The sequence below is a fragment of the Lithobates pipiens genome, unplaced genomic scaffold (genome assembly GCF_037356315.1).
Source record: "Lithobates pipiens isolate NorthernLeopardFrog02 unplaced genomic scaffold, aLitPip1_a1.2 Scaffold_8, whole genome shotgun sequence".
NCBI classification, from domain to species: Eukaryota; Metazoa; Chordata; class Amphibia; order Anura; family Ranidae; genus Lithobates; species Lithobates pipiens.
Window position 1 is genome coordinate 664,142,609 of NW_027507903.1, and position 63,634 is coordinate 664,206,242.

At 47.9% G+C, this 63,634-nt stretch overlaps 3 pseudogenes; all 3 read right to left on the reverse strand.

The window, feature by feature from the left end:
- Positions 1-20,987: 20,987 nt before the first annotated feature.
- Positions 20,988-39,050, reverse strand: LOC143962505 (C-reactive protein pseudogene; annotated as a pseudogene).
- Positions 39,051-39,238: 188 nt separating this feature from the next.
- LOC143962506 (C-reactive protein pseudogene) lies at positions 39,239-40,231 on the reverse strand (annotated as a pseudogene).
- A 5,996-nt stretch (positions 40,232-46,227) lies between these two features.
- Positions 46,228-47,137, reverse strand: LOC143962507 (C-reactive protein pseudogene; annotated as a pseudogene).
- Between the last annotated feature and the right edge of the window lie 16,497 nt (positions 47,138-63,634).

Consider the following 63,634-nt stretch of genomic DNA (forward strand, 5'->3'; position numbering starts at 1 on the left):
TATTCCTACCCCAAGCAAAGATCAGTGCTATAAAAGAACTGATTCAGGTAGTCAGGGCAAAGAAGGGTCCTTCTATTTGTCTTTGTATGAGGTTGTTGGGGAAGACTGTGGCTTCATTCGAAGCAGTTCCCTACGCTCAGTTTCATTCGAGGCTGCTGCAAAACAGTATCATGTCAGCCTGGAACAGAAATAGTGAAGATGGCGGTAGGCTCTCCTTGGACCCTACCATCCCATCCAGACCTGCTATCCCAGGGACCAGTATTCCATCCTGCCTTACAAACGCTAAATTTAACGGTTTGGCTATTGAAACTCACATTATGAAGAATCATGGGCTTTCAGGCCCTGTGATATCTACCTTGATTAATGCAAGAAAGCCAGCTTCCAGAATGATTTATCACAGAGTCTGGAAAGCATATGTCTCCTGGTGTGAATCCAGGGGTTGGCACCCAAGAAAATATGTCATAAGCAGAATCCTCAAATTTCTGCAATATGGGTTAGAGATGAAACTGGCCTTCAATACCATCAAGGGCCAAGTCTCGGCCTTATCGGTTCTGTTTCCACGTCCACTTGCTTTGAATTCTTTGGTCCAATGTTTTATACAAGGGGTAACACACCTTAATCCTCCAGTTAAGGAGCCTCTGAACCCCTGGGATCTGAATTTGGTTCTGTCAGCTTTACAGAAGCAGCCTTTTGAACCGATACATCAAATTCCCTTAGTTCTGTTGACAAGGAAATACATTTTTCTGGTGGCCAGAAGAGTATCAGAATTATTGGCCCTCTCTTGTAAAGAGCCGTATCTGATAATGCACAAGGATAGAGTGGTGTTACGCCCTCACCCTAGTTTTCTATCGAAGGTGGTCTCAGGTTTTCATCTAAACCAAGATATTGTTCTGCCTTCCTTTTTTCCAAATCCCTGTTCTACGGAAGAGAAGTCACTACATTCTTTGGATGTAGTGAGAGCAGTCAAAGCCTATCTGGAAGCGACGGCTCAGGTTCGCACAACAGATGTTTTGTTCGTATTGCCAAAGGGCCCTAAGAGAGGACAGGCAGCATTGAAATCAACTATTGCTAAACGGATTCAACAAGTAATTGTTCAAGCTTATGGTTTGAAGCAAAAGATTCCGCCTTTTAAAATCAGAGCGCACTCCACTAGGGCTATTAGTGCTTCGTGGGCAGTGCATCACCAGGCCTTCATGGCTCAAATCTGCAACCTGGTCATCAGTCCATACATTCACCAAATTTTATAAGGTGGATGTGAGAAGGCATGAGGACTTCGCCTTTGGGAGTAGTGTGCTGCAGGCAGCGGTACAGGGTCCTCAGGTCTGAGTACACCCTATGTTGTGTGGTTTCCCTCCCCTTAAATAGCATTGCTCTGGGACATCCCATCACTAATTACTGAGTCTCTGTGTCCCATGATGTACGAGAAAGAAAATAGGATTTTTATAACAGCTTACCTGTAAAATCCTTTTCTTTTGAGGTACATCATGGGACACAGAGGTCCCTCCCCTCTTCTAATACACTTATATTGCTTTGCTACAAAACTGAAGTACCTCCAGTAGGGGGAGGGGTTATATGGGGGATTGAACTTCCTGTCTAGGGTGCCAGTGTCCAATCACCTAGTGATACCCTATAACCCATCAGTAATTACTGAGTCACTGTGTACCGTGATGTACCTCAAAAGAAAATGATTTTACAGGTAAGCTGTTATAAAAATCCTAATTTTCTATAGAATAATCTTCAGTGGATGTGAATGGAGGAGCTGTAAGCCCTTGTACACACGGTCGGACATTCTGACAACAAAATCCGTCGGATTTTTTCCGACGGATTTTGTCCGAAACTTGTGTTGCATTCACACGGTCGGACAAAGTTGTCGGAAAATCCAATCGTACGTAATGTGATGACGTTATTTTGTTTTATGACGGGACTACGTTCAGGCTAGTAGCCAATAGCTTTGGTCTAGGAATTTGATCTGAGCATGCGTGGCACTTTGTCCGATCGGAATTCTCTACACACAATCAGACAAAGTCCGATCGGATCATGTTGTCGGAAAGTTTTACAGCCCAGCTCTAAAACGCTGTCCATCGGATATTCCGATGGAAACAGTCCTATGGAGCCCACACACAGTCGGATTATCCGACAACACGGTCCGATCGGACATTTTCCTTCGGAATGTCCGACCGTGTGTACAAGGGCTTAGAGTATTAAGTATCAAAGGCAAATCCCACTTTGGATATAGAGTCTTTCTTGGAGGTCTTAACTATAGGATTGCCCTCAGAAAGTGCTTTATCAGAGGGTTTAGAGCCCATCTGGTGTCTGTTAGGGCTGATAAAGCTGAGACCTGTACCTTGAGGGTACAGTCCTAAATCTAATCCTTTTTGTAGAAACAGAGAATTTCCTAAACACCTGGCTTTAACGGGCTGAACTAGTTGGTTTCCTAAAATTCTGAGAACTTTTGGCATATCTTGTAGTAGGTGCTATTGGTGGACGCCTTTCTGACCTGTAGCGGCATCTGGATTACTTTGTGGGAGCATCCCAATGTTTCCAGCCTCTTCTTTTTTTTTTTTTAAATGTATGTTTATTGAAAAAAAATTTGAGCAAAACAAAAGAATTGCAAATACTTTACAGTAGCCGTTGATATTGGCAAAACGTAGCATTGGCATCATCATTCAAATTACAAAGAAGTAAAAGAAAAACATATATAAGTACCATACGGGAAAAGAAGAAGGGTACACCATGTATCTGTACACAATGATATTTGCATAGTGAAAAAGAAAAAAAACCTGACATGTGGGCACGGGGGGAAGACATTGATATGATACCCCCAGTAGATCGCTCTAGGGGGGATTGGCAGAGGGGCCGACAGTGGATTCTGGGTTTAATAGAGAGTTGTCCCAGGGATCCCATTTCTTTAAAAATTCAGGCAGAGAATCTTGAACTACTGCCGTCATATGTTCCATCCTATGCATCTGTGCAATGGATAAGACTACTTGGGTTTGTGTAGGAGGTATAGGAGATAGCCAATGGACAGGTATTACTTGCCATCAGTTTTTTAGCATATTTAGGGATACCCGGGACCGGAAGGCCCAGTAAGTAATGTGTTGGATTCAGCGGGATATCTCTCTCTAATACTGATTGGAGTAGGGATTGAACCATAGACCAGAAAGGTGTGATCAGTGGGCAATCCCAGAAGATATGGTAATGCGTACCCACATCTTGTAGGCATCTCCAGCATAAACGGGATATTGAGGGATCATATTTATATGAAACTTCAGGAGTCCTGTACCAGAACATCAACACCTTGTAGGCTGTCTCTTTCTGCTCAACACATCTCGAAGCTTTGGAAATGGAAGTCCAGATCTCCTGCCACAGAGGGAGAGAAATAGGAGTGGGTAAAATCTTGGCCCATCTCCGCATATAAAGGTGGGAATCCAACGTTAGTGGCAATGAGTCAAGGAAAATCCTGTATATAGAGGATATGAGACCTCTCTGTTGAGGACCCTGGGTACATAAGACCTCAAAGGCGTTAGGTTTCTCTAGGGTCATGGCAGGAGATATGGAGCAAAAATAATGTTTAAATTGGAGATAAGTTGCGGGTCACTGGGTGGACCAGGTGACGGAGTTGAAAAATGCACGCTTGAGACTACGGGGTCATAGCCACAGTAGAAAGGCTGTCAGGTATGTCTGGGTTGCAAGTAACATTTAAAAGGGGTGGGCACGGGGAAGAGAGAGAGAACTTCTTGTGGCATTTTTTCCAAATGGATAAAGTAAACAGCATTGGTTCTAAGCTTATGTGTTTAAGTTGTGACATAGAAGAGGGTAGGTCGGACCACAACATAGAACAAGGATGAACGGGGCTAATGACACTCATCTCCAAATCTGCCCATTGACTTGTTGCAAAGTATGATGACCAGGAGACCGTCGCTGATAGGTGGACCGCGTAGTAATACTTTACAATATCGGGAGCTCCTAGACCTCCATGTGAGTGCGGGGCGAAGACAACTGTGTGAGCAATTCTATGTGATCTGTTTCCCCATATAAATTTAGTGAAGGCCCGCTGAATACTTCGAAGTTGAGACATAGGGAGGGCTATAGGTAGGGTTTCGGAAAGGTACAGAAACTTTGGGAGTATAGCTATTTTTAGAACGTTTATCCTACCTAAAAGAGACAAGGGACAGTCCATCCATTTACAGAGTAGGCCGTGTGTTTCTGAGATTAAGGAGAGGAAGTTGGCTTGGTATAATGTGCGGTAAGATGCTGTTTAGTGTATGCCCAAATATTTGAGTGAACCAGAGCACCAGCGATAAGGGAAGTTGTTTTGTAAGGAGACAAGAGTTGGAGGGGGAATGTGAATGGGAAGGGCTTCGGTCTTAACTGTATTCACTTTATAACCTGAGAGTTTGCCGAACGTATCTAATAGGACATGCAGGTTAGGGAGTGAAGTGTGTGGTTTCGTTAGAGTGAGAAGAATGTCATCCGCGAATAAAGACAGCTTATATTCCTTCCGTCGCAGGGAGACCCCGCTAATGTCTGGATTCTCCCGGATGAGGGCAGCTAAGGGTTCAAGGCATAAAATGAATAACAAGGGGGAGAGGGGGCAAGCCTGTCTAGTACCATTGCTGTGTGTAAATGTTGGAGATATGAAGGATGCCAATTGAACTTGTGATGTGGGACGGGAATAGAGGGCCTGGAGAGCCGATACGAAGGAGCCTGAGAAACCATAACGCGTAAGTGTGGCAAAGATTTAGGGCCAACCGAGCCTATCAAAAGCTTTTTGGGCATCTAAGCTGAGAATAAGGGTGGAGCAGGAAGTTTTATCGAGCAGATCGATTAAATCAATGGTGCGTCTGGTGTTGTCGCCTGCTCGCCTGCCTTAAACAAAACCTGCTTGATCTTTATGGACAAGAGTGGGAATCATAGAGGAAAGTCTGTTGGCTAAGATTTTAGTAAAAATTTTATAATCTGAGTTGAGTAAGGCTATGAGTCTGTAATTATCTGGTAGAGATGGGGTTTTGCCGGGTTTCGGAAGGACTGTGATGCGTGCAGAAACTGTGGATGAGGAATGGTCCCCTTTTGTAAGTAAGAGTGGAGCTTTAGTAAATAGGGACCCAGGATTGGGAGGAAAGTTTTATAATATATATAGGGTAAGCCGTCAGAATCAGGGGATTTGTGCGAGGGCAATTCTTTCACGACTGTCTCTAATTCCTCTGACGAGACAGCCGCGTTTAGGGCAGCTACCAGGGATGGTGCTAATTTGGGCAGCTTTAAAGGGGAACAAAAATAGTCAAATTCCTCTTGGGTAAATAGGTGTTTAGGGTCGGAGGCCAAACAGTTGTATAGTTTATCATAAAATGTTCCAAAAACTTTGGACATTGTTAATAGGCAATGAGTCGGGGTACCGTCAACCTGAAGGAGGAGCTCAGGATAGGATTGAAAAGGACGTGGTTTAAGCTTGTTCACCAGCATCCTATGGGGCTTATTGGCAAACTCATAAAATTTCTGTTTTGCCCATATTAGGGCCTTGGAGCATTTTTGCATATCCAGGGATTTTCAGCGTTCGCAAAGGGAGGTAACTGCGCACAGGCGTACCACCGTAAGGGAAGCCAGAAGCAAAGTTTCTGCTTTTCGTAGCTGCATGAGGACGTCTTGCCTTTGGGCCGCCGAGTCTCGCTTCAGGTGAGAGCCGGCAGAGATACATGCGCCTCTAAAGAACGCCTTGTGAGCTTCCCATAGGGTGGACACCTCTGCTACAGAGCCCTCATTTAGATGGAAAAATTCTGATAGATTTTGGGACAATTGTGCCTCAACGATGGGGTTGCGGAGAAGAAAGTCATTGAGCCTCCAATGACAGGTTCTAGGTGTGGAGCAGGAGAGTGCGAGGTCGAGCTGAACAGAGGCATGGTCTGACAACGTTATGGGGTTTAGTTCCAACGCGACCACCAATGTCAGTAAGGGTGCTGTTACAAAGAGGTAGTTTAGTCCGTAGAACATCTTATGTGGGGGAGGAAAAAAAGAAAATTGCCTGTGGGTAGGGCGTTTAATTCTCCAGATGTCCAGCAAATTGTGGGCTCTAATGAGTTTGCGAAATGCGGTGGATTGGCGTTCCACTTTAGGTGAGGGTGTAGAGGAGAAAAGTGTTTGTCTGTCTCTTCTAGGAGACATGGTCATGTTGAAATCGCCTCCTACAATCATGAAGGGTTGGGCGTATTTGCCTAAGCTGCCCAATAAGTCAGTGAGAAATTGAATTTGACCCAAATTAGGAACATAAACATTAATCACAGTAAGAGAACGTGAGAGATAGTCGCAGTCGCAGTCCAGAAGAATATATCTACCCTGGGGTTCTATGAGCGAGGATTTAACCCTTAGCGGGCATGATTTCTTAATCAGGATTGCAACACCCGCTTTGCCAGAGGGGTCAGAAGCCATGAAGGAATTTGGAAAGTGCTTAGCAGCAAATTTAAGGGAACCCCCGGGATGGAAATGAGTCTCCTGGACCAGGACTATGTCCGCAGCTGAAGATTTGAACCTTCAGAGCCAACCAGTGCTTGTGAATGGAGTTCAAGCCTTTAACATTATATGTAAGAACCCGTAAAGCCATCATTATGGATTGGCATTAGTGTAATGTAACCATAACAAACACATACTGGCCAAAAATACCCGTATGAAATAACTAGGTGATATATACCATGGTGTATCCTGTGGGAGTAAAGCAAATGAAAGTATACAACATCAACTATAAGAAAAGAAGATATGTAAAACTATGAGTTAGGTAAGTCAAAAATAGAAAATAGGCCAAAAAAAGGCCTATAAAAAGAAAAAAAAAAGAAAAAACTGTAGAAAAAGAGCCCGGGGGGTAAAAACCACCCAGGAGTCCACAGCCAAGGCTGTGGAAAAAAAGGAGGCACACAAGGGGTTCCAGCTCATCTGGAGCGACCCCCCGCCGCCTTCCAACAGTGACTGAGTATAACAAAAACTGAACTTTTCTCTAGTCCAAAGGTATGAAGAAAACCCATAAATATGGGTGTAAACCCCCCAAGAACAGGGGAAACATGATGTTATAGGGGCCGAAGCCAATTCCAGCTGGGTTGTGGGGTTGAGTTACCCTCAAGGAGGGAGTCTGGGGAATGGATTGCGTTGAGGGGTGGAAACGTTTTTCTGTGACTTTTGACGAACGGGGGTCCAGATCCGTCCTGGGATGGATGCGGGCTTAGGCGTCATAGGAAGAGGAGTGGGATCTGCGTCTGGGATCGGTGGAAGACCAAGATGGCGGATGAATGCTTCGCTTTCCTGTAAGTCTCTCATGGAGTATTGGATTCCGTCTTTCGTGGCTGATAAGCGGAAGGGGAACCCCCATCGGTATGGCAATTGATGATTCTGCAGATGTGTGGTCACAGGGCGAAAGCTGCGGCATTTGGCGAGGGTGACTGGTGACAAGTCACTGAAAATCTGTATCTTTGCCCCCTTAAACTCTAAGCGAGATTTGTTGAGAGTGGCTGTTGTTAAAGCTTCTTTACTGTCGTAATAATGGAAGCGCACTATGATGTCTCTGGGGTTTGCTCCTGTTGGAGGTTTAGGGGCCAGGGATCTGTGTGCTCTATCCAGTCTCCAGTCAATGTCCGGAATCCGGGGGGCCACCACATTGAAGAGGCTGAGTAAGTATGGTCTGATCTCCTCCTCGTTGACGGTTTCAGGGACATCTCTGATACGTAGATTTTGACGGCGTTCCCTGTTTTCCAAGTCCTCCTGTTGGGACTGAAGCTGGGAAACAGATTGCTTCAGGCCAGCATTGTCCTCTTCCAAAACATGAACGTATTGTATTAGATCATCAAACTTAGTTTCCAGGACATCAGTGTGTTCACCGACTTGGGCAAGCTCCCCCCGCAACTCGTGTGCAAGTTTCCCCATCTCTTTAGAGACGTTACTGGTCAAGTCTTGCAGGAGAGCCCGCAGTTTGTCATCTAGGACTTTTACTGTTACAGGAGCGGCCATTTTTTCTGGCGGGATGTCCGAAGGGGTCTCCGAGGTGTACTGCACCGCAGTTTGGGAAGTCACCTGTGTGGACGTGGTGGTTGCCAAGGATGGGGAAGGGGATGCAGGTCTGCTCAGAAAGCGATCAAGTGTCTGTGAGGGTCACGGATCCGGTGACTGAGACTGAGTGGGGTGTTTTGGCCCGTATTTCACCATGAGGCACTGGGACTAGATATCAGATAAATGCACTGCCCCCCGTTATAAAGGTAGCTGTTATGCATTGTAGAGGGGGGACAGGAAGGCGGCCTGGGTCAACTTAGGATAGTTACATAACTCTCATCCTAGGGAACCCGACGTGTGGCCCTCGAAGTAAAAAAAGCAACACATGAAACTTAGGACAACACGGAGGGGGGGAGCGGCGTGAGATCTTTAACTGTGCTAGAGGGCTCTGGGGGGAGCAGGATCACTGCCAGGCAGGGAGGGACCAAGAGGCTGGCAGGGCTAGGGAGCAGGGAGAGGAGGCTGGTGATTCTGTGTAGGGGAAGGCCCCGGGAGTCACAATATGGCCGCCAGCCGGGCCAAAGCCTTAATTTCCAGTAGGGATGGCTGCAGGGGAGAGCCAGATAACTGCTGCCCTGCCTGTGGTGACTAAATCCTGTGATGCTGTAAGTCCATGGGGCTAAAGGTGGTAAGAAACGTCCAGGGCGTCTCCTCACTACAGGCCCTGGGTGTAGCAAGATGGCCGCCGAAGCTCACCTGAGGGTTGAGATGTCCAAACGCATCCCTGCCTGCCGAAAGTGGGTTGTGGATCCTCTGCTCCGTGTAGGGATAGTCTCCGAAGCGTGCGGTGGGCAGATAGGACCGCGATGGTTGTCTGGCTGGAGACCGAAGCAAGCAAGCCCCGAGAACGGAGGTAGGCCGCAAGATGGCGGCGACAGGACTCCCGCTGTGCAGCCGGCCGCGCTCCAGTCCGGAGCTGATATAGGCACCGCGGGAAAAAAATTTCGTCCGCAAAGTGTGCTGGACGATGCCCTTGGTCTGGATGGCTCTTTTTAGAGCACCTCCCGGTGGTCTTAGACACGGATGGATGTGGATAGAGAGGGGGAATCGCGGAACTCCTCTCCTATGTGTCCGTCCTCCTCGGCTTCCGGCCACGCCCCCTCGTTTCCAGCCTCTTCTGCTCAATTTCCTGGCCCTCAAATCCAGGATCTCTGGATGTGGATGGAAGATGTTCCCCGAGACAGAAGGCTGTGTGTGTTCGGAAGTGTTAAGGGATTGCAAAGAGATAGCTTGGTCAATAGTGTAAGCCAAGGTCTCCTTCACCAGAAAGTGATTACTGCCAGGATGGTTTCTTGTTCTTCTGTTAGGCGTTGAAGAAATCTCAGTATCAGAGGGATCGGAAGGAATGCATATCCCATTTGAAAAACCCATGGCTGGACTAAGGCATCCACCCCCGCCAATTCTCAGGCAGGATATGTTTTTCTATTGAGTGGTGATGCAAAAGGGTCTATTTGAGGCCTGCCCCATTGGTGGCAGATCCACCAGAAAACGTTCTGGTCCAAAGACCATTCGTTGTTGTAGGTAAACTCTGCTGATAGGTGATCCGCCAGTTGATTTTCGAGAGCTGGAATATAAGATGCTCTGAGATTGGTGAGATAAATTTTGGCCCAAGATGAAATCAAAGCTACTTCGCTGGACAATGACCTGCTGTGCGTCCCTCCATGGTTCTGGCTGCTGCCGATTTGTCGTCCATTTGTAGCAAGATGGACCTGCCTCTCATAATAGATTCCCAGTGCGATATTGCCATCAAGGCCGCCCATAGTTCCAAAATTTTGGACACTATGCCATCTGTGTTAAACTGCCATATTCCCAGGACCAACTGGTCCCAACTGGTCTTCGCAGTGGGTGCCTCAGCCCAAACTAATTGCGTCTGATTTAAAAGTGATCCAAGAGATGGGGCTAAGATGGTAATGATTTAGCAGGTTAGGAGGTTTTTCGTCCACCACCCCAGACTGGACTTCATTGAAAGTGTAATTAGAATCCTCTGGGATAAGGGTCTCTTCCTCCACTGGGAGAGAAAACCCAGTTGAAAGATGCAGAGCCCAATTCACCATCGGGATGCATGAGGAAAAGGATCCCAGGAGACTTGTGCCTTGTACACAAGGTCAGACATTCCGACTACAAAATCAGTCTGATTTTTTCCAGATGGATTTTGGCCCAAACTTGTCTTGCATACACAAGGTCGCACAAAGTTGTCGGAAAATCCAATCGTTCAGAACGCGGTGATGTAGAACATGTACAACGGGACTATAAAGAGGGCAGTAGCCAATAGCCTTTGTCTCGTAATTTATTCTGAGTATGTGTGGCACTTTGTAAATCGGAATTGTCTACGCACGATCGGAATTTAAACAATCGGATTTTGTTGTCGGAAAATTTTAGATCCTGCTCTCAAACTTTGGGTGTCAGAAATTCAGACAGAAAAAGTCAGATGGAGCCCACACATGATCGGATTTTCCGACAACAAGATCCGATCGCACATTTTCCGTCGGAAAGTCCGACCATGTGTACAGGGCATTAGACATTCCGATGCTAACATTGTCCTGCTCACCAGTGCTCTTGCTACTTTCCCTATGATCATAGGGATCTTCTCTGGTGGGAGTGATACCGGTCTTTTCAGGGTATCGAATAAAGCCCCCAGGTATGTCATTTTCTGTGCAGCAAAAACTATCTCTTTTTAGTTTATTAGCCAATCCTTCCTTGTCTTAACATAGGATCAGTATATCCTCCAGATAATGTAGAACATGGATCTCTTTCTCTTGAGCAAGAATTGCCACCAACACCTTCGTAAAGGTTATGCGGGCTGTCAATATTTCCCTACTTTGAACCACAGAAAAGAATGGAAAACATGATGGATTTGTATGAGTAGGTAAGCATCTCTGAGGTCTATAGAGACCATCCAGTCCTCTGGTTGTACTGCTAGGGCTACTGTGTTGAGGGATTCCATTTTGAAATGTTCTAAGTTGATAAATTTGTTTAATCATTTTAGGTCTAGAACCGGCCTCCAGACTCTTTTTTGGGCACCAAAAAGATTGGGAATGAATCCCTAAGAATTTTTCAGATCCCGGGACTGGCACTACCGCTTCCTGATCTATCAATGTTTGGACATACTGCCGCCATAATGAACCCAGCAGTTACTTATATATGCAGGGCTTAATTGGGTGTACCAATATGGCCGCCACTGGCTTTGTGAAGCTACCGCGCATGCTTCCATGATGCGGCGCCACCTCTGCATTCAATAAACCAGCCCCAGGAGGCGCGCAAGGTGCTGCTGACAAGCAACAAGGAGGGAGATGGCATAGAGCAGGTATGGCGTGCTCTGATAACCATACGTTAGCATCCAGCCATGCTGAGCAGTCATCACAACGTTCATAGCCATACACCTATGACTTCTACCTAAGAAATCCCCCACATCTCTCTCATTTCTCCCCCCTCCCCTCTCTTGAGACCACCATATTTCGTGTCAAGGGGAGCCATTACCGTTGAACCAACATCAGGTTGGGCCAACACGATAATGCAATCCCAGGGTACAGAGGCCTATTTTTGCCTATCTACACTACCTTGTCGGGTGTTCTGGTGCCCTCTGTGGGGAATTCTGTCTCCCTCCCCTGGGGGCCTCTCAGGTTTGAAGCAGAGGGCCCCCCCCCCCGACCCGTTGTAGCAGTCATTGGGATCATCGGCACCTGGCTGTCCCCGACGGTCTTTTATTGTTCTTAATGCAACATCCATGTGGATGCAGGAAACTACCATGCTCCCCAGCAATACTCTATGACACACTTATATCGTGTTGTTTCCAATCAGTACCCCTGTAGAAGAGTGATTACTCGAAACACGTCATTTTTCCCCCCCTGTACATGTAACCTACATGTTTAGCGGAGTTAATGATTGTGATTCTCTCATATTGTATTGCATTTCTTTGATGTATGCTGCATCCTGTGTACTGTTTTTTTTTGTATATTCATGTTTATGTACGTTTTATACCTGTATCATTCACTGAATCTTTTCCTACGTGGTTTACTCCAAATAAATCCACATACGAATTAATCCCCTAAGTAATCTTTTTCCCATTTAAAGTCCCAAAAGAGGAACACTTTTCTGGTTATCCATGATTAACCATACGAGAACTGGGAAACTGCTGCTGACTTGCTGGAGGAGGTTGGAGCAGGGAAAAAGAAAGGCAAGAACCAGATGAGGGCTGCATAGACATCCAGGGAGGGAACTTGTGTAGCCGACTTTACAGCAGGGGAAGGAGGAATGTGCAATAAATCCCCTGTCCCTTAAACAAAACCTCAAAGAGATGTACAGAATAATGGGCTCCCATACTTGTTGGCACATTTAGCAGCCTGAGGCCGCGTACACACGCGCGGACTGTTGGCCCAACTTTGTCCGTCCAACAGTTTGAGCGAACAGTCCGCTCAAACTTAGCATGGACGGACATGGCCACACACGACGAACGAACAGTTTGCTGAAACCGTGCGCGATGACGTGAACGGCACGTACGACGGGACGCAAAATACGACGTCCTATACACTGCATTATAACTTTCGGCTTGAAAATCCTTTCTGAGCATGCGCGGAACTTAGTTTGACGAACAAGCCTACACACGGGCGGACTGTTCGTTGAAACAAGGTTTCAGCGGACAGTTTTTCGGAATTTCCGAAAAACCTTGTCCGTCCAACTGTCCGCTGAAACTGTCCGCTGAAAGCCCACACACGAGCGGACTGTCCGCCCAAACACTGTTCAGCGGACAAGGTTGGGCGAACAGTCCGCCCGTGTGTACGCGGCCTAAGTCCTGGGTCTCCATGTACAGGAGAGCATAAACCTGTAATGGTTGCATCAATATATTGGTGTGGTAAGGGCTGTTTCCAGGTGATCCATGATCCTGCAGGCTTGAGGACAGAAAAAAGAATGACATATGGGGGGGCTGACTCTTTCTTTTATAGAGTTAAAGTGGTCCTGTGCGTTGGTTAAGGGCCGGAGCAACCAACAATGTGTATGCTGCCATGTAGGCACCAGGAAAACTGTTTAGCCAGTCTCCAGACTGTTCCATAAGGCCAGGGCATACCATGTTGTATCCGCACGCAGCTCATTAGTTGTGTATTTAGAAGGAATAACTCCCGTCTCCCTATGACTTATATTTCTGATCCTATAATAGATGAAACAAATTCCTTGTGATCTAAGAAAACGAAAACCAATAGCGGAAAGGTTGGAGCCTCAATGTATAAAGACTTCTTCCTCCTTGGTGCTTTTGCAACTTCCAGGTCTGTAGGGATTTTGTGATGCCTTTTGAGGTAACAGTTATCCATCCTTATCTGCAGCCTCAAGCCTATAGGATCCTGTTAAATATTTACTTGGATGAATAGAGATCTTACCGTATCTTGTAATATTCACGTCTGACTTTTATATCCAATGATACACTGGGATACACCCAGAAGATGCAGCCTGTGTCTTAATGGTGGTTGTGGTAACAGAGGATCTCAAGTTTTGGGAAGACAGCAACGTTGGGTAGAGAGATCTCCGGGCACACTGTACCTTCATTGTTTTTGTGCCAGAGTTATCAATGGGATAAGACCCCTCCACTCAGGTAAGTTCCCGTAATGCTAAATTACGTATCATTGTTTGGGTTCTGTGTCTTTCGCAGTCGATAACCTCGCCTTCTAGACATGTAGTGACAGTACCTCAGCCCGTTGACATATCATTTTGGAGAAGAGAGCTCATCTGGCTGTAGTAACACTCGTGAAGTCTTCAGTGGCAGTGTGGCAGCAGGCAGCAGTGTGTCCGGTTTCTTCTCTACATTTGTCTTTCCCTCTTTCTCTGTCTTCTAATGTTGAAAGGTATGATTATCATTACTACTGTGCAAAAAAACCTCCTCCATCTGTACTCTGATCTCCGTATCCTATGTTACTCATCCAGCCTCACCCTGTGTAGGAGGATCTCACCCCTCCCCCATCCACATTCCTCTCCGGTGTCAGAGACTTTCAGTTTCATTTCTCTTCTGCTGTCAGCGATGGCGTCTGGTGATCTGAGAGCCGAGTTGGAATGTTCCGTCTGTCTGAACATTTATACCGATCCTGTAATGCTGAGATGTGGTCACAACTTCTGCCGGGTCTGTACTGATGGTGTGCTGGATACACAGGAGGGGTCTGGAGGATATTCCTGTCCTGAATGTAGAGAGAAGTTTCCGGATCGGCCTGCACTGCACAGGAACATAACACCACGTAACATAGCAGAGACTTTCCTGTCTGCTCATCAAGATCAAGAGGAGTCCGGGGTCTTCTGTACTCACTGTGTGGACTCTCCTGTACCTGCTGTTAGATCCTGTCTGCTCTGTGAGGCCTATCTGTGTGATAAACACCTGAGAGTCCACAAAAAGTCCCCAGAACACGTCTTATGTGACCCCACCTTGTCCATGGAGAGCAGGAAATACTCCGTCCATAAGAAGATCCTGGAGTATTACTGCACTGAGGATGAGACCTGTGTCTGTAAGTTTTGTGTGACTGGAGAACATAAAGGACGTCAGATGGAGATGCCGGAAGAGGCCTCTAAGAAGAAGAAGACACTGAGGAATGTTCTGCAGAAACTTCTGACAAAGAGAGAGGAGACGGAGGAAAGAGTCCAGAGTCTGCAGGAACACAGGAGAAAAGTAGAAGAAGAAGCCGCTGGTGACACCGAGAGAGTCACTGTCCTGTTTAGAGATCTCAGGAGACGTCTGGAAGACCTGGAGAAGAGAGTCCTGAGGGACATCTCCGGGAGGGCAGAGCGGATCTCCATCTCCATCCGGGATCTGGAAATAAAGAAGGAGGAGCTGTCCAGGAAGTTGCGTCACATTGAGGAGCTGTGTAACGTGACGGATCCACTGACTGTCTTACAGGAATCAGACACAGGTGACTTGTGTGATACTGAGGATGGAGATAATGAGGACAGAGAGAGACGTAAGAAACTCCTCCATGATGGAGGGGGTCTGGATGTGGCCGGGGTCTTACACACAGGTTTATCTGATATAATAACAGAGGTAAATGTATACTTCTATATACAGGGAGCTGCAGACATATTACTGGATAGAAACACAGCTAATAATTATCTACAGATATCAGATGACAGGAAAACTGTATTCAGGTCAAATATGTTCATTTTTTTCACAGAAACACCAGAGAGAGTTCGGTGTCTTCAGGTGATGAGCAGTCGGAGTTTCTCCTCAGGCCGCGTACACACGCGGGGACTGTTCGCTCAACTTTGTCCGCTGAACAGTGTTTCAGCGGACAGTCCGCCCGTGTGTGGGCTTTCAGCGGACAGTTTCAGCGAACAGTCTGCTGAACAAAGTTTTTCGGAATTTCCGAAAAACTGTCCGCTGAAACTTTGTTTCAGCGAACAGTCCCCTCGTGTGTAGGCTTGTTCGTCAAACAAAGTTCCGCGCATGCTCAGAAAGGATTTATACGCCGAAGGTTGCATTGCAGTGTATAGGACGTCGTTTTCTAGTCCCGTCGTACGTGCCGTTCACGTCATCGCGCACGGTTTCAGCGGACTGTTCGTTCATCGTGTGTGGGCAAGTCCGTCCATGCTAAGTTTGAGCGGACTGTCCGCTGAAACTGTTTGACGGACAAAGTTGAGCGAACAGTCCCCGCGTGTGTACGCGGCCTCAGGGACACATTACTGGGAAGTGGATGTCAGGGGATCACATGAATGTAGAGTCGGGATGTGTTACCCCAGTCTAGAGAGGAGAGGGATAGATTCAGGGATTGGATATAGTAACAAGTCCTGGGGATTGGTCGGGTATAATTATGAGTATTATCTGTTACACAACAGTAATCGGATCTACTTACCCACCAATCCCTCCAGTAACAGAGTCAGGATATATCTGGATTATGAGGCCGGGTGGATCTCCTTTTATGATCTGTGTGACCCGATCCGACACCTCCACACCTTCACCACCACCTTCACTGAGCCCCTCCATGCTGGGTTATATGTAGCAAAAGGTTGTATAAAGATATAAAATTATGCATGAATTGCCCGTGGGACTTAATATGAGGCACAACTCACCTAATTGTAAAATCAATGATGTAAAAATGTTTTGGTAAATACAATTTCCAACAGATCAACAGTAACATAATGCCAAATTGTCAAGCAGATTTATCAATATATACATATTTATTCTGTAGCCAAGTACAGCATTTCAAAAATGAGTCCATGATTGGTGTGAACTTGCATCTATATAACCAGATGCATTTGCGTGATATGACGTTTACTTTCTAAGGGGTTGATGCACACACAATTATCTATAAAGTAAAATAGTTTAGGAATGTATGACACAAAAAAATGAAAAATGTATTCTGTTAATGCTGACATTGGGTATAAACCAAAAGGGACCCCTACTTAGAAATCTGCAAGACATAACATGCTCATGACCTACTGGTAGCCCTCAGAAAAACGTCTCACCCAGGAACCGTGGGTATAGGATTCAAGAGGGCCCGGCAGTGCAAACAGGACAGGATGGAATGGCGGGCACGGAGGGCAGTCCAACATATCCTCCAAAGTGATGGCTGGAGAAAAATGTGTCTGTGTATTAATATATATGAAATAAATAGAACTACAGCTGAGGTGTTGACAAGAATGAAAAATATGTATAAAAGTGTATGTAAAAAACAAACAAAAAAACCTTACATATATGTATACATACGTGTACAAAAAAAATTGGTGCCAAAAATAGAACCGAAAAAGGGAGAAAAAAAACAACCAACCACCAGACCCTCGTAGCTCCAGAGAAAAGATAGTGAATGTGGATGACCTGCATGACTATGGTATAAAAACCAAGTGGGGTATGTTACTAATATAAAATCCAAGTAAAAAAATAAATAAATACATATATATATATATATATATATATATATATATATATATATATTTTTTTTTTTTTTTTTTACATAGAATTGTCATATTAACAAGTTATTTCTCACACACAGCATATGACACCCCAAAATACATTCTGCTACTCCTCCTGAGTATGGTGATACCCCTTGTGTGGGACTTTTCCACAGCCTGACAACATACAGAGGCCCAACATGCAGGGAGCACCTTCAGGCATACATTATTAATCTAATTTCCTGACAACCTATCACACTTTTACAGGTCTTGGTGCACCAGGACAGTGGAATTACCTACAAAATTACCCCATTTTAGAAAGCAAACACCCCAACGTATATTCTATGAGGCATGGGCTGCAGATAGGTGCTCGGGTATTGTGATGGGCTGCAGATAGGTAACTTAGTATAATTGAACCAGGTATACATGATCTATCTCAGTAGTGCAAAGTCAGTGCCACAGAGGGATAAAATGAACAGCAACCAACCTAGTGAAACTGGGGAAAAGAAATAGATTGAATGAGAGTGACCCCTAACAAGGCAGTAAAGTAAAAATATCCCCTAAATGACCCCTTTTTATAATGGAGTCAATCCAAGCTATTTGATAAGAGGCATGGTGTGTTTTTTTGAAGTTGTAATATTTTCCCACAATTCTTTGCAAAATTAAGATTTTTGTTTCTTTTTTTAGAAATTTGTCATATTAACAGGATATTTCTCTCACACAACATAGGGATACTTGCAACTACTACTGCTACATGGTGCTTTGGGGGGGGGGCACCCCCAAAGCACCCGCCCCATGTTGAGTGCAAGCGGCCTGGTATGGTTCGGGGGGGGGGGGGGGGCACGCGCTCGTTCCATCCTCTCCTCGCCTGCCAGGCTGCATGCTTGGATAAGGGTCTGGTATGGACTTTTGGGGGGACCCCCACGCCATTTAAAAAGGAAAAATTTGGCATGGAGTTCCCCCCTTAAAATCTATACCAGACCCAACGGGCCTGGTATGGATTTTGGGGGGATCCCATGCCATTTTTTTATTTTTTTTAGCATGGAGTTTTCCTTGAAATCTTTATCAGATCCAAAGGGCCTGGTGCGATTTTGGGGGGGGGGGGGGTTCCCAAGCAGTTTTTTTCTTAATCCTGCCATAGGGTTCCCCTTAACCACTTCAATACACTGTATTATATACTCTGCACTGCACTATACACACTACATACTCTGCACTGTATTATATATATTACACTAACTGTAGTATATATAATCACTCCTGTGTCCATTCATCACTGAAGCATTGTATTGTAAACGGTATTTACTATGCTTCAATTTGTGAATAAGCATGAAGCCTCAGAGCGCTTCCTATTCATGTATCTGCGAAGCTCAGGTTGCAGAGAAAGGGACCTCAGTCACTTTTGGCCTGGGGGGGGGGAGCCCTGTCAGGTAGGCTGTATGGAGCCCTGTGATTTCTCCTGACAGTGACAGTGTATATTTTTAGCACTTATCACTGTATCAGTGTCAATGGTTCCCTTCCCACATAGTTGGTTGTAGTTGTAACAAATATTCTGGTTTGTTCTAGGATCTTATATAATTGTATGTACTTTATAGTAGGGTTGCACCGATACCGATACTAGTGCTAATGCCCCGATGCCTAATCCCATACATTTGCAGCCTCAGAGATGATCGGTGCAGCAGTGGTGGGGGAGTTACAAGCACCGATCACCCTGTGCGGCTTTCAATAAAGCAGCTGACAGCCGCTTCTCCTCCTCTCCCTCTCGCGGCTTTCAGCTGCTTTATTGAAAGTCACACAGGGAGATCTGTGCTTGTAACTCCCCCACCACCGTGCCGATAACCCCCAAATGTTCCATGTATCCTCCTCCGGGCTCCCTGGGTCCTCTATGTCGTCCTCCGGCCCCCCTCCGTGTTCTCCTCTGGTCCCCAAATGTGTCCTCTTCCGGGTCCCACCTCTATGCTTCCCTGGGTCCTCCGTGTCCTCCTCCGGTCCCCCTCTGTCCCAAATCTGTCATGGTGGAGAGCGGAGGAAGGAGTCGGGAAATACCTAATTTACCGACTCCATTCCTTTTCTGAATGTACAGAGTCACTGACTGTCCATTCATAACTGAGCAGAGTAAACTGTGTTATGATGCTTCAGTTTATAAAGGGGGAGGGGCCTCTGTCTCCTGTCCATTCTTCTTTAGTGCAGCTGAGGCTACAGAGAAAGGGACTGGGGAATCTGTGTCCTTTATCCATCTCCCTCTCTCAAAGGGGAGATGTCAGAGGTCTGTTTAGACCTCTCTGATATCTCACCAAAGCCCCCCCCCCCCCCCCCCCCCCACGGGGCTGATAAAAAAAAAACAATTGTAATAAATATTTAAAATTTAAAACTCAAATAAATTGTAAAAATAAAATAAAATTAAAAAAAACACTGACACCATCCACTTCCCCCCTCTCCAAAAAAAAAAAAAAAAAGAAAGCATTCTAAAAAAAAATAACAAAAAAAATCTAAAAAAAATAAATAAAAAAATGTAATAAAAAAAAAACTACTGACTACTGACACAGTCCACGTCTCATCAGTGCCACCTATCAGTGCCCATCAGTGCTGCATATTAGTTCCACTGTCACATGACATTAAAAATTGATCACAGTGTAAATAGGAAAAGCCATGTCTGACAGACACGAGTAGAAGAGATCCGATCGGCTGCTCTCCTTAAAGGGGGGGCTTCACTGATCGATTATCAGCACAGCCCACCACCCCACCCATCCCCCCGCGGATTCCCACACTGGACCACAAGGGAGGCCACCAGGACCACCAGAGATGGCCAAACAGGATGGATGACCATATATGCCACCCATGGCCACCAGGGATGACATTCAGTGCCCAAAATGTGCCAATCAGTGCCCACAAATGGTGCCAGTCAGTGCCCATTACTAATGCCTGCCAGATGTCTCCTTATCAGTGACGCCCATCAGTGCCACCTATCATTGTCCATCAGTGCCACCTATCATTGCCCATTCGTGCCCAACAGTGCCCACCTATCAGTGCCCATCCATGCCACCTGTCAGCGCCACCCATAAGTACCCATTTGTGCAGTCTTTCAGTGCCTCCTATCAGTGCCCATGAGTGCACATCAGTGCTGCATAACAGTGCCACCTATCAGTGCCCATGAGTGCAGCCTTTCAGTGACTCCTATCAGTGCCCATGAGTGCACATCAGTGCTGCATAACAGTGCCACCTATTGGTGCCTATCAGTGCTGCCTATCAGTTCACATCTCCTAGAAACACTTGAAGTCGAAGGAAGGGGGGAAAGGTGATTAAAACTAACCAATCAGATTTCAGGATTTATAACAACGTCAAAACACAGAAAGAATTCAGTTTGTATATTGCCTCTCTATATATTTTATTTCAGATGGTTTATGTTGCCATTGATTGTTTTGAACAAGATTATAAAATTACAAGAAAGAAATACGGTTATGCCCCGTACACACGACCGCTTTTCCCCTCGGAATAAACTCTGAAGGTTTTTCCGGTGGAGTTCCAACGGAATTCCGCTCAAGCTGTCTTGCGTACACATGGTCACACCAAATTCCGGCCGTCCAAAACGCGGTGAAGAACAACGCGTACGATGGGCCTAGAAAAGGGAAGTCCAATAGCCAGTAGCCAATAGCTTCCGTCTCGTACTTGCTTCAGAGCATGCATTGTTTTTGGTCCGTCGGAACAGCGTACAGACGAGCGGTTTTCCAGATAGGAATTGGTTCAGTCGAAAAAATTTAGAACGTGTTTCTAGGTCCGTCAGAATTTCTGACATAAAAAGTCCGATGGGGCATAGACATGATCGGAATATATGATGAAAAGCTCCCGTCGGACATTACACTCGTGCGTACACGGCATAGGTAATTAAAAAAAAATGCAATCAAAATCTTGTTTACAATTTTCATGTGTTTTCGTTTAGCTATGAGACCATTCTCTTCACCAATCATCAAGAGAACATTGATTGTTTGATCTTCACTTGTCATTATAAACCTTCATGGTTGATGAGGATGAAAAATAAATCATCATTATCACTGTAATTCAGAATCAGCAGTTGGGGTGTCTTAACAATGAAGTGCATACGATGAGCTTCTCGCTTTCACTGAAATCTGGGCTGGACAAGAACTTCCCCTTTGATCTCTAAGTATAGAGATATCCAATTAATGACATTCCCATTGTGTTGACCAGAGATGACTTTCTTGATGTCTTCTGGAGTCAGGACATAATCCCACATGTGGACGTCACTTATTTCACCAACCAATGACTGAGAAGCATCAAAATTTCCACCAAAAGAGTCTTGTTCCTGTCCCAGAACAATGCTGGTCTCAGCTGCGATAGAAGACCCTTTCATGGAGACTCTTCTGGGGTAGAGTTTCCCGTTGTCCCAAAGTTGGACCACTCCAGTGTCGGAGTCCCAGGTCACACAGATGTGTCTCCATTCCAAAGACTCAGAGTCTGTCTTAAAACTTGTGACTTCCTGGTTGATGTATACAGAACAAGTGTTTGGAGGCTGTAAGTAGATGAGAAAGGCATTGTCCTTCCCGGGAGTAGCGAGAGAGAAGGGAGTATAGGGGCGGGAAAGGTCGGTATAAGATCGTAGACAGACGCTGACTTTCTGCAATGGCCTTGTAATTGTAGGTCTTAGAATGACATGAGCCGTGTTGGTTTCTTTGGGAAAGACGAAGACTTTATCCTCCAAGCCTAGGGAAGAAAACAGACAAAACTCATTATAGAGACAGATCAAAGCTTTAGATTATGAACAATAAATTTATAAATTATTTATAGATGCTAGAAATGAAAAAAATATATACTCATATATCTCAGGAAGATCATTATATGAATTTCCATTTTTGTAAATGTGCCCTTCAAATCCAGTAACAGACGTGTGTTGGTACTTTTTTCCATCGTCTCAGTTATCCAGTCAATGGTGTTATTTAGATCTCAAAATTTTGGCGGCATAGTGGTGTAGTGGTTAGCACTCTCACCTCGCAGTAAAAAGGGTCACTGGTTCAAATCCCAAACATGACACCACTTGCCTGGAGTTTGCACGTTCTCCCTGTGCCTGTGTGGGTTTCCTCCCACACTCCAAAGACATGCAGGTAGGTTAAGTGGCTTCTGTCCAAAATTGGCCCTAGTGTATGAAAGGGAACCTTGGATTGTGGGCTCCTTGAGGGTAGGGACCAATGTGAGTGTGCAATTTACAGGGATTAGGGATGAGCTTGGTGTTCAACTCAAACATTGGCTGTTCGCATGTTCAGCAGATACCAAATGTTATGGGCCGTTCACACCAAATTCATGTGGTGCTCACGGCCCGCACTGCACCATCGCAGTGCATTGCTGGCTCATGATTGGCCAAGCATGCTTCGCCAGTCATAGCGCTGGCAGCGAGGAGAGCCATGATTGGCCACAGGCAGGATGCCTGTGGCCAATCATAGCTCAGGCTGTGTAGTACACACCCCACACTATATAAGGGCAACGGCCTTCTGTAGTGTGTTGGCGTCTGTAGGAGTTAGTGGGTGTTCTCTGTGTACCTTCAACACAGTATACACCGTTCGTTATTGACCGATTTAGCATTCTTGCTCTTCTGTAATTGAGCTTTCAGCCATTTGTGAGTGTTGTCTGTGTGCCCTGACCGAAGTATACACCATCCACCTATTTTGCTCTTCTCTTCTTTAGTTGGTGTTGTGTGCCTACAGCACAGTATACAACGGTATCTACCTCTTTAATTCCTGTTGTTCTATAAAAAAGGCATCTGCAGGAGTTAGTGGGTGTTGTGTGCCTCCAGCACAATATACACTACCCAATTGCTGGTTTTCCCATCTCCCTTCAGGCCATTACCATGTCTGGAAGGCCAACAAGGAGAGGCAGACAGGCGCAAGCCGATAAAAGAGGGCAAGCAGGCTCTGTGTCTAGAGACAACAGTGCTGGTCATGGACCCGGTGCATCGTCATCAGCACATGGCCATGGGACACGCTTGTCCTTATTTTCCGCAGCTGGACATGTTGAGCCACATCATGCCGAAGACTTGGTAGAGTGGATGACCAAGCCCTCTTCATCCTCCTCATCCTCTCTCACCCAGGCTCAGGGTACTAGCAAAGTAGCTGCCAGCGCATCATCTTCCCTCGTCTCAATGTCATCATCAGTGACTCCTTCCCTAGACCCACCATGTCCTCCTGAGGAGTCCCCTGAACTCTTTGAGCACAGTTTTGGGTACATGCTCCAGGAGGATGCCCAGTGTTTTGTAGGCTCTGATGATGATACTCAGCTAGAGGAAGACAGTAGCGTGAGCGCAGAGAGAGGGGATGCTCAAGAAGGACAGCAATCTGGCAGTCATGTTCCACAAGCTGCAGCATACTACCAGGTTTGCGTCAGCGATGAAGAGGGAGGGGATGATGAGGGCACTGACTCCACGTGGGTGCCTGGTAGGAGAGAGGAGGAGTAGGAGGCACATCTCCAATGAGGCAGGATGCCCTCCGGGGGCCAGCTTAGAGGCAGCACTGAATCACACCGCAGAGCTCCGACTGTGCAGGGCGCTGCCTCTGCGCGTTATTCTAAAAGTTCTTTGGTGTGGGCCATTTTTGAGACGAGAGCATCAGATCTCATCGCTGCTATTTGCAACATATGTCTCAAGCGTATCTCGCGTGGCCAAAACATCAGCCACTTGGCCACCACATGCTTGACCAGACATATATTGACCTGCCATGCAGCTTGTTGGCAAGCGTACCTCAAAGACCCACACCAAAGAACAAAGCGGACCTCTCCTTGCTCCTCATCAGCTGGGATCTCCAACCCCACTAGACCTTCAGTCCTCTGTGAAACCTGCGCTGAGAGGAATGAAGGTGCAGAATTAGGTGTGTCACAGCCAAGTGCTTGCGGGCACTCTGCTAGCAGTACACCCACGTCCGATTATAGCAGTCAAATGTACCTGCCCCAGCTGCTGGACCGTCGAAAGAAGTTCACTCCCAGCCACCCACATGCCCAGCGATTGAATTCTAGCACTTCAACTGCTGCCTTTTCAGTTGGTAGACTCGGCCCCCTTCGGTGAGTTTGTACAATGTGCGTTTCCTCAGTGGCAGGTCCCCAAACGCCACTTTTTCTCATGGAAGGCGATTCCGGCTCTCTACCGGCATGTGGAAGGCAATGTCCTTGCCTTGCTGGACAGGGCGGTCAGCGGTAAGGTGCATATTACCGCTGACTCATGGTCCAGCAGGCATGGACAGGGACGTTACCTGTCTTTCACGGCCCATTGGGTCACTCTTCTGGCAGCTGGGAAGGATGCAGGACAAGGTGCAGTAGTGTTGGAGGTTGTTCCACCACCACGCCTCCAAAATGCTAATACTGGTTGTGACACACCTCTCTCCTCCCCCCTCCTCTTCTTCTTCCTCCATGGCCTCTTCCAGTGCTCTGTCCTCAGAACCAGCGGTGCTCCGTAGGTGTTCAAGGGGCTACGCAAGTATGCAGGCAAAACGATGCCATGCCATGCTTGCGCTGGTTTGTTTGGGGGACAGGAGCCAAACTGAGGCAGATATTTTGTCAGCTCTGCAGGGGCAGGTCGAGAAGTGGTTGACGCCATGCCAGCTTAAGAAAGGATTGGTGGTTTGCGAAAATGGCACCAACCTCCTCTCCGCCCTCCAACAGGGACAACTGACCCATGTGCCCTGTGTGGCTCACGTCCTTAACCTGGTGGTGCAGCGGTTCTTGGGCAGGTACCGGGCTTACAGGATGTCCTGAAGCAGGCCAGGAAAGTCTGTGTGCATTTCCGCCGATTATTTAATGCCTGTGCTCGGCTGGCTGAGCTCCAAAAGGAGTTGAACCTGCCCAAGAATCGCCTGACATGCCCACAAGGTGGAACTCAACGTTGGCCATGCTGCAGCAGCTGCACACGCAGCAGAGGGCCATCAATGAGTACCTGTGCGACTACGGCACCAGGACAGGGTCAGGGGAGCTCGGTTTTTTCTCACCATGCCAGTGGGGCATGATCAGGGATGCATGCACTGTCCGGTCACCGTTTGAGGAGGCCACAAGGATGGTGAGTAGTGACAGTGCATGCATCAGTGACACTGTACCTCTTGTCCACCTGTTGGAGCATATGCTGTGTGGAATAATAGACAGGGCACTTGAGGCAGAACAGAGGCAGGAAGAGGAGGACTTCCTTGCCTTTCAAGGCCCCCTTTATCCAGACAGTGTTCCTGCTGTCCCACCCATCACACAGGAAGAGGACAAGGAGGAGGAGGATGATTGTGTCAGCATGGAGGTGGAGGCTGGCACTCAGCATCAGCAGCAGTAGCAGTCTTGTAGGGATGATTTACAGTCCCAAGAAACCCGTGGACTTGTATGTGGCTGGGAGGAGATAGCTGTGGATCATGTTGTTCTTAGTGACCCTGGGGACTCTGGACCGGATGCCTCAGCTAACCTACGCTGCATGGCCTCCCTGATCCTGCAAAGCCTGCGGAAGGATCCTCGTATTCTTCGGATCAAGGAGAGGGGCCATTACTGGCTGGCCACTCTCCTTGATCCACGGTACAAGGGTAAGGTTGCCGTCGCAGAGGGAGCCGAGAATGAGACATCTCCAGGAGGCCTTGCAGAAAGGTCTGTGCAACGCGTTCCCAGAGACTGTGAGGTTACAAACTCCTGGTCCTGGACAACGTGTTGCTGAGGCATCGGTCAGAAGGAGCGATGGAGAAGGTGGCCGTCTGATCAATGCATTCAGATAATTTTTTTTCTAATCCGCAGCCCCCAAGGTATGATCGGTTCCAGCAACCATCACCAGCGTCTGATTTACATGGTGCAGGAATACCTAGGGGCAATGTCAGACTTGGACACCTTTCCCACTGAAAATCCTCTGGCTTACTGGGTCTTGAGGATGGATCACTGGCCAGAGCTTGCACAGTATGCAATTGAGCTACTGGCCTGTCCTGCATCCAGCGTTCTTTCGGATCGCACCTTCAGTGCTGCTGGTGGCTTTGTTACCGATCACAGGGTGCACCTGTCCACCGACTCGGTTGATCGACTGACCTTCATAAAGATGAATAAGTCTTGGATCACCACCAGCTACCAAGCACCTGAAGCTGATGTAACCGAGTATTTTTTTTAAAAAATATCACATCCCTTCAAGACTGCACATGCTGATGCTTAGTGACTGTCCTGTTATGTTGATTGTCTATCCTTTTCCTCCTCCGCTGATATCTTGGAAGAACATTTTTGGTTCTGGGTGATGCCACCAGCCCAATTTTTCTGCCCTTGTTTAACAGGGGCGTTTAATTACAATTTTTGATTCAATGCTTTGCAGCAGGGCTCATTCCTGCACTACAACTAGAGTATATGGGAGAGGTTGCAGTGTTGTGGCACCAGCACCAGTGCCTAAGGCCCAATTTTTCAGCCCCTGTTTAACAGGGGCGTTTAATTACAATTTGTGATGCAATGCTTTGCAGCAGGGCTCATTTCTGCACTACAACTAGAGTATATGGGAGAGGTTGCAGTGTTATGGCACCAGCACCAGTGCCTAAGGCCCAATTTTTCAGCCCCTGTTTAACAGGTGCATCTAATTACAATTCTTGATATAATATTTCACAGCAGGACCCGTTCCTTTGCCCACCGAGAGTAACTGTGAGGACTTTTAGTGTTGTGGCACCAGCAACACAACCACCAAAGGCCCAATTTTTCTACCACTGTTCAAAAATGGCATGTAATTACAATTCTTGATATAATCGTTCACAGCAGGGCGCTCCAGCGCCCACCAAGAGTCACTTTAAGGGATTACAATGTTGTGGCAAAACCAACACCTTGTTCCGCCATTTCTGCAGAGCATATAGGGCAGGCCCCTACTTTCAAACATCAAACTTACAAACATCTCCTACTTGCAAACGGAAGGAGACAACAGGAAGTGAGATGAAAAAAGACGGACGACAAAACAAATTATACAGGGGTGATAACCCTTCCCTATGTTTTCCAAAAAGCTTAAAAATAGATTTTTTGACTGGAGCTACACTTTAAAAATGTACCAGGTCAAAATTACAAACAGATTCTACTTAACACAACAAATCTAAACAGTCCCTGTCTTGTTTGCACCGCCTGTATACTGCTGTTCTGAGTATATAGGGCCTGGGGGTCCCACGTCTTTCTTTTTTTTAATATGGGTACGGGGTTCCCCTTAATATCTGTACAAGACCCAAAGGGGCTGGTAATGGGCAGGGGGGCTACCCATGCCATTTTTCTCAATGATTTTCATTCATATTGCCGGAACCAGATATTACGTTAAAACCGCAAGCAGTTTTAAATTACTTTTTTCCGTTAAATGTCATTTTGTGCAGGGACTGTTCTAAACACGGGAAACATGTGGCACTTCACAGGCATACTATAGACACCCCCCAGGCATGATATTTAAAGGAATATTCACTTTTTTTTTTCACTTTAATCGTCATTAAAATCAGTGCTCCCAAAAAAACGTCCGTTTTTAAAAACATTTTAGGCATTGACCCATGTCCCCTGGGTCAGGAGCCAGGTCCCCAAACCCTTTTTAGGACAATATCTTGCATATTAGCCATTAAAATTACCACTTTTTATTTCAAACATTCGAGTCCCTTAGACTTCAATGGGGTTCGCACGAATTTGCGGTCCGTTCGAAAGAACTGGTGCGAACCGAACCGGGGGGTGTTTGGCTCATCCCTAACAGGGATAGGTACAATTGTAGACACTCACTCAGGATGGACTGGTGTCTTTATTCAACCTTACTAATTTTGTCCTGCTAATTTTTTAATTAACCACTTCAGCCCCGGAAGAATTTACCCCCTTCCTGACCGGAGCACTTTTTTTGCGATTCGGCACTGCGTCGCTTTAACTGACAATTGCGCGGTCGTGCGACGTTGCACCCAAACAAAATCAATGTCCTTTTTTTCCCACAAGTAGAGCTTTCTTTTGGTGGTATTTCATCGCCTCTGCTGTTTTTTATTTTTTGCGCTATAAACAAAAAATGAGCGACAATTTTGAAAAAACCCCACAGCATTTTATACTTTTTGCTATAATAACTATAATCCTTTTTTTTAAAAAAAAGCACATTTTTTCTCAGTTTAGGCCCATATGTATTCTTCTACATATTTTTGGTAAAAATAAAATCACAATAAGCGTATATTGATTGGTTTGCGCAAAAGTTATACCGTCTAGAAAATAGGGGATAGATTTACAGCATTTTTACTAGTAATGGCGGCGATCTGCGATTTTTATCGTGTCCACGACGTTGTGGCGGACACAGATAATTTTGACACATTTTTGGGACAATTGGCATTAATACAACGATCAGTGCTATAAAAGTGCATTGATTACTGTAAAAATGTCACTGGCAGTGAAGGGGTTAACACTGGGGGGAGGGACTAACTAGAAGAAGTGACGAATTGTGGTTCCTAGCTAATAAGAACACACGATCTGTGACTCCTGTCAGAACAGGGAAGTGTGTGTTTACACACACTCGTCCCTGTTCTGTGTCTCCTGGTCGCGATCGCTTGTGGCCGGCGCTCATCGCGACCATAGGCCACGAGCATTGGCACCCCCGCTGTGCAGCGTGCATCCGCGTGCCTGCTATCCTGGCCCCAGGGGAGCCAAACTGCCGCAGTATAACCGCAGTGGCTGGTCGGGAAGTGGTTAAAATGACAACCTTGACAACCAAAGTTGTAGAAGTATAGGAGCCCTAACGCTGGGTTCACAATAATGCAAACTGGATGCAGGTTTCTGCATGGCAGAAGGTTTTGACTGGCTCTCTATGGAGCCAGTCCACATATCCCTGCAGCGGCTTCGGTGTGAATTGCACACGAGCCCTGTGCATCTTTTGGTCCATTTCCGGTCCAAATTCAGCCCAAAATTTGTGCTGAAATCGTACCCGAAACAGTAAATAGAGACGCACCGGACTTCGGCTGTGAGCTACTGCGTGCTCTAGTGGGAACCCAGCCTAAGACCACCACTATACACTTTATTAGTTGGCTCACTTTTTTCAGGTTACCAAATAACATCAATCACTTGCCTACTGGGGCATTTAAAAAAAAAACATTTTTGCATAGGTGTATCAAATGCATATATTCAGAAATGACTTACAAGGCAAATGTACAAAATATTTTACCCAAACTTATGGAAAAAAATAAAAATAAAGATTGGGTTGTGTTGAGTAACATGTTGGCTGGTCGCTCGGGTCTCCCGATGAAACGGGAAACCCAGGCAGAGTGGCGGGAGGGCGGGGACGTCCCCTCCCGTTCCTTGTTATAACAATCGGTGCTGCTTGCCAGGGCTTTCCCGTCCCGCCGGCGAGAACGTCCGCTGGCTGGTGCCTCTGGTCTCCTGGTGGAACCCAGGCGAGCCGCATCGGTTGTTATTACAAGAAAGCCGACCGTCGGATCTAAAAATACGGTCCCGTGGGTGATGCCTGCAACTACATGATTTGGTGGCAAGTGGTTAAGATACTATCAGCTGAACCGTGAGATACATTGTGACTCTGTTGCACACACCGCAGGTCTACAAAGATCCACTAGATGGGAAAATTGTGTCATTTGAGCTTTACATACCCCCACGGTGGGATCACATATTCTACCGTAGGTTTCCCCTGCTTATACAGCATCTAATAAGGGAGTTGACCTTCCTTGCAGTTAACAACACACCAGACCAGTGGTCATCAACTCCTGTCCTCAGGGCCCACTAACAGGCCAGCTTTGCAAGATAACTGAAATACATCAGAGGTGATATAATTTGCTGCTCAGTGATTACGGCAGCCTTTCTCAACCTTTTCAGCACAGAGGAGCTCTTAATATAGTTCTCCGGTCTCGGGCATCCCCCTGCTAAAAATGAGAAATCTACAACTCATGATTTAGGGATGAGCCGAACACCCCCCGGTTCGGTTCGCACCAGAACTTTCGAACGGACCCCAAATTCGTGCGAACTTTAGAACCCCATTGAAGTCTATGGGACTCGAACGTTTGAAATTAAAAGTGCTAATTTTAACGGCTAATATGCAAGATACTGTCCTAAAAAGGGTTTGGGGACCTGGCTCCTGCCCCAGGGGACATGGGTCAATGGCTAAAATGTTTTTAAAAATGCCCGTTTTGGCGGGAGCACTGATTTTAATAACAATTAAAGTGAAAAAAAAAAGTGAAATATTCCTTTAAATATGGTGCCTGGAGGGTGTCTGTAGTATGCCTGTGAAGTGCCACGTGTTTCCCGTGTTTAGAACAGTCCCTGCACAAAATGACATTAAACGGAAATAACACCATTTAAAACTGTTTGCGGTTTTAATGTTATATCTGGTTCCTGCAATATGGTTGAAAATCATTGAGAAAAATGGCATGGGTAGCCCTCCCTGCCCATTACCAGCCCCTTTGGGTCTTTTACGGATATTAAGGGGAACCCCGTACCCATATTAAAAAAAGGAAATGCGTGTGGCCCCCAGGCCCTATATACTCAGAACAGCACTATACAGGCGGTGCAAACAAGACAGGGACTGTGTAGGTTTGTTGTGTTAAGTTGAATCTGTTTGTAATTTTCAACTGGTACATTTTTAAAGTGTAGCTCCAGTCAAAAAAACTATTTTTAAGCTTTTTGGAAAACATAGGGAAGGGTTATCACCCCTGTATAGTTTGTTTTGTCGTCCATCTTTTTTCATCTCACTTGCTGTTGTCTCCTTCCGTTTGCAAGTAGGAGATGTTTGTAAGTTGGATGTTTGAAAGTAGGGGCCTGCCCTATATGCTCAGCAGAAATGGCGGAACAAGGTGTTGGTTTTGCCACAACATTGTAAGCCCTCAAAGTCACTCTTGGTGGGCGCTGGAGCGCCCTGCTGTGAACGATTATATCAAGAATTGTAATTACATGACATTGTTGAACAGTGGTAGAAAAATTGACCTTTGGTGGTTGTGGTGCTGGTGCCACAACACTATAAGTCCTCACAGTTACTCTGGGTAGGCACAGGAACGGGACCTCCTGTGAAATATTATATCAAGAATTGTAATTACATGTCCCTGTTAAACAGGGGCAGAAAAATTGGGCCTTAGGCACTGGTGCTGGTGCCACGACACTGCAACCTCTCCCATATACTCTAGTTTTATTGCAGGAATTAGCCCTGCTGCAAAGCATTGCATCAAAAATTGTCATTAAATGCCCCTGTTAAACAGGGGCAGAAAAATTGGGCCTTCGGCACTGGTGCTGGTGCCACCACACTGCAACCTCTCCCATATACTCTAGTTTTATTGCAGGAATGAGCCCTGCTGCAAAGCATTACATCAAAAATTGTAATTAAACGCCCCTGTTAAACAGGGGCAGAAAAATTGGGCTGATGGCATCACCCAGAACCAGAAATGTTCTTCCAACATATCAGCGGAGGAGGAAGAGGATAGACAATCAACATAACAGGACAGTCACTCAGCATCAGCATAGGCAGTCTTGAAGGGATGTGATATTTCCCAAAAAATTATTCGGTTACATCCGCTTCAGGTGCTTGGTAGCTGTGGGTTATCCAAGACTGATTCATCTTGATTAAGGTCAGTCGATCAAATGATTCGGTGGACAGGCGCACCCTGTGATCGGTAACAAAGCCACCAGCAGCACTGAAGGTGCGTTCCGAAAGAACGCTGGATGCAGGACAGGCCAGTAGCTCAATTGCATACTGTGCAAGCTCTGGCCAGTGAACCATCCCCAAGACCCAGTAAGCCAGAGGATTTTCGGTGGGAAAGGTGTCCAAGTCTGACATTGCCCTAGGTATTCCTGCACCATGTAAATCAGACGCTGGCGATGGTTGCTGGAACCGATCATACCTTGGGGCTGCGGACTAAAAAATTGTCTGAAAGCATCAGTCAGATGGCCACCTTCTCCACCGCTCCTTCTGACCGATGCCTCAGCAACACGTTGTCCAGGACCAGGAGTTTGTAACCTCCCAGTCTCTGGGAACGCGTTGCACAGACCTTTCTGCAAAGCCTCCCGGAGATGTCTCATCCTCTGCTCCCTCTGCGATGAAAAGATAAGGTCGGAAACCTTACCCTTGTACCGTGGATCAAGGAGAGTGGCCAGCCAGTAATGGTCCCTCTCCTTGATCCGAAGAATACGAGGATCCTTCCGCAGGCTTTGCAGGATCAGGGAGGCAATGCAGCGTAGGTTAGCTGAGGAATTCGGTCCGGAGTACTCTGGGTCACTAAGGACAACATGATCCGCAGCTACCTCCTCCCAGCCACGTACAAGTCCACGGGTTTCTTGGTACTTTAAATCATCCCTACAAGACTGCTGCTGCTGCTGATGCTGAGTGCCAGCCTCCACCTCCATGCTGACACAATCATCCTCCTCCTCCTCTTGCTCCTCCTCATCCTCTTCCTGTGTGATGGGTGGCACAGCAGGAACACTGTCTGGATAAAGGGGGCCTTGAGAGGCAAGGAAGTCCTCCTCTTCCTGCCTCTGTTCTGCCTCAAGTGTCCTGTCCATTATTCCATGCAGTGTATGCTCCAAGAGGTGGACAAGAGGTACAGTGTCACTGATGCATGTACTGTCACTGCTCACCATCCTTGTGGCCTCCTCAAACGGTGACAGGACAGTGCATGCATCCCTGATCATGCCCCACTGGCGTGGTGAGAAAAAAACAAGCTCCCCTGACCCTGTCCTGGTGCTGTAGTCACACAGGTACTCATTGATGGCCCTCTGCTGCGTGTGCAGCCGCTGCAGCATGGCCAACGTTGAGTTCCACCTGATGTGCATGTCACATATAAGGCGGTTCTTGGGCAGGTTCAACTCCTTTTGGAGCTCAGCCATCCGAGCACAGGCATTAAATGATCGGCGGAAATGCACACAGACTTTCCTGGCCTGCTTCAGGACATCCTGTAAGCCTGGGTACCTGCCCAAGAACCGCTGCACCACCAGGTTAAGGACGTGAGCTACACAGGGCACATGGGTCAGTTGTCCCTGTCGGAGGGCGGAGAGGAGGCTGGTGCCATTGTCGCAAACCACCATTCCTGGCTTAAGCTGGCGTTGCGTCAACCACCTCTCAGCCTGCCCCTGCAGAGCTGACAAAACAGTGTGGCTCCTGTCCCCCAAACAAACCAGCGGAAGCACGGCATGGCATCGTTTTGCCTGCATACTTGTGTTGCCCCTGGAACACCTACGGAGAACCGCTGGTTCTGAGGACAGAGCACTGGAAGAGGCCATGGAGGAAGAAAAAAAAGGAGGGGGGGAGAGAGGTGTGTCACAACCAGTAGTAGCATTTTGGAGGCGTGGTGGCGGAACAACCTCCAACACTACTGCACCTTGTCCTGCATCCTTCCCAGCTGCCAGAAGAGTGACCCAATGGGCCGTGAAATACAGGTAACATCCCTGTCCAAGCCTGCTGGACCATGAGACAGCGGTAATATGCACCTTACCGCTGACCGCCCTGTCCATCGAGGCAAGGACATTGCCTTCCACATGCCGGTAGAGAACCGGAATCGCCTTACGTGAGAAAAAGTGGCGTTTGGGGACCTGCCACTGAGGAACCGCACATTGCACAAACTCACGGAAGGGGGCCGAGTCTACCAACTGAAAAGGTAGCAGTTGAAGTACTAGCAATTTAGCCAAGCTAGCATTCAACCGCTGGGCATGTGGATGGCTGGGAGTGAACTTCTTTCGACGGTCCAGCAGCTGGGGCAGGGAAATTTGCCTGCTCTGATCGGACGTGGGTGTACTGCTAGCAGATTGCCCAGAAGCACTTGGCTGTGACACACCTAATTCTACACTTTCATTCCTCTCAGCGCAGGTTATAGAGAGGACTGAAGGTCTAGTGGGGTGGAGATCCCAGCTGATGAGGAGCAAGGAGAGGTCCGCTTTGTTCTTTGGTGTGGGTCTTTGAGGTACGCCTGCCAATGAGCTGCATGGCAGGTCAACATATGTCTGGTCAAGCATATATGGCAGCTGCTTTGCTAGTACCCTGAGACTGGGTGAGAGAGGATGAGGAGGATGAAGAGGGCTTGGTCATCCACTCTACCAAGTCGTTGGCATGTTGCGGCTCAACATGTCCAGCTGCCGAAAAGAAGAACAAGCGTGTCCCATGGCCACGTGCTGATGACGATGCACCGTGTCCAACGACCAGCACTGTTGTCTCTAGACACCGAGCCTGCTTGCCCTCTTATATCGGCTCGCGCCTGTCTGCCTCTCCTTGCTGGCCTTCCAGACATGGTAATGGCCTGAAGGGAGTTGGGTAAAAAAGCAATTGGGTAGTGTATATTGTGCTGGAGGCACACAACACCCACTAACTCCTGCAGATGCCTTTATTATAGAACACCAGCAATAAAGGATAGATAAAGGGGTATACTGTACTGGAGGCACACAACACCCACTAAGCCCTGCAGATGGCTCTATTAGAGAACAGCAATAAAGGGTAGATACAGGTGTATATTGTGCTGGAAGCACACAACATCCACTAACTCCTGCAGATGCCTGTATTATAGAACACCAGCAATAAAGGGTAGATAAAGGGGTATACTGTACTGGAGGCACACAACACCCACTAAGCCCTACAGATGGCTCTATTAGAGAACAGCAATAAAGGGTAAATACAGGTGTATATTGTGCTGGAGGCACACAACACCCACTAACTCCTGCAGATGCCTTTATTATAGAACACCAGCAATAAAGGGTAAATACAGATGTATACTGTGCTGTGCTGGAGGCACACACAACTTCCAATAACTCCTGCAGATGGCAGATGGCTCAAATAGAGAAGAGCTATGTAGGTGGATATAGTGGTGTGTACTGGGTACAGAGCACGCAGACAGCACGCACAAGCTCCTAACACTGACTGCAAGCTCTATTATAAAAGATAGATATATCACTAGCTATATAGGTGAGGTGAATATAACGGTGTATACTGCAGTCAGGGCACGCAGACAACAACCACTACAGAAGAGCAAGATCGAAAAATCGGCCGATAACGATCGGTGTATACTGCGTTGAAGGTACACAGAACACCCACTAACTGCTTCAGACGCCAACACACTACACAAGGCCGCCGCGTTGGCGGCCTTATATAGTGTGGGGCATGTACTACACAGCCTGAGCTATGATTGGCCACAGGCATCCTGCCTGTGGCCAATCATGGCTCTCCTCGCTGCCGGCGCTGTGATTGGCCAAGCATGAGCCAGCAATGCACTGCGCCATCACAGTGCATTGTGGGCCATGAGCGCCACACGAATTTGGCGCGAACGGCCCATAACGATTGGAATTCGCTGAACGGGCGAACAGCCGATGTTCGAGTCGAACGTATGTTCGACTCGAACACGAAGCTCATCCCTACTCATGATACATTAGTGTGATGGTCAGTGGGAAGAATGGTCCTTACACTTGTGGTCATTGGAAAGAATTCCCTCCTTACAGATAGCTAAAAAGATCAATGGGGTCAGTGGGAACTTATCTGAGAGGCAGAAATGGGCAAATGCTGAAGGAACCCCTAGCAACCTTTGGAGGAACCCTAGGGTTCCACAGAACCCTGGTTGAGAATCACTGGATTGCAGTATTCTAGTCTGCATCTCCCCCAAGGTAATACATAAAACCTGGCCTGTTAGTGGGCCCCGAGGATGGGGTTGATGACCACTGCACCAGACCACCTACACGGTTGGAGGAATCATTGCTTCTCTGCCTAATCATTGTGTGCTCCCAGGGGCACTCATGCACGGGTGTTGATGAGCCTGAAGTCTTGATATAAGGTTTAGACACATCCACTCATGTTTATGGTGTTTTGATGTCATGGGCGAGGGGACGGAAGGTGTGGGAAGACAACGTTGTCTTTTGTTTTATGCTGATGAATCTAAGTTAAATTTTGTGATTTTTTTTGATACAATGTGATAGACTTTTTCAATAAACTTAACATTTTTCATTAACCCCATTGACGCCATAGTCTCTCTGTAGGTAACCACTTTTCTGGAGTGTTGATACTATATCTTTAATTCAAAATTCTGTTAGTGTAGTTTCTATGACGTTACAAGAGAACTACCCACACTGTGTGGAGGCAAGCAATTGGGGAGATAACTATTACCTCCATCAGTGACGACCACTCCATACAGGGTGCAGCGGTACCACCCCACTAATCCATGCACCCGGCGAATAGTCTACATGCAGGGTGCCAGACACATGGATTTCAATGTTTTTTTTTTTAAGCCTGAAGCTCTAATTGGCTTCAAAAAAGGGTGGGCTCGAGACTCAGAGCCCGCCCAGTTGCGTGATAATAACTAATTAATATACGCTTTTGTCTTCCTGCTTCTCCTCCCGGGCCAATCAGGAAGTGGGACTTAAGACTCAATTGGTCGAGAGGAGAAGCGACCATATTGGCCGATGAGGAGGAACCCTTCGAGGAGGAGGAGAAAAAAGGGTGAAGCCACCTAGGACGAGCCGAAGCTGCCTGCAACCTAGATGGGGTAAGTGTGGGGCTGGTGGGCAGACGAAAGAGCGAGCGATGGGGGAGTTGGTTAATTGGACTGATGGTGGGGGGGTGGCAGTGGTTTGTTTGCCTATCCCCCAAAAGATGGAGCACCAGGCGCCACTGAATTCCATGCTGTGTTTCAAATACCCACTGACCTATGCACTGCTCTACACAAGTCCTGGGTGCCTGACAATAGGATACATAAGGCATGGAGGAAGTGAGTAGTGCAAAAACATCCTCTATCACCCTCTGTGTTCAGTGACAGGATGGAGGGGACAGGATTACCACGTTCTGTCACTTTCTGACAGAAAAAAAAATCCCTGGGTGAAGGACCTATGTATGTATTTGCATTTTACACGTGGGCACAGGGCAACAGGAAACTTTAAGGTTTTTTTGTTTTTTTTATTATTATTTCTTTTATTAACATTTTATTACATTATTTTCCTAAAATGTTTTTTGGATGAACTTTATTGCTTTAAGGGATGAACAACATGATGGCAGGTACTCTTTAGTGAGACATCTGGGGTTTGGGGCCCAATCTCTCCATTGCTCCCCAAAGCATCTGATCAAACTGAGATTGGTTGATCAGCTGCTTTACTAGCCGGTGATGGCCGGTAAATGAATAACCAGTGTTGGCCCATCCATTAGGACAATGGATTACAATAGGGGTGTGTGTTTTTTTTAAAGCATGTGTTTAGAGTCAGAGGCTCTAATAGGCTTCAAAAAAGGGTGGGCTCGGGGCGCAGAGCACTGGACTCTGAGCCCACCCAGTTGTGGGACAATAGCGAATGAATATTCCCTATTGCCACACTGATGCTCATCCCGGCCAATCAGGAAGCCAGTTAGCTGAAAGGACAGGTGATCCTATTGGATGCCTAGGAGGGAGGAGACACACGGTGGAAGCCATCGTGATTCAGAAGAGGAGAGAACACAGGAGCCACTGCCCGTCGCCCGTGTCATGGATCTGTAGTAAGGATGAGCCGAACACCCCCGGTTCGGTTCGCACCAGAACCTGCGAACAGACCTAAACTTCGTGTGAACTTTAGAACCCTATTATATGAGGGTGGCCCCGCCCTCCTCATATAAGAAACATCAGGCTGCCAGGAAGATGGATGGATTCACTGCGATGGACTGAGAGATCACCTGTCGCTGGATCAGGTCAGCCATCACTGGACCCCGGAGAGATGATTATCCGTCGCTGGATAGCAAGAGTGGATTACCACCGCTGGAATCTTTTTTTATTTTTTGTTATTTTTAATAAAGGATTTTTTCAAAAGTGTATTTGTCTTATTTAACAATTTTTTACACTTTCTTTGTGAAATGGTACCACCTTACCATTTCAAACAGGGGGGGGCGGGATCTGGGGTCCCCTTGTTAAAGGGGACTTCCAGATTCTAATAAGCCCCCAGCCCGCAGACCCCCACAACCACCGGCCAGGCCCTTGTCCTCATCAACATGGGGACATGGTGCTTTGGGGGGGAACCCAAAGCATCCTCCCAATGTTGAGGGCATGTGGCCTGGTACAGTTCAGGAGGGGGGGGCACTCTTTCGTCCCCCTCTTTTCCTGCAGCCTGCCAGGTTGCGTGCTCGGATAAAGGGTCTGGTATGGATTTTTAGGGGGACCCCCACGTAATTTTTTTTTTAATTTGACGCGGGGTTCCCCTTAATATCCATACCAGACCTCAAGGGCCTGGTAACTGAATTTGGGGGAACCCCACCCTTATTTTTTTTTTATCAATGACTTTCATTGAGTGAAATTAAATTACTTCTTTTCCTGCAGAAATTGCACTTGTTCAAGTTCTAAGCAAGTTCTAAGCACGGGAAACATGCGCCCCTTCACACGCATACTATAGACACCCCCCAGGTACAAAATGTAAAGGAATATTACACTTTTATTGTTTCACTTTAATCATTATTAAAATCACTGCTCCCGAAAAAACTGCAGTTTTTAAAACTTTTTTTGCATTGATCCATGTCCCCTGGGGCAGGACCCGGGTCCCCAAACACTTTTTAGGACAGTAACTTGCATATTAGCCTTTAAAATTAGCACTTTAGATTTCTCCCATAGACTTGTACAGGGTGTTCCCGGCTTTTCGAATTTGCCACGAACAGCCCAAATTTTTCACTGTTTGCCGAACAGGCGAACAGGCAATGTTCGAGTCGAACATGAGTTTGACTCGAACTCGAAGCTCATCCCTAATCTGCAGTAATGTTTGTCTGTCAGCTTACCTTTCCATGTGTTCAGCTTGAGAGACCAGCTGCCCTTTACCTGGTTGTTTTATGTGATCTCTCCTCAAAGCATGGCTCCACCCCAGGCCCTATCAGGGAACATTATATTAACCTGTGCACTGCAAGTCAACCCTGCTGATCAATATTGTGTTTGGCTTCCGTATGCCCCTTGCTGTGTGTTCTACGTATGATTATAGTTACCGGTCTTGGCTTGTTCCTGACTGTTCTTGTTTGCTTCATATCCCGACCTTGGCGTGTTCCTTGATTATCCTTACGTGCTTGTTGCCCGACCTTTGGCTATCTCCTGACTATCCTGTTGTCGCAGTCTGCTGCTTCCTCTCTAACTTCCTGTACTCTACCAAGAGCGTGAACTGGAAGGCCCTGGGGGTCACGACCTGGAGCCAGACTGCAGCTAAATCCATTCCCACCACTAGGGTCCTCTGGCGAACACCCGCTGGCTCTTAGATTCCACGCCCTGGGAAATACCTGTTGGTGCTCCAGAATACTTGCTCTCTGAAATCACCTTGAGCTCCATCCACAGCAGTCAGCCATAGGGTTCACTACCTTTTGGTGCACTCCTGATCCCAACGGGGTGCATCTGTCACTTGGACTCAGGTGATCTGACAAGTGGCATGTGGTGGCGGGGTGAGGGTTCGGTCCACTCCTTGTAAAAGTGTTTGGGCAGCTGTATAGACACTCAGATCGTTTTTACAAAAAAGAGGATCACAGGCTGAAACAGATACCAGGATTATGACTGTCGCTGTGTCCATGATCCTGGTATAACCGCTTCAACACGAGGTTGTTTATATACTGCCTAAGGGTATGAAGTGGTTAAAAATACTCATAAAAGGAAATGTGTAGGAAGAAAAGAAAGAAAGGGAAGGTGTATATAGTAAGAGGACAGACTTACGTTGAGTTTTGGGCTTGACAAGAACCTCCCCTTTAATTTTACAACGTAAGGAGTTCCAATTAATGACATTTCCATGGAGATCACCAGAGAGGACCTTCTGGATGTCTTCCTGAGTCAGGACATAATCCCACATGTGGACGTCACTTATTTCACCAACCAATGACTGAGAAGCATCAAACCCTCCACCAAAAGAGTCTTGTTCCTGTCCCAGAACAATGCTGGTCTCAGCTGCAATAGAAGACCCTTTCATGGAGACTCTTCCTGGGTAGAGTTTCCCGTTGACCCAAAGTTGGACCACTCCAGTGTTGGAGTCCCAGGTCACGCACATGTGCCTCCAGTCCAAAGACTCAGAGTCTGTCTTAAAACTAGTGACTTCCTGGTTGATATATACAGAACAAGTGTTTGGAGGCTGTAAGTAGATGAGAAAGGCGTTGTCCTTCCCGGGAGTAGCGAGAGAGAAGGGAGTATAGGGACGGGAAAGGTCGGTATAAGATTGTAGACAGACGCTGACTTTCTGCAATGGTCTTGTAATTGTAGGTCTTAGAATGACATGAGCCGTGTTGGTTTCTTTGGGAAAGACGAAGACTTTATCCTCCAAGTCTAGAGAAGAAAACAGACAAAACTCATTATAGAGACAGATCAAAGCTTTAGATGATGAACAATAAATTCATAAATTATTTATAGATGCTAGAAATGAAAAAAATATATATACTTGTATATCTCAGGAAGATCATTATATGAATTTCCATTTTTGTAAATGTGCCCTTCAAATCCAGTAACAGACGTGTGTTGGTACTTTTTTCCATCGTCTCAGTTATCCAGTCAATGGTGTTATTTAGATCGCAAAATTTTGGTGGCACAGTGGTGTAGTAGATAGCACTCTCACCTAGCAGTAGAAAGGGTTGCTGGTTCAAATCCCAAACACAACACCACCTGCCTGGAGTTTGCACGTTCTCCCTGTGCCTGTGTGGGTTTCCCCCCACACTCCAAAGACCTGCTGGTATATTAATTGGCTTCTGTACAAAATTGGCCCTAGTATATGAAAGGGAAGCTTGGATTGTGGGTTTCTTGAGGGTAGGGTATCAACTCGAACATTGGATGTTTGGTAGATACTGAACGTTATGGGTTGTTCACACCAAATTTGTGTGGTGCTCACAGCCCACAATGCACTGTGCCATCGCATTGCTGGCTCATGATTGGCCAAGCATGCACTGTGACCCTGCATGCTTGGCCAGTCACATCACCGGCAGCAAGGAGAGCCATGATTGGCCACAGGCAGGATGTGGCCAGACAGTACTTAGCTCAGGCTGTGTAGTATTTGCCCCACACTATATAAGCGCAGCAGCCTTGTGTAGTGTGTTGGCATCTGTAGGAGTTAGTGAGTGTTCTCTGTGTACTTTCAATGCAGTATACACCGTTTGTTATCAACCGATTTAGCATTCTTGCTCTTCTGTAATTGAGCTTTCAGCCATCTGCAGGAGTTTGTGGGTGTTGTCTGTCTGCCCTGACCGCAGTATACACCATTATCCACTTATTTTGCTCTTCTCTAATTGAGCCATCTGCAGGAGTTAGTTGGTGTCGTGTGCCTCCAGCACAGCACAGTATACAATGGTATCTACCCTTTAATTCCTGTTGTTCTATAATAAAGGCATCTGCAAGAGTTAGTGGGTGTTGTGTGCCTCCAGCACAATATACACTACCCAATTGCTGGTTTTCCCATCTCCCTGGAGGCCATTACCATGTCTGGAAGGCCAACAAGGAGAGGCAGACAGGCACGAGCCGATAAAAGAGGGCAAGCAGGCTCTGTGTCTAGAGACAATAGTTCTTGTCGTGGACGCGGTGCATCGTCATCAGCACGGGGCCATGGGACACGCTTGTCCCTAATTTTGGCAGCTGGACGTGTTGAGCCGCATCATGCTGAAGACTTGGTAGAGTGGATGACCAAGCCCTCTTCATCCTCCTCATCCTCTTTCACCCAGGCTCAGGGTACTAGCAAAGCAGCTGCCAACGCATCGTCTTCCCTCATCTCAATGTCATCATCAGTGACTCCTTTCCTAGACCCACCATGTCCTCCTGGGGAGTCCCCTGAACTCTTTGAGCACAGTGTTGGGTACATGCTTCAGGAGGATGCCCAGTGTTTTGTAGGCTCTGATGATGATACTCAGCTAGAGGAAGGCAGTATCGTGAATGCAGAGAGAGGGGATGCTCAAGAAGGACAGCAATCTGGAAGTCATGTTCTACAAGCTGCAGCATACTGCCAGGTTTGCTCCAGCAATGAAGAGGGAGTGGATTATGAGGGCACTGACTCCACCTGGGTGCCTGGTAGGAGAGAGGAGGAGGCACATGTCCAACAAGGCAGGATGCCCTCCGGGGGCCAGCTTAGAGGCAGCACACTGACTGAATCACACCGCAGAGCTCCGCCTGTGCAGGGCGCTGCCTCTACGCGTTATTCTAAAAGTTCTTTGGTGTGGGCCATTTTTGAGACGAGATCATCAGATCTCATCGCTGCTATTTGCAACATATGTCTCAAGCGTATCTAGCATGGCCAAAACATCAGCCGCTTGGGCACCATATGCTTGACCAGACATATGTTGACCTGCCATGCAGCTCATTGGCAGGCATACCTCAAAGACCCACACCAAAGAACAAAGCGGACCTCTCCTTGCTCCTCATCAGCTGGCATCTCCAACCCCACTAGACCTTCAGTCCTCTCTATAACCTGCGCTGAGAGGAATGAAGGTGTAGAATTAGGTGTGTCACAGCCAAGTGCTTCTGGGCAATCTGCTAGCAGTACACCCACGTCCGATCAGAGCAGGCAAATTTCCCTGCCCCAGCTGCTGGACTGTCGAAAGAAGTTCACTCCCAGCCATCCACATGCCCAGCGGTTGAATGCTAGCTTGGCTAAATTTCTAGCACTTCAACTGCTGCCTTTTCAGTTGGTAGACTCGACCCCCTTCCGTGAGTTTGTACAATGTGCGGTTCCTCAGTGGCAGGTCCCCAAACGCCACTTTTTCTCACGGAAGGCGATTCCAGTTCTCTACTGGCATGTGGAAGGCAATGTCCTTGCCTCGATGGACAGGGCGGTCAGCGGTAAGGTGCATATTACCGCTGACTCATGGTCCAGCAGGCATGGACAGGGATGTTACCTGTCTTTCACGGCCCATTGGGTCACTCTTCTGGCAGCTGGGAAGGATGCAGGACAAGGTGCAGTAGTGTTGGAGGTTGTTCCGCCACCACGCCTCCAAAATGCTACTACTGGTTGTGACACACCTCTCTCTCCCCCCCTCCTTTTCTTCTTCCTCCATGGCCTCTTCCAGTGCTCTGTCCTCAGAACCAGCGGTGCTCCGTAGGCATTCAAGGGGCTACGCAAGTACGCAATCAAAACAATGCCATGCCGTGCTTGCGCTGTTTTGTTTGGGGGACAGGAGCCACACTGGGGCAGATATTTTGTCAGCTCCGCAGGGGCAGGCCGAGAGGTGGTTGACGCCACGCCAGCTTAAGCCAGGATTGCGACAATGGCACCAACCTCCTCTCCGCCCTCCGACAGGGACAACTGACCCATGTGCCCTGTGTGGCTCACGTCCTTAACCTGGTGGTGCAGCGGTTCTTGGGCAGGTACCCGGGCTTACAGGATGTCCTGAAGCAGGCCAGGAAAGTCTGTATGCATTTCCGCCAATCATTTAATGCCTGTGCTCGGCTGGCTGAGCTCCAAAAGGAGTTGAACCTGCCCAAGAACTGCCTTATATGTGACATGCCCACCAGGTGGAACTCAATGTTGGCCATGCTGCAGCAGCTGCACATGCAGCAGAGGGCCATCAATGAGTAACTGTGCGACTACGGCACCAGGACAAGGTCAGGGGAGCTTGTTTTTTTTCTCACCCCACCAGTGGGGCATGATCAGGGATGCATGCATTGTCCTGTCACCGTTTGAGGAGGTCACAAGGATGGTGAGCAGTGACAGTGCATGCATCAGTGACACTGTACCTCTTGTCCACTTGTTGGAGCATACACTGCAGGGAATAATGGACAGGGCACTTGAGGCAGAACAGAGGCAGGAAGAGGAGGACTTCTTTGCCTCTCAAGGCCCCCTTTATCCAGACAGTGTTCCTGCTGTCCCACCCATCACACAGGAAGAGGACGAGGAGGAGGAGGAGGATTGTATCAGCATGGAGGTGGAGGCTGGCACTCAGCATCAGCAGCAGTCTTGTAGGGATGATTTACAGTCCCAAGAAACCCGTGGACTTGTACGTGGCTGGGAGGAGTTAGCTGCGGATCATGTTGTCTCGGGCATCCCCCTGCTAAAAATGAGAAATCTACAACTCATGATACATTAGTGTGATGGTCAGTGGGAAGAATGGTCCTTACACTTGTGGTCATTGGAAAGAATTCCCTCCTTACAGATAGCTAAAAAGATCAATGGGGTCAGTGGGAACTTATCTGAGAGGCAGAAATGGCCCAATGCTGAAGGAACCCCTAGCAACCTTTGGAAGAACCCTAGAGTTCCACAGAACCCTTGCTGAGAATCACTGGATTACAGTATTCTAGTCTGCATCTCCCCCAAGGTAATACATAAAACCTGGCCTGTTAGTGGGCCCCGAGGACGGGGTTGATGACCACTGCACCAGACCACCTACACGGTTGGAGGAATCATTGCTTCTCTGCCTAATCATTGTGTGCTCCCAGGGGCACTCATGCACGGGTGTTGATGAGCCTGAAGTCTTGCTATAAGGTTTAGACACATTCACTCGTGTTTATGGTGTTTTGATGTCATGGGCGAGGGGACGGAAGGTGTGGGAAGACAACATTGTCTTTTTTTTTATGCTGATGAATCTACGTAAAATTTTGTGTTAATTTTTTTGATACAATGTGATAGACTTTTTCAATAAACTTTACATTTTTCAATAACCCCATTGACGCCATAGTCTCTCTGTAGGTAACCACTTTTCTGGTGTGTTGATACTATATCTTTAATTCAAAATTCTGTTAGTGTAGTTTCTATGAGGTTACAAGAGAACTACCGACACTGTGTGAAGGCAAGCAATTGGGGAGATAACTATTACCTCCATCAGTGACGACCACTCCATACAGGGTGCAGGGGCGCCACCCCCTAATTCATGTGCCCGGCGAATAATCTACATGCAGAGTGCCAGACACATGGATTTCAATTTTTTTTTTTTAAGCCTGAAGCTCTAATTGGCTTCAAAAAAGGGTGGGCTCGAGGCTCAGAGTACGCCCAGTTGCGTGATAATAACTAATTAATATTCGCTTTTGTCTTCCTGCTTCTCCTCCCGGGCCAATCAGGAAGTGGGACTTAAGACTCAATTGGCCGAGAGGAGAAGCGACTATATTGGCCGATGTGGAGGAAGCCTTCGAGGAGGAGGAGAAAAAAGGGTGAAGCCACCTAGGAGGAGCCGAAGCTGCCTGCAACCTAGATGGGGTAAGTGTGGGGCTGGTGGGCAGACGAAAGAGCGAGCGATGGGGGAGTTGGTTAATTGGACTGATGGTGGGGGGGTGGCAGTGGTTTGTTTGCCTATCCCCCAAAAGATGGAGCACCAGGCGCCACTGAATTCCATGCTGTGTTTCAAATACCCACTGACCTATGCACTGCTCTACACAAGTCCTGAATGCCTGACAATAGGATACATAAGGCATGGAGGAAGTGAGTAGTGCAAAAACGTCCTCTTTCACCCTCTGTGTTCAGTGACAGGATGGAGGGGACAGGATTACCATGTTCTGTCCCCCATGTCCCCTGGGGCAGGACCCAGGTCCCCAAACACTTTTTAGGACAGTAACTTGCATATTAGCCTTTAAAATTAGCACTTTAGATTTCTCCCATAGACTTTTACAGGGTGTTCCCGGCTTTTCGAATTTGCCACGAACAGCCCAAATTGTTCACTGTTTGCCGAACAGGCGAACAGGCAACGTTCGAGTCGAACATGAGTTCGACTCGAACTCGAAGCTCATCCCTAATCTGCAGTAATGTTTGTCTGTCAGCTTACCTTTCCATGTTTTCAGATTGAGAGACCAGATGCCCTATACCTGGTTGTTTTATGTGATCTCTCCTCAAAGCATGGCTCCTCCCCAGGCCCTATCAGGGAACATTATATTAACCTGTGCACTGCAAGCCAACCCTGCTGATCAATATTGTGTTTGGCTTCCGTATGCCCCTTGCTGTGTGTTCTACGTCTGATTATAGTTACCGGTCTTGGCTTGTTCCTGACTGTTCTTGTCTGCTTCATATCCCGACCTTGGCGTGTTCCTTGATTATCCTTACGTGCTTGTTGCCCGACCTTTGGCTATCTCCTGACTATCCTGTTGTCGCAGTCTGCTGCTTCCTCTCTAACTTCCTGTACTCTACCGTGAGCATGAACTGGAAGGCCCTGGGGGTCGCAACCTGGAGCCAGACTGCAGCTAAATCCATCCCCACCACTAGGGTCCTCTGGGGAACATCTGCTGGCTCTTAGATTCCGCGCCCTGGGAAATACCTGTTGGTGCTCCAGAATACCTGCTCTCTGGAATCACCTAGAGCTCCATCCACAGCATTCAGCCATAGGGTTCACTACCTTGTGGTGCACTCCTGATCCCAACGGGGTGCATCTGTCACTTGGACTCAGGTGATCTGACAAGTGGCATGTGGTGGCGGGGGGAGGGTTCAGTCCACTCCGTGTAAAAGTGTTTGGGCAGCTGTATAGACACTCAGATCGTTTTTACAAAAAAGAGGATCACAGGCTGAAACAGATACCAGGATTATGACTGTCGCTGTGTCCATGATCCTGGTATAACTGCTTCAACACAAGGTTGTTTATATACTGCCTAAGGGTATGAAGTGGTTAAAAATACTCATAAAAGGAAATGTGTAGGAAGAAAAGAAAGAAAGGGAAGGTGTATATAGTAAGAGGACAGACTTACGTTGAATTTTGGGCTTGACAAGAACCTCCCCTTTAATTTCACAACGTAAGGAGGTCCAATTAATGACATTTCCATGGAGATCACCAGAGAAGACCTTCTGGATGTCTTCCTGAGTCAGGACATAATCCCACATGTGGACGTCACTTATTTCACCAACCAATGACTGAGAAGCATCAAACCCTCCACCAAAAGAGTCTTGTTCCTGTCCCAGAACAATGCTGGTCTCAGCTGCGATAGACCCTTTCATGGAGACTCTTCCTGGGTAGAGTTTCCCATTGACCCAAAGTTGGACCACTCCAGTGTCGGAGTCCCAGGTCACACAGATGTGCCTCCAGTCCAAATACTCAGAGTCTGTCTTAAAACTAGTGACTTCCTGGTTGATATATACAGAACAAGTGTTTGGAGGCTGTAAGTAGATGAGAAAGGCGTTGTCCTTCCCGGGTGTAGCGAGAGAGAAGGGAGTATAGGGACGGGAAAGGTCGGTATAAGATTGTAGACAGACGCTGACTTTCTGCAATGGTCTTGTAATTGTAGGTCTTAGAATGACATGAGCCGTGTTGGTTTCTTTGGGAAAGACGAAGACTTTATCCTCCAAGTCTAGAGAAGAAAACAGACAAAACTCATTATAGAGACAGATCAAAGCTTTAGATGATGAACAATAAATTCATAAATTATTTATAGATGCTAGAAATGAAAAAAATATATATACTTGTATATCTCAGGAAGATCATTATATGAATTTCCATTTTTGTAGATATGCCCTTCAAATCCAGTAACAGACGTGTGTTGGTACTTTTTTCCATCGTCTCAGTTATCCAGCCAATGGTGTTATTTAGATCACAAAATTTTGGCGGCACAGTGGTGTAGTAGATAGCACTCTCACCTAGCAGTAAGAAGGGTTGCTGGATCAAATCCCAAACACAACACCACCTGCCTGGAGTTTGCACGTTCTCCCTGTGCCTGTGTGGGTTTCCTCCCACACTCCAAAGACCTGCTGGTATATTAATTGGCTTCTGTACAAAATTGGCCCTAGTATATGAAAGGGAAGCTTGGATTGTGGGTTTCTTGAGGGTAGGGTATCAACTCGAACATTGGATGTTTGGTGGATACTGAACGTTATGGGTCGTTCATGCCAAATTTGTGTGGTGCTCACAGCCCACAATGCACTGTGCCATCACATTGCATTGCTGGCTCATGATTGGCCAATCATGCACTGTGACCCTGCATGCTTGGCCAGTCACAGCACCAGCAGCAAGGAGAGCCATGATTGGCCACAGGCAGGATGTGGCCAGACAGGACATAGCTCAGGTTGTGTAGTATATGCCCCACACTATATATAAGCGCAGCGGCCTTGTGTAGTGTGTTGGCATCTGTAGGAGTTAGTGAGTGTTCTCTGTGTACCTTCAACGCAGTATACACCGTTCGTTATCGACCGATTTAGCATTCTTGCTCGTCTGTAATTGAGCTTTCAGCCATCTGCAGGAGTTTGTGGGTGTTGTCTGTGTGCCCTGACCGCAGTATCCACCTATTTTGCTCTTCTCTAATTGAAAAGGCCAACAAGGAGAGGCAGACAGGCACGAGCCGATAAAAGAGGGCAAGCAGGCTTTGTGTCTAGAGACAACAGTTCTGGTCGTGGACGCGGTGCATCGTCATCAGCACGTGGCCATGGGACACGCTTGTCCTTAATTTTGGCAGCTGGACGTGTTGAGCCGCATCATGCTGAAGACTTGGTAGAGTGGATGACCAAGCCCTCTTCATCCTCCTCATCCTCTCTCACCCAGGCTCAGGGTACTAGCAAAGCAGCTGCCAACGCATCGTCTTCCCTCATCTCAATGTCATCATCAGTGACTCCTTTCCTAGACCCACCATGTCCTCCTGGGGAGTCCCCTGAACTCTTTGAGCACAGTGTTGGGTACATGCTTCAGGAGGATGCCCAGTGTTTTGTAGGCTCTGATGATGATACTCAGCTAGAGGAAGGCAGTAGCGTGAGTGCAGAGAGAGGGGATGCTCAAGAAGGACAGCAATCTGGCTGTCATGCTCCACAAGCTGCAGCATACTGCCAGGTTTGCTCCAGCGATGAAGAGGGAGGGGATGATGAGGGCACTGAGTCCACATGGGTGCCTGGTAGGAGAGAGGAGGAGGCACATGTCCAACAAGGCAGGATGCCCTCCGGGGGCCAGCTTAGAGGCAGCACACTGACTGAATCACACTGCAGAGCTCCGCCTGTGCAGGTCACTGCCTCTGCACGTTATTCTAAAAGTTCTTTGGTGTGGGCCTTTTTTGAGAGGAGAGCATCAGATCTCATCGCTGCTATTTGCAACATATGTCTCAAGCGTATCTCGCATGGCCAAAACATCAGCGGCTTGCGCACCATATGCTTGACCAGACATATGTTGACCTGCCATGCAGCTCATTGGCAGGCATACCTCAAAGACCCACACCAAAGAACAAAGTGGACCTCTCCTTGCTCCTCATCAGCTGGGATCTCCAACCCCACGAGACCTTCAGTCCTCTCTATAACCTGCGCTGAGAGGAATGAAGGTGTAGAATTAGGTGTGTCACAGCCAAGTGCTTCTGGGCAATCTGCTAGCAGTACGCCCACGTCCGATCAGAGCAGGCAAATTTCCCTGTCCCAGCTGCTGGACCATCGAAAGAAGTTCACTCCCAGCCATCCACATGCCCAGCGGTTGAATGCTAGCTTGGCTAAATTGCTAGCACTTCAACTGCTGCCTTTTCAGTTGGTAGACTCGGCCCCCTTCCGTGAGTTTGTGCAATGTGCGGTTCCTCAGTGGCAGGTCCCCAAACGCCACTTTTTCTCATGGAATGAATGAATGAATGAATGAAATACTTATATAGCGCACAATGCGAACTGAATCGCCTCTAGGCGCTGTGGCGAGCTTTGATCATCTCTAAAAGAGGAAGGTCTTGAGTTTTTTCCTAAAAGCCAGGTGATTTTCTTCCAGGCGGATGTTTATTGGTAGAGCATTCCATAGCCGAGGCCCTTGGACAGCGAATCTCCGATCCCCCTTGGATTTATACCGGGCTTTGGGCACGAGGAGGAGGTTTTTGTTGGCTGATCGAAGACTGCGGTTTGGTGTGTAATGATTTATTTTCTCCATTAGGTATTGCGGAGCTTCTCTATGCACGCATTTGTGGGTGAGGCAAAGGGTCTTGAACGTGATCCGATTTTTTACGGTTAGCCAATGTAAGCTCCTCAGTGAAGGAGAAATGGATTCCCAGGGTTTTTTTCCTGTTATCAGCCTTGCCGCCGTGTTTTGGATCAGTTGTAATCGCGCAAGTTGATATTGTGGTAATCCTATGTACAGCGAGTTTGCGTAGTCCAGTCGTGAATTAATGATTGTTCCAACTACCACTGCTTTGTCATTCTTTGGGATAAAAGGGATGAGTCTGGGAAGCATGCGCAGCAGATGGTGAGATCGACTGACTACTGCTCCTATTTGCGCATCCATTGACATTTGTGCGTCTAAAATAACCCCGAGACTCTTCGCTTTGGTCTTTGGGGAGATAGTCTGCCCAAAGACGGTTGGTGGAGACCAGGAGGTTTTGGTTGCGGGCTTATGATTTGGGTGTAAGATAAGAAGCTCTGTCTTTGATTGGTTCAGCTGGAGGGAGTTGGTGGTCATCCAGTCCTCTATTGATTTGAGGCAGTTTTCAAGTTGTTGTTGGTGATCTTTTTTTCCATTGATCCGGAAATAAAGTTGCGTGTCGTCAGCGTAAGAGTGGAAGCAGAGATCTGAGCATCTGATGATTTGAAGGAGTGGGCGAATGTAAATGTTGAAGAGAACGGGTGACAACGGAGAGCCTTGAGGGACTCCACAGGTGACTGCCCGAGTTTCGGAGAGGAATTTTCCTAGTTTCACTGTCTGTGACCGATTTCCTAGGAAGGACGCGAACCAATGGAGATCTATGTCTTGGACTCCGGCTACTTCTGTGAGGCGGACGAGTAGAGTATTGTGATCTACTGTATCAAACGCTGCACTTAGGTCTAGCAGTACGAGGAGACACGGCTCTCCGTCATCTGCGGCTTCGAGGGCGTCATCCCAAATCTTGAGGAGAGCTGTTTCTGTTCCATGACCTGGGCGGAAGCCTGATTGCAGCGGGTCCAGGAGTTTGTGAGTATCCAGGTGAAGTTGTAGCTGATGTACTACAGCTTTCTCCATGATCTTAGAAATGGTGTTGAGGCTTGTAATTGGCCTACGGTTGTTTGGATCCTGAGGGTCCAGGTTTGGTTTCTTGAGTAGAGGTTTGACGATGCCTTGTTTGAGGATGCTGGGAACAATCCCTTCGTGGAATGATCGGTTTATGAGGTGGGTTATGGTTGGAGCCACGATGTCGGAGCATTCTTTCAGTAGTTTTGTGGGGATGATGTCAATAGGTGAGGTACTGTCACGCAGTTTATTAATGATGTTTTTTGCGGTGTCTACGGTAATTGGGGATAGTGAAAATTTTGGCGGTTGCGGTATGTTGGTGCGGACATCCTCTTTATGTATTTGCTGGCTGAGGTCGGATGTTTTCTTCTGACAAATTGTTTCCCTGATGGTTTTGACTTTATCGATGAAAAAATCTGACAGTTTGTCACAGTAATCCTGGGATTCGCTTTCTGGGGGTTCTAGGCACACCGGATTCATTGATTGATTAACCAGTTTAAACAGTTCCCGTGGTTGGTTTGCGGCCGTTGAGATTGTATATGAGAAGTGGTCCTTTTTGGCTTTGAAGATTGCTTTCCGATAATTCTCTGTCAGACCTTTGTAGTTAAATAGGTTTTCCTCGGTGGGATTTCTTCTCCATGTTCTTTCCGCTCTTCTGCGTTCTTGCTTTAGTACGGAGAGGGAGCTATTAAACCATCCAGCATTTTTCTTCCTGATGAGAGCCCTGCGTTTTGGTGCTACCGAGTCTGCTGATTGCAGTAATGCCTTGTTCAGGGAGTTGAGTGTTTCCTCCGTAGAGTGGTTTAAGGTTATTGTAGATATTTTTTTGGACAGAGTGGTTTTGAAGGCTTCGGAATACAGTTTTTTATGCGATCTGGTCCAGTGCGTTGTTACAGGTTTCCGTTTTGCGTTGGTGATGTTGGTAGTGATTTTGAATTTGATGGCGTGGTGATCCGTCCATGGCAGAGTTATGTTGTCGCATATGTTGACGTCGATGTTCTGTTTGAAAATTAGGTCCAGGGTGTGTCCTGACCCATGCGTGGGAGTCTTTATCAGTTGCTGTAGACCCAGTTCTTCTAGTTGATTGATGCAGGCAGTCGCGATGGGGTCTTTAGGCTCGTTTGCCCAAAGGTTGAAATCTCCGAGTGCCAGGAAATTTTTGAATTTTAGGGTGTGCATTGCAAAGGATTCCGTGAGGGGTGAAAGAAGGCGATTCCGGTTCTCTACTGGCATGTGGAAGGCAATGTCCTTGCCTCGATGGACAGGGCGGTCAGCGGTAAGGTGCATATTACCGCTGACTCATGGTCCAGCAGGCATGGACAGGGATGTTACCTGTCTTTCACGGCCCATTGGGTCACTCTTCTGGCAGCTGGGAAGGATGCAGGACAAGGTGCAGTAGTGTTGGAGGTTGTTCCACCACGCCTCCAAAATGCTACTACTGGTTGTGACACACCTCTCTCTCCCCCCCTCCTTTTCTTCTTCCTCCATGGCCTCTTCCAGTGCTCTGTCCTCAGAACCAGCGGTGCTCCGTAGGCATTCAAGGGGCTACGCAAGTACGCAATCAAAACAATGCCATGCCGTGCTTGCGCTAGTTTGTTTGAGGGACAGGAGCAACACTGGGGCAGATATTTTGTCAGCTCTGCAGGGGCAGGCCGAGAGGTGGTTGACGCCACGCCAGCTTAAGCCAGGATTGCGACAATGGCACCAACCTCCTCTCCGCCCTCCGACAGGGACAACTGACCCATGTGCCCTGTATGGCTCACGTCCTTAACCTGGTGGTGCAGCAGTTCTTGGGCAGGTACCCGGGCTTACAGGATGTCCTGAAGCAGGCCAGGAAAGTCTGTGTGCATTTCCGCCAATCATTTAATGCCTGTGCTCGGCTGGCTGAGCTCCAAAAGCAGTTGAACCTGCCCAAGAACCGCCTGACATGCCCACCAGGTGGAACTCAACGTTGGCCATGCTGCAGCAGCTGCACACGCAGTAGAGGGCCATCAATGAGTACCTGTGCAACTACGGCACCAGGACAGGGTCAGGGGAGCTCGGTTTTTTCTCACCACACCAGTGGGGCATGATCAGGGATGCATGCACTGTCCTGTCACCGTTTGAGGAGGCCACAAGGAAGGTGAGCAGTGACAGTGCATGCATCAGTGACACTGAACCTCTTGTCCACCTGTTGGAGCATATGCTGTGTGGAATAATGGACAGGGCACTTGAGGCAGAACAGAGGCAGGAAGAGGAGGACTTCTTTGCCTCTCAAGGCCCCCTTTATCCAGACAGTGTTCCTGCTGTCCCACCCATCACACAGGAAGAGGATGAGGAGGAGGAGGATGATTGTATCAGCATGGAGGTGGAGGCTGGCACTCAGCATCAGCATCAGCAGCAGTCTTGTAGGGATGATTTACAGTCCCAAGAAACACGTGGACTTGTACGTGGCTGGGAGGAGGTAGCTGCGGATCATGTTGTCCTTAGTGACCCAGAGTACTCCGGACCGAATGCCTCAGCTAACCTACGCTGCATGGCCTCCCTGATCCTGCAAAGCCTGTGGAAGAATCCTCATATTCTTTGGATCAAGGAGAGGGGCCATTACTGACTGGCCACTCTCCTGATCCACGGCACAAGGGTAAGGTTGCCGATCTTATCTTGCCATCGCAGAGGGAGCAGAGGATGAGAAATCTCCGGGAGGCCTTGCAGAAAGGTCTGTGCAACGCATTCCCAGAGGCTAGGTTACAAACTCCTGGTCCTGGACAACGTGTTGCAGAGGCATCGGTCAGAAGGAGCGGTGGAGAAGGTGGCTGTCTGACCGATGCATTCAGACAATTTTTTAGTCTGCAGCCCCAAGGTATGATCGGTTCCAGCAACCATCGCCAGCGTCTGATTTACATGGTGCAGGAATTCCTAGGGGCAAGGTCAGACTTGGACACCTTTCCCACCGAAAATCCTCTGGCTTACTGGGTCTTGAGGATGGATCACTGGCCAGAGCTTGCACAGTATGCAATTGAGCTACTGACCTGTCCTGCATCCAGCGTTCTTTCGGATTGCACCTTCAGTGCTGCTGGTGGCTTTGTTACCGATCACAGGGTGCACCTGTCCATCGACTCGGTTGATCGACTGACCTTCATAAAGATGAATCAGTCTTGGATCACCACCAGCTACCAAGCACCTGAAGCTGATGTAACCGAATATTTTTTTTTTAAATATCACATCCCTTCAAGACTGCCTATGCTGATGCTCAGTGACTGTCCTGTTATGTTGATTGTCTATCCTCTTCCTCCTTCGCTGATATCTTGGAAGAACATTTTTGGTTCTGGGTGATGCCACCAGCCCAATTTTTCTGCCCCTGTTCAACAGGGGCGTTTAATTAAAATTTTTGATGCAATGCTTTGCAGCAGGGCTTATTCCTGCACTACAACTAGAGTATATGGGAGAGGTTGCAGTGTCGTGACACCAGCACCAGTGCCTAAGGCCCAATTTTTCAGCCCCTGTTTAACAGGGGCGTTTAATTACAATTTGTGATGCAATGCTTTGCAGCAGGGCTCATTCCTGCACTACAACTAGAGTATATGGGAGAGGTTGCAGTGTCATGGCACCAGCACAAGTGCCTAAGGCCCAATTTTTCATCCCCTGTTTAACAGGTGCATGTAATTACAATTCTTGATATAATATTTCATAGCAGGGCATGTTCCTGTGTCCACCGAGAGTAACTGTGAGGACTTTTAGTGTTGTGGCACCAGCAACACAACCACCAAAGGCCCAATTTTTCTACCACTGTTCAACAATGGCATGTAATTACAATTCTTGATATAATCGTTCACAGCAGGGCGCTCCAGTGCCCACCAAGAGTCACTTTGAGGGCTTATAGTATTATGGCAACACCAACACCGTGTTCCGCCATTTCTGCAGAGCATATAGGGCAGGCCCCTACTTTCAAACATCAAACTTACAAACGTCTCCTACATGCAAACGGAAGGAGACAACAGGAAGTGAGATGAAAAAAGACAGACGGCAAAACAAATTATACAGGGGTGATAACCCTTCCCTATGTTTTCCAAAAAGCTTAAAAATAGATTTCTTGATCATACATCACGGGACACAGGAGCTTCATTACATAGTGGGTTATATAGGCACCTCTGGTGATTGGACACTGGTTGACCCTAATTAAAGAGAATTCCTCCCCTATATAACCCCTCCCATCTGGGAGGCACCTCAGTTTTTTCGCCAGTGTCTGGTTGATGGTCACGTAAAACTTAGCTCTATGCAGGTCCCTGCGAGGGCCGAAGGGCTACAACAAACCGGATCCATACCTCGGGCCGATATTTGACTCCCAAGATGGTATGGTACCCGGGCCTCGTCTGCCGAAGAAACGAGGTTTTGCCTGTAAGTCCTCTCCATTGGAAGACTGGGCTCTGGGAAAACCAGACTTGGGGTACTGTTTACTCAGAGCGCCCGTAAGTTTCTGGCAGAGCTTTCTACATGGCCCAGGTGGGAGGATCTTTTCGTAAGAGCCCCAGATATACCTGAAGGTTGGCTAACAATACCCGCCGTGATGGGTGAAGGCTGGAATTGGTCTGATATCAGCAATTCCTGCGGCGGGGACAGGTAAGGGAAGTCATCCTATATATTTAAATATATGAATGGATTTCTTCATTGTGAGTAGTTGTATGTCTTACCTGGTTTCCACCACTAGAGGGAGTAAGAGCAGCCTGATGCATACTTACATGCCTTTCAATACAAACACGCTCAGTGAAAGCCTGGTTCTCCAGCTACTCACGTCTCCTTACAGTTTCTGCCACAGTTAAAGGTAAAAAGGGGTCCCACGCAGGTCAGGGGTCCCACGATGCTCCCTTTGGGTTCTCCTCCCCCCCCCGGATTCCGCGGTCCTCGTGCACGTGCGCGCTCCCGGCCTAATGGAGGAGGGGGGGGGGTGTGGTTGCGAGCCGTGCACGTTAGTGTGCACGGCGCTGTACTGCGCAGGCGCCAGGCGGCAGTTTTAAAAAGCCCAGAGCGTCAGGGGACTGTAACTGGAGACACAGGAGCTGTGGGCTGTAAGCATCCATGGGGATTGGATCCAGGCAAACTTTAAGACACCTACTCAGCATCAGGTTGTGCAGTTTAAGCATATATTGATTTATTGTGAGACTTTAAGCGCAACAGTGATCGCATTTGTACTAGTACCTCTGCTTTGTAGCTTAGTACTATGTCTCCTCGTAAGAGGGTCTCAGGGGGAGGTAATAAGAGCACTGGCAAGTCACCGCCTAGGTCCAGGGGTTCCAAAAGTGCCTGTAAATTACCATCCCCCTCTGCAAGACTGGAGCCTGCCTCTCAAGACGAGTCGGTGCCCCTTTCAGGCTTTGCAGCCTCTCCTAATGTCGCAGCCCCGGTCTATGTCACTGAGGACTCCCTTAGGGCTACATTGGAGGGTTTTGAAGGGAGGATCATGAATTTTATTTCTGCTTCCCTAAAAGTTAGCAGGAAAAGGGGTAGATCCCCTCCCTCTGCTGAAATCCCTCTCTCAGATAGTTGTTCTGAAAATGAGGAAGGATCCCTATCTTTGGATAGGGATCATGAGCAGTCGGATGAGTCAGAGGAAGAGGAGATAGTCCCCTCCTCCCAGGCACTCAGAAAGCAGGCGCAGTATTATACTGAATTGGTGCGTACCACATTCAGAATGCCGGCTGCTGAAGTCGCTACATCCTCTGTCTCTTCCCTGGGAGTCAGGAAAGCCCCACAGACTGCTTGTTCCTTCCCAATTCATCCTTTAATGGATAAATTGATGTATGAGGATTGGGGACATCCCGATAAACTGTTTACTCCTCCCAAAAGGTTTTCTATGCATTATCCTGTGGAGGAAAGTTTCACCAAGAAATGGGGGGTCCCATCTGTCGATGCGGCTGTTTCTTATGTGAATAAAAACCTAACTTGTCCTTTGGATAATGCGCAGGTATTTAAGGATCCAGCTGACAAAAGGCTGGAAACCTTATTAAAAGCCTCCTTTTCCATGGCTGGCGCTATGGTGCAACCTACAGTCGCAGCCGTGGGGTTGTGTCAGTTCCTCAAGGAACAGGTTAAACAGATGTTTGGACTCCTTCCCAGTGAGGAAGTAGAGAATTATGCAGAGATGCCTCACATCTTGTGTTTCATAATTAATGCGATTTTGGATTCTGTCCAACAAGCATCGCGTTTGTCCCTCATGTTGGTTCACATGCGAAGGACCCTATGGCTAAAAAATTGGGCTGCTGAGATGTCATGCAAAAAGCATTTGACTGGGTTCCCGTTTAAAGGGGAGCGTTTGTTTGGGGAAGAATTAGATAAATTCGTCCAAAATATTTCAGGAGGTAAGTCTACTCTCCTTCCAGTCAAAAAGAGCAAACGTCCTTCATTCAGGCGTACTCTCTCTCCCGAAGCATCAAGTTCTAAACAGTGGCGACGGCCTTCCCAGCCCTCCTCTGCTAGAAAGCCTCAGGGCCGAGCCCAGGGACAGAAAAAGACTTGGGGGCGAAAGCCTGCCAAGCAGACCCCCAAGACCTCCTTGTGAAGGGGCGCCCCCGCTCGGCAGAGTGGGGGGAAGGCTCCTGCAGTTTGCAGGCGCCTGGCGGGAAGAGATTCAGGACAAGTGGGTGATCTCTTCGGTATCTCTGGGCTACAGGCTAGAGTTTCAGGAGTTTCCACCTTCTCATTTTCTAAGGTCAAGGATCCCCAAGGATCCAGTAAAGCAGAAGCCGCTATTCCTGGCCTTAGATCAGTTACTATCCCAGGGTGTGATAGTAGAAGTGAGCCCGAAAGAGCAGGGTTCAGGTTTTTATTCAAATCTTTTCACCGTTCCAAAGCCAAACGGAAGTGTCAGACCTATCCTGGATCTGAGAGACCTAAACCGGTTTTTACATATCCAGACCTTCCGGATGCAGTCAATGCGCACTGTGATCTCCTCCCTGCAAGGGGGAGAATTCATAGCATCAATAGATATCAAAGACGCATATCTCCATGTGCCAATATTTCCCGCACACCAGAAGTTTCTAAGGTTCGCGGTAGAGCGGCACCATTTTCAATTTGTGGCCTTGCCGTTCAGGCTGGCTACGGCCCCCCGAGTCTTCACGAAGATTCTGGACCCTCTCTTAGCAATCTTAAGAGTTCAGGGCATAGCCGTCATGGCTTACCTAGACGACTTGCTTCTCGTAGAGAGAACTGCAGCGTGCCTAAGTCGCAGCGTCACCAGGACGCTAGAACATCTAGAGCGCCTAGGTTGGATTATAAACCTAGAAAATTCGTCCTTGCAACCGACCACCAGGTTGGATTACCTGGGTTTGATTATCGACACCGCTCAGGGCAGGGTGTTTCTTCCAAGGCCAAAGGCCTTGGCCATTGGAGATCTGGTGCGCCTGATTCTGGGCAGAAGATCTTCCTCCATTCGGTTATGTATGAGACTTTTGGGAAAGATGGTCGCCTCATTCGAGGCCGTCCCATTCGCCCAGTTCCACTCAAGGCCTCTGCAAAGATGCATCCATGCGATTTGGAACAGGAAGCCCCAATTCCTGGATCTTCCTATGCGTTTATCCCCCGGGACACGCAAAAGTCTTGTCTGGTGGTTACAAACCAGGAATTTGCTGAAAGGCAAAACTTTTCTTCCCCTCTCATGGAAGATTGTCACAACGGATGCCAGCCTGACAGGCTGGGGAGCCGCATTAGAGGGAACGTGCTCGCAGGGGAAATGGTCTGCGACCGAAAGTCTGCTGCCCATAAATATCTTGGAGATTCGGGCAGTTTACATGGCACTCATAGAGTGGTCTTACAGACTGCGAGGTTTCCCAGTTCGGATTCAGTCCGACAATGCCACCGCAGTGGCTTACATCAATCACCAGGGCGGTACCAGAAGTCTGGTGGCCCAAAAGGAGGTGAATCGCATACTTGTCTGGGCAGAAGAGCATGTTCCGTGTCTTTCTGCAGTCTTCATCCCAGGAGTGGAGAATTGGCAGGCGGATTTTCTCAGCCGCCAGCAGTTATGCCCAGGAGAATGGGCTCTGCACCCCGACGTGTTTCAGAACATATGTCACAAGTGGGGCACTCCAGACGTGGATCTGTTTGCGTCCAGATTCAACAGGAAACTGGACAGGTTTGTGTCAAGGACAAGAGATGCGCTTGCCCAGGGGTCAGATGCTCTGACGGTTCCCTGGGATCAGTACAATCTGATCTATGCCTTCCCCCCGAGCCCGCTGCTATCGCGGTTCCTGGGAAGGGTCAAGAGGGAGTCGAAGTCGGTCCTTTTGGTGGCCTCAGCTTGGCCCAGGCGACCATGGTTTGCAGAAATCATGAAGTTGGCAGTGGGCAGGCCATGGACCCTCCCTCTCCGGCCAGATCTGCTCTCACAGGGTCCAATCTACCATCCTGCTTTACGCAGTCTGAATTTGACGGTCTGGCTGCTGAGACCCACATTCTGAGAGACCGTGGCCTTTCGGGGCCAGTCCTTTCTACTCTGGTCAATGCCAGAAAGCCGGCCTCCAGGCGTATCTATTACAAGATCTGGAGGACATATGTTTCCTGGTGTGAACTCAGGAGATGGCATCCTAGAAAGTATGTCATTAACAGAATCTTGGCCTTTCTCCAGTCAGGCCTAGAAATGAATTTGGCCATAAGCACCATCAAGGTGCAGATTTCGGCCCTGTCGGTATTTTTTCAAAAACCTCTTGCATCACACTCCCTAGTACGGGCTTTTATCCAGGGGGCTATGCGGATAAAACCGCCAGTTAAACCTCCGGTATGCCCATGGGATCTGAATTTGGTTCTCTCGGCCTTACAGGGCCAACCATTTGAACCTTTGCATCTGGCTTCTTTAGCTCTCTTGACTAAAAAGCTGGTCTTCTTAGTAGCCATAGCCACGGCTAGAAGAGTATCAGAATTGGCAGCTCTTTCCAGTAAAGAGCCGTATTTAATTATCCACAAGGACCGGGTGGTTATGCGTCCCAGCGAGTCCTTTCTACCTAAGGTGGTTTCGGGTTTCCATCTGAATCAGGATATAATCCTACCATCCTTTTTTCCAAATCCTCAGTCCATAGAGGAAGAATCTTTACACACTTTAGATGTGGTTAGAGCAATCAGTCTTTATCTTCAAGCAACTGCTCAGATAAGGAAAACTGACTGTTTATTTATTCTGCCGGAAGGCCCTAGAAGGGGTCAGGCAGCGTCAAAGTCCACTCTCTCAAGGTGGATCTGACAAGTTATTTCTCAGGCCTATAGCTTAAAGGGGAAGATTCCTCCCTTTCAGGTGAAAGTGCACTCTACTAGGGCTGTCAGTGCCTCTTGGGCAGTGCATCACCAGGCCTCCCTGGCTCAGATCTGTAAGGCTGCGACTTGGTCATCAGTCCACACATTCACCAGATTCTATCAGGTGGATGTCAGAGGGCAAGAGGATATCGCCTTCGGGCGCAGTGTACTGCAGGCTGCAGTTTGGGTCCTCAGGTCCCTGGCGGTCTATATTTATGATCTGTGTCTCCCTCCCCTCAACCTGAGCATTGCTATGGGACATCCCACTATGTAATGAAGCTCCTGTGTCCCGTGATGTATGATCAAGAAAATTGGATTTTTATATACAGCTTACCTGTAAAATCCTTTTCTTGAGAGTACATCACGGGACACAGGGCTCCCGCCCCTCTTGGGTTTTACGTGGTTTCTTATTGCTTTGCTACAAAACTGAGGTGCCCCCCAGATGGGAGGGGTTATATAGGGGAGGAATTCTCTTTAATTAGGGTCAACCAGTGTCCAATCACCAGAGGTGCCTATATAACCCACTATGTAATGAAGCTCCTGTGTCCCGTGATGTACTCTCAAGAAAAGGATTTTACAGGTAAGCTGTATATAAAAATCCAATTTTTTTGACTGGAGCTACACTTTAAAAATGTACCAGTTCAAAATTACAAACAGATTCTACTTAACACAACAAACCTACACAGTCCCTGTCTTGTTTGCACCGCCTTTATACTGCTGTTCTGAGTATATAGGGCCTGGGGGCCCCAAGCCTATCCTTTTTTTAATATGGGTAAGGAGTTCCCCTTAATATCCGTACAAGACCCAAAGGGGCTGGTAATGGGCAGGGGGGGCTACTTATGCCATTTTTCTCATTGATTTTCATCCATATTGCCGGAACCAGATATTACATTAAAACCGCAAGCAGTTTTAAATTACTTTTTTTCCGTTAAATGTCAATTTGTGCAGGGACTGTTCTAAACACGGGAAACACACGGCACTTCACAGGCATACTATAGACACCCCCCAGGCATGATATTTAATGGAATATTTCACTTTTTTTCACTTTAATCGTCATTAAAATCAGTGCTCCCGAAAAAACAGCCGTTTTTAAAAACATTTTAGGCATTGACCCATGTCCCCTGGGCCAGGTCCCCAAACCCTTTTTAGGACAATATCTTGCATATTAGCACTTTTTATTTTGAACGTTTGAGTCCCTTAAGCCGTGTACACACGGGCGGACTGTATGGCCTACTTAGTCCGCCGAAACACATTTCAGCGGACAGTCCGCTCGTGTGTGGGCTTCAGCGGACTTTTTCAGCGTGCAGTCTGGCGGACTAAGTATTTCGGAATGTTCGAAATACTGTCCGTCGTACTCGCATTTCGGCGGACAATCCGCCCGTGTGTATGCCAGTCCGCCGTACTTTTGAAATGAGCGGACTTTTCCCGCCCGGAGAAAAGTCCGCTCATTTCGAGCGGGTCTCCAGGTAGGCGGGGCCCGCGAAGGAGACGTCGCTGGCCCCGCCGCCTGGTATGGACTTAAAGGGGAACCCTAACGCGAAAAAAATCGGCGAGGGGGTCCACCCCAAGTCCACAACAGACCCTTGCCTGAGCACGCTACCCGGCCGGCCAGGAAAGGGGGGCGAGCGAGCACCCCCCCTCCTGAGCCGTACCAGGCCACGTGCCCTCAACATGGGGGGTGCCTTGGGGAAGGGGGGGCCGCGCGGCCCCCCCACCCCAAAGCACCTTGTCCCCATGTTGATGAGGACAAGGGCCTCTTCCCGACAACCCTGGCCGTTGGTTGTCGGGGTCTGCGGGTGGGCGGTGTCACATGGCTTTATGTCACATGGGTTGGTCACATGGGTTGATGTCACATGGGGACTATGACATCGTAAGGGGGCGGGGTCACCATGTGACACCAACCCATGTGACATAAAGCCATGTGACACCGCCCCTTGTCCCTATATAAGTGGCAGCGGAGCGCGTCCCTGGCATTCCGGCCGGAGAGATCGTCGAGGCAACATCACCAGGAGAAGAAGAAGAAGAAGAAGAACGGGCGGCGGCGGCGGCGACAGAAGACCGGGCCACCGCCTGTAAAAGAGCTAGAAGAAGGCGCGGTGGCCCGGCAGAAGAACCGAAGAGGGGGACAAGACCCCCGAAGTCGGCGAGGAAGAAAGCCAGACTCCTCCGCTAGCAAAAGAGCTACAAGAAGATAGCGGAGGAGTCCGGTGAGAAGACCCCCGAAGACGGAAGACCCCCGGAGCTGTGCAATAAAGTATTTTATCTCGTGTTGTGTTTTTTTTTGTACTTTTATTTTACAGGTGAATGGGTAGGGGTACATTGTACCCCATACTCATTCACATAGGGTGGGGGGCCGGTATCCGGGGGCCCCCTTATTAAAGGGGGCTCCCGGATTCCGATAAGCCCCCCGCCCGCAGACCCCGACAACCAATGGCCAGGGTTGTCTGGAAGAGGCCCTTGTCCTCATCAACATGGGGACAAGGTGCTTTGGGGTGGGAGGGGGCCGCGCGGCCCCCCCCTTCCCCAAGGCACCCCCCATGTTGAGGGCACACGGCCTGGTATGGCTCAGGAGGGGGGGCGCTCGCTCGCCCCCCTTTCCTGGCCGGCCGGGTAGCGTGCTCGGACAAGGGTCTGTTGTGGACTTGGGGGGGACCCCCACGCCGATTTTTTTCGGTGTTGGGGTTCCTCTTTAAGTCCATACCAGGCGGCGGGGCCAGCGACGTCTCCTTCGCGGGCCCCGCCTACCTGGAGACGCGCTCAAAATGAGCGGACTTTCCTCCGCGTGTGTGGGCGAGTCCGTTCATTTCAAAAGTAGGGCGGATAGCACGGCGGACTTAGTACGCCGTATTAGTCTGCTCAAAAAGTGCCGTGTGTGGTCAAGTCCGTTCATTCGAAAGTAGGACGGACTGTCCGTCGGATTGTATGACGGACTAAGTAGGCCATACAGTCCGCCCGTGTGTACGCAGCTTTAGACTTCAATGGGGTTCTAAAGTTCGCACAAATTTGTGGTCCGTTCGAAAGTTCTGGTGCAAACCAAACTGGGGGGTGTTTGGCTCATCCCTAACAGGGATAGGGACAATTGTAGACACTCACTCAGGATGGACTGGTGTCTTTATTCAACCTTACTAATATTGTCCTGCTAATTTTTTAATTAACCACTTCAGCCCTGGAAGAATTTACCCCCTTCCTGACCGGAGCACTTTTTGTGATTTGGCACTTTCATAGTTAGTAAGGTTGAATAAAGACACCAGTCCATCCAGTTCAACCTGAGTGAGTGTCTACAATTGTCCCTATCCCTGTACATTGCACACTCACATCAGTCCCTACCCTCAAGGAGCCCACAATCCAAGGTCCCCATTCATATACTAGGGCCAATTTTGGACAGAAGCCAATTAACCTACCTGCATGTCTTTGGAGTGTGGGAGGAAATTGGAGTACCCAGAGGAAACCCATGCAGGCACAGAGAGAACATGCAAACTCCAGGCAGGTAGTGTTGTGGTTGGGATTTGAACCAGTGACCCTTGTTACTGCTAGGTGAGAGTGCTAACCACTACACCACTGTGCTGCCCAGCACTGTGTTGCTTTAATTGCGTGGTCTTGTGACGTGGCTCCCAAACAAAATTGATTTCCTTTTTTCCCCACAAATAGAGCTTTCTTTTGGTGGTATTTGATCGCCTCTGCCGTTTTCGTTTTTAGCGCTATAAACAAAAAAAAAGCGACGATTTTGAAAAAAAAAAAACACACAATATTGTATTTTGTACTTTTTGCTATAATAAATATCCCCATTTTTTTTTTTCAAAAAAGCTAATTTTTTCTCAGTTTAGGCTCATATGTATTCTTCTACATATTTTTGGTTAAAATAAAATCGCAATAAGCGTA